This window comes from Ctenocephalides felis, unplaced genomic scaffold (genome assembly GCF_003426905.1).
Source record: "Ctenocephalides felis isolate EL2017-DRISC unplaced genomic scaffold, ASM342690v1 CF-g0.4_SCAFFOLD_01886, whole genome shotgun sequence".
NCBI classification, from domain to species: domain Eukaryota; kingdom Metazoa; phylum Arthropoda; class Insecta; order Siphonaptera; family Pulicidae; genus Ctenocephalides; species Ctenocephalides felis.
In genome coordinates this window covers 100611415-100683503 of record NW_020538040.1, presented here as the reverse complement: position 1 = coordinate 100683503, position 72089 = coordinate 100611415, and the positions used below count along the sequence as shown (strand labels likewise).

The following is a 72089-nucleotide window of genomic DNA, read 5'->3' as shown; positions in this document are numbered from 1 at the left end:
TAAATTGATATATCCCGCAAACATTCTTCTCAAAATTCTTATGAATCACATTTAACAAACGAGCGGAAACTATTATTTTATAAATATAGACAAACAGTATATCTGGCCGAATAAATTGCTGCCGTTTAAAATATTTGCATTTTATTAATTTTTTAACCTTACTCAGAATAGATTTTTTTTTAAAAAACAAAGGTTATGTTCATTGAGTTACTTTGATTTTCAAATCAAGCTTTCTATTAATTTAGGGCAGGAATAAAATGATCAAAACCTGCAGAAGATTACATTATAACTCACAGTTATTGGATGCAATTTAATAATAGCCATATATAATTAAACGGTGTATGGTATAAGGATATTTGGAAAAGTAATTTTAAACTAGTGTTTGAATTATTGTCAAATTGAAACGTACGTTAGTTTTCTTCATATGTTTAAAATTAATCATTTCACGCATACATTACTATTTTTTCAACAAATCTTAACTAGCCCAAATGGGCATTGTTGAATTATTTAAATTTTTGTAACTCTGTACATTTTTAATTTTAATTTTAGCTGAAATTCTTTGTTTACACAAATTTAGTATTAGAGCAATTTTGATTTTAGATATCTTCGTTTATTTTAATTTTATTTTAGTTATATTTTATAATAGTATAATTAAATTAGACTGATCCAACCTCTTAGCTGAGTTTGTATTTTTGAGTATATGATAAAAAACAATTATTAGTTAATTTTTTTTTTTACCTGTTCCTACATTTTCAATTATCTTGATATTGTTATAAGCTAAATCCAGCACTTGCAAAAGAGGTACATTTTCCAGGTTACTGATACGATCTATAAAGTTGTGATGTAGGTGAAGAGATTGAAGGTTTGGTTGATGATTTAAACCTGATATTTCAGTTATCGAATTGAATTCTAACCATAAAGAAGTCAATTCTGTGAATTCATCCAAGTTTTCTATGCGCGAGAAACCTTAAAAAAAATCAGTATCATCATAAGGCAGCATTAGCTTTATCAGCGATTTGAACTTACAAATAAAACATTTCGAAATATGTCAATAATTGACTTAATTAATAAGAAATATAAAACATAAATACCGAGTTGCTATTGAGCATCATAATATGAGAAGCTATTGCTGATTGTTCAAATTTGTACAAATTTTCCAAATATGTTATTTATTTTCGATTATTTTTACACAATATATTTTCTAAAAGCGCGGACGATTAATCCGAACTTAAATCAATTGTTAAAATTAAATGGCATGTCGTAGGTGTTTAATATTTTAGTATATTCATTAAAATCAGGAACCTTATTGCCAATGCAACATTTTATTAAAATCTCAAAAACGACCCGACCGATCTTTGCCAAAAACTAATCAGCACCATCCCTGAATAGTATTTTTCATATGGTGTTTGAATTTTCAAAATCGGTTCAGAAGTTTTTACAAATACGTTAACGATCAATTTCACGTTTTTTACGTACTCCGCTAATTTCTAAAAAAACTGTTTGGCTGATCGTCTCAAAAACACTAACAATCGCATGTGCTTATCGAGTTTCATCTATTTCATATGAAATTTCAAATCTTGTTGTTACTTACTTACTTTGTTAACTAAACTTACTTTGTGTTTTCAGACATTTTTACTCCAAATTCAAACTGTATTTTTAATCTTTCTTTTCTTAAAATCATAATTAAGATAACATGATTTTAAATAATAGAGTGAAGCGGGGCACAATGGTCCAATTTGACTTTGAGAAATTATGTTGTGAAATCCAAACCAATTATATCACAACAAACAACTATCTGACTAAGTTTAGTAAAGCTCGCAGCTAATTCATGATTGTATATATGTTTTTTGCTTTTTTTTCAAAAATATGTAACTTTTTTACCTTAAAGGCGTGGTAAATTGCAACGGCCAGGGGACAAAAAGGTCCAATGTCTTACTTTAATGGTAAAGGGATTAATATCTACATTATTCAGCAAAAGCAAAATATAAGTTTTATGGGTGCGTTTTTTACAGAGATAACACTGGAAGTATCTTTGATCTGGTATTATGTCTGCAATTTTCATTAGGAGAATTGGAATAACTATTATTTTAATTATAATTATGAATAAAATAACTATTATTATATTATCATTTGCAAAATAACTTTTTTAACTTAATTTACTTTTTTATTTGTTAGTTTTTATTTTTACATCTTTGCCAGTGTTTGCCTTTTTATCCCACCCAGGTGTAAGCTTTTATTAAGGTTGATTAAAAACTGTTGATTATAACTTAAAATTAACAATACATATCATAAAACAGTTAAATAAAGTATTAAAATTAAATTGAGTTCTCGTAAACTAAACACCAGTACTCACATCCAAAAAAACTAACAATGAAAGAAAATGCTTTTGTAATGGATTTTCAAACAATGCCCGAAAGTAACGTCGTAAGAATTAAGTTGCTGACTGGTTATACATTTTTTTTCTTCTACCGTCAAATATTGTTATTAAAAAATTCTTACAATTAGCTTTACTGTTTTTTTGAGATACTAGTGGTGGACCGTTTTACCCGATGACTTTTAAGCCGCGCTCTACCCAATTTATTAAGCATAATAACATAGAATTCTACAGCATAATAACATAGAATACTACATTGTACTACTAATTATTATAGCATAATAACATAGAATACTACATTGCATATGTAAAGTGTCTAAACATCTATAATAATATAAAAAATCAGATTGAATAGGAGTTAAATATTATTAAGCAAAAATAATAAACCTTGATTAATGAAAGAAGTAGTAAAATGTTAATATACAATATGTAGAATATGCATTATTTGGTTGAAATAATTTATTTTTTAAAACTGTATTCAGTGTCAATTAATTTGGAATGCATATTAACATTTTTAATAATCAAATAAAGTGAATATCTACCTTGGTACTGTAAGTAAAGTGCGGTGATGAGACTAGGGTCCGTATACATGTTTTTCTTTTCTTTGCAGACCCGGAGAATGCTCTCTCTGGTCATTCTACATTGTCGAAAAAACAGTTTGAGATTAGGAAAATATACAACCTAATATTAAGTTGTTTAAAAAATAACATGAAGTAATAGCGTTTTACAATTGTTTTTTACTATAACACGATTAGAAATAAGATATTATCGTTATTTTATCGGTCAATAACGTATTAAAAGGCTAATTTTTGAATAGCATGAAACCTATTTTAATAAAAAAATGTTAATAAATAGTATTAATTAGTATTTATTAAGTTAACATTGTTAATACTTTATAAATAAGTAATTTTAATCAAATTTAACATGTTTATTAATTATTCTAATATTACGGTACATCATATGTGCTAAATGTAATATAAAACAATAAATTTAAGAAAAATGTATTTAAGTTTTGAATAATATGATGAACATAAACCATTTCCAATTCTTACGTATAATTTATTTACATTAATTATAATATAATAGTAACAATGAGTTTGAAATGGAAACATTTTAGGATAATATTATACGATTTTGAAAAATAATCAAGTTAAATAAACGTTAGTAAATGGTAAGGGAGACTGGGTACCGTTGTGCCACTTCTTTATGAGCCATAAGGTTAAAATTGTATCGTGCCTTAAGGCAAATTGCTGGAACTTCTCGTACCAAATTTTTTTTTTTAATGATAAACATTTGTTAGAAAAAATTACTCTGAAAAAATTAGATTTTTGAGAAACTATAAATTTGACAAAAAAATACTTTTTTTTGAAAAAAAAATTTTTATTGAAAAAAAATGTTTTCTTTATTTTGACATATTTTGGAAATTCAGAACTTTTTTTCAAAGCAATCGTACTGCTTTAACTGCATAGAGACGAAATGTCAAAGCGCGTAAGCGCCGCGTCGCCGTCTAACGGATAAACATTGATACGGAACCCATAGGAATGTAAACAAAATTTATACTTATTGCTAAAATCTCTATAAAATATCTGATAATTTGATGTGCATATGTCTAATGATCATTTTTGACCGCCAAATGGCATTTTTTTTACTTTTTTTACTAGATCTCCGAAACCGCTTGATCAGTTCTTCATCTTGTTAATACAAGTAAAATGTTTTTTTGAATTATTCAAATCGGACGCTCCGTTCTCTTAAAAACTGAGTTAACGTTTTTGGCATTTTTTGCCCCATATCTTCTGAACGGCTAGACCTGCCTTTGCCAAAAACTAATCAGCATGTCTTCTTATCAATACGAATCGAATGCTTTTTGAATTTTTCAAATCGCTTCATCCGTGTTCCCAAAATCGTCGACGAAAATTGGTATCCGCACACACATACATACACGCACACACACACATACATTAATTTTTTCTAAGGTATGTCAAAATGTTCAGAAGATTTTGAAACGTAAAGATATATACAAACTTTTATTTTCGATTTTTTTGCGATTACTATAACTTGTCCTACGGGAAGTTAACAATATATAACAAAACATATTTTTTAAACAAAGTTAACAAGAATTGTTTGTTAAAATTTTTTGTTGATATATTAAATTTTCAGTTTCAAGTCTTATATAAGTTAGATTTTTTATCTGTATACTCTTCACCCGAAGAAGATAAGTAATACAAATCACAACCGTACTTCAAAATTTGCTACAACCGTACTCAACCCACACTTTTGAAAACAAATCATCAATATGACTGAGCTAATTTATCTAAGCAAAAGTAATCGCTGGCAAATAACTACTAATATTCAACTTACAGCAAAATAACAAAAAAACAATCTATCTGTATACAAACATCAGTTATTATTCGAATATGCAAACTTACTTTTGTCTCTTTAAAATCAATGCGGTCTACAGATTATGTTAACGTAAGGTACTCGCTGGAAGCAATAATGGGAACTTGTTCGAACAATCATTCTTCATCTTTCTCCCTTTGAACCCTATCTCAAAATCAGTATATGATAGCTTTTATAACGACTGTCACTACCTGATTGTACTCTGGCACAATCATACCCAGTCTCCACTACTTGTTTCAATATGTTTTTAACTTATAAATTATTTTGTGAATACAGCGTTTTCAAAAAAAAAAATGACTTACCGGATAGCATAATTTAAGGATATATATTTTGGTTCTATCAAATAAGTCAGTAAAATAATAATAAAAATGATTAACCTTATATCCAATAATTCCTCAGTATCCATTGTAATTGATATGTCTAGTTAGCATTTAATGAAATTTTCACAATGTTCGCCCCGTACTGAACTGACAGGATTTCCGACCAACCGCGATCACCAAATGTTTTATCGATGGGAGCTTGATTCGCTGCGATGTGACAGCTTACTCTACTCATGCGACACTGAACGCTTTCGAACGAATTCACCGCGAAAAGCGTCGCCGATTTCCAATACTTAGCTAGAAATAAGATTTTTCTTTGCGAAACACACACATACACATATAAATATAGGGTATGGCAGGGCACAAAGGTCCAATTTAATTCTCAGTAATTAAACTGTCTATTCTGTACTAAATAAACTACATGATTACACGTAGCATAGCATATCAGAAATAATTATCATATTAATTATTGTTAGGTTAATTTATCTCTTATAGAATTACTTCACTTTTTTATTTACTATTTCTTATTTTTCACACCATTCCTTATGAAGAGGTTTAGTTGATCCTTTTTACCCCACCCCAAAAACTGAATCTAACACAAAACTACTAAAAACAGGTTTCATAAACTAAATACAAGAGTTCAAAATCAAAAAAACTTTTATTTTTTTTTGCCTTCTACTTTAAAATAGTATCACCCAAAAATTCTATATTTTGTTTGTTCTTTAAATAATGAGGATCTTTTTATACGCGGACCTTTAAGCCCCGGTCTACCGTATATATATATACATATACCAGGGCCGGTTCTGCCTTGCATGCGATGCATGCAAAAAATGCGGGCGCACGCCTTAGGGAGCGCGAAAACGAGTTTCGGAAATTAAATTTATAATATAATATTTATATTTTTTATTATTTATATAAAATCTAGAATACTTAATAGATTATAACAAACAATCTAGCTTAACAGGGGATACGGAGACATAAAAAGCATATTTATTTTGCAATGTGATATCAGTAGAAACAAATAACCCATTAATAACTCTGCAAATTAGTAAATAACAGCTCTGTTCATTGCTTAATCTACTTATTCAATTTTTTCTTTGTTTGAAGTTACCGTGGGCTCGAAAAAGAAATTATCCAGTGCTCAATCCCGTAAGCGCAAAACTGGTAAAGATTAGATTAATTATTGGACGAAAAATTGCAAGCTGATTTAGTTGAAACGGAACTTGTTAAAAAATATAAACAAATTATAATAGGGAAAATGAAGAATGGGGAGTCTGTGCTCAGAAAATGGCATGTTTATTTCGAGAAATTGAATTGTAACTTTTGTTTTTGTTGCAAATGTTTCTCATCTGATGAACTTTGAATGTTGAAGACATGAGTGGTTAGGGTTATGGAAATGGAACAAATATAAAAAATGAAAGCAAAATTTACATTGGAACGATAATCTTAAGGCTTTTTTATACCTAGCGGTGTCTATACTCTAAATTTAAAAACTATGCAGAAATAATACATACCAAATATAATTAGTTTTTTTTTCAATATAGTTAAAGAAATTACACATTTTTTTGCATTTTTCACTGATTTTTGGACGATACTTCTAAAATACGTTAACAATTGACCACAATCACAATTGAAACAATCTGATACTCTGAATATGACGGAAAAGCAAGGATGATTACAATTCGGGTCTTACGATATCAATAAGGAGAAGTTTACGACGCAAATTTGGATATTGTAAGTAATGAAAAATTAAATTAAATTAAAATTCAAAAAATTCAACATGAAATACGAGTGTTATGATTGAAAATGAAAAGCTAGTTTTTTTAGCTCTCTTGGCATGATTTGCTCAATAGAATAAATCGCATAATAAATCAGTACAATGTTTCAAAACCCAAATATTATTATTGCACGAAAATTTAAAAATATTTGATTATAATCAACCCGCGAATCGCCTCGATTTTCTAAATAAATTTCAAATCAATGTATTTTATACGCTTTTAGATTATATCTAATTTTTTGTGTACTAAATCCAGAACAATCAAAAATTAATTTAAAAAAAAAATGTAAATATTTATATAATTTTCATGATAAACTGTTAAGTGTTAAGTTAAAATGAATGGGGGGGGGGGGGTGCGCTAGAAAAAAAGTTGCATGCGGGCGCTAAGTACCCCAGGACCGGCACTGCATATATCGATAGTTCAGCGCGTGCAAAAAGAAGATAGGTCCTAACTGGTTAATTTTTCTAAACAGAAATAGCCAATAAAAATACTTTTGTAAGTGGCATTTTGCCTTGAGGCAAGTTACATGAACTTTCCGACAAGTGTAAATAATCGACTTATTCAATAAGAAATCATTTTTTTTTTTTGATATAATTTACATCTGTCCAATGGACATTAGGTAAATTTTGTGGATAACAAAATAACAGAGAAGCTGTCTGCAAAAATAAACTATTGAATGCTTGAGAGAGTGCACAGTTGCAATCTCTCCTAATTGAAGAAAAGATTATAATCTAGATTGACTTGGGATGCCAGTTAGGTCCAAGGGCGTTTTCCTTTTTAGTCTTTTGGTGTAGTTTGCTGAGATGAGTGCTTTGGCGAGCCCGTTGGGATGCTTCTCCAGTCGGTGACTGTGTTTGATGGCGTATCTTGCAAATTCTTCTTCTACAGTATGCAGGCCCGTGTCCTGGTGGAGCAGCTATACCGGTACATATTTTGGGGCGTTCAGGATGATCCTTAGTATCTTGTTTTGAAACATTTGAATAATTTTTGTATTGCTCTTAAATGCTGTCCCCCAAAGTGCAATTCCGTAAGTCCATATGGGTTTTAGGATAACTTTGTAGATCAATAGTTTGTTGTATGTCGATAGTTGAGATTTTCTTCCTAGTAGCCAATAAAGGCTCTTGAATTTTTCTTCTAGTTGTTTTCTTTTCTTCTGAATGTGTATTTTCCAATTAAGTTTCCTATCCAGATGTATACCCAGGTATTTAACGGCAACTGCTTGTGGTATCTGTTCTCCATTAATAAATATCGGTGGGCAAGTATCTTTCCTCAGTGTGAAAGTGATGTGGACTGATTTTTGGTTGTTGATTTTTAATCTCCAGATTTTGTGCCAAGTTTCAATCATTAGAATGTGACGCTGCAGCAGTTCGGATGCTATTTTAGGGTCTTCATGCTTGGATAGGTTATGTCATCTGCAAACGTAGCAATTTCAGTGTCTGGGGAAGTTGGCATGTCGTAGGTAAATATGAGGAATAAAACAGGACCTAGCACGCTACCTTGGGGAACGCCAGAGTTAATGTTTCTGAGGGATGAGGTTTGATTTGCCAGACTAATGTAGAATTTCCTCTCAGTAAGATAGGATTTTAATATTGAGAATAGTTGTGCAGGTAGGATATTCTTTAATTTATGAAGTAGTCCGGCGTGCCAGACCTTGTCAAAGGCTTGGGATATATCAAGGAAGCAGGCAGAGCAGTACCTCTTTTCATGTATTGTAGCATTTATCTGTTCCACAATTCTGTGGGTTTGTTCTGTGGTGGAATGTAGCTTTCTAAAACCAAATTGATAGTCCGGAATTATAGATTTGTCATGGAGTATTGTTAGAACTTTTTTGAGTAGAAGTTTTTCAAATATTTTAGAGAGAGTTGAAAGTAAACTTATTGGTCGGTATGACTTGAGAAGACAAGGATCCTTGTCTGTTTTGGGAATTAGAATTACTTTGGCTATTTTCCACGCCTTAGGAAACACTTTTAGCCTTAGGAGAGAGTTGAACAGAATTGTTATGTACCTCAGAGTTTTTGGTGGGAGCTGTTTCAGGATTTGGATTGATATAAGATCATGGCCAGGAGATTTACCTGATCTTGAGACTGAAATTTCATGTTTGACTTCTGATGCCAGGAATTTGAGCACACTCTTGGTTGGAAAAGTTTTCAGACTGTATTTCTTCAGTGGTTTGCTCCTCTTGGAAGTAGTTTTGCGGAAATGGTTGAAATACATTTTCGAAGAAATCTGCAAATAAATCGACCTTTCCTTGATGACTTTTTGCCCAGGAGTTATCATTTTTTCTAATAGGAATTACCGGGAGTATAGGCTGTTTGAAATGTTTAGTAGCATTCCATATGGAGTAATTCGTGTCCTTAGTAGCCGTCAGGTCTTTGATTCTTTTTTCAAGTACGTTGTTGTTGTATTCTTTCAGTAATATTTTTACTTCTTTACAGGCGCTGTTCAATCTTGTTTTATCTTGAGGAGATCTTGATGTTTGCCATATTTTTCGGAGTCTTCTCTTAATCGCAATATGTTGTTTGATGTACAGAGGATAGTTGAGTTCATTACTGGTTGTAATTGAAGGAGTGCTATTTAGTGCCGATTGGTGTATTGTTTCGGTGAGATGATTTACCGCGTTATTAATGTCGTTCTCTGACTTTAATGACATATTACAATTTAAGTTGATATCGAGCAGTTCTCTAAATTTGTTCCAGTCCGTGAATTTGTTGGTCAGGTAAGGTTTTATGAAAATCGGTGGTTGTTTACAAAAAATGGTTAGTATAACAGGAGAGTGGTCACAGCTCAAATCTAGGCTATTTTGAGAAAGAAATCAATATATTAATTTATAAATGATTTATAAGCATACCCAGTTTTTTATTAGAACAACAAAACAAGTAAGTTATTGTCTGCAAATGATTTTGATATTACACATTATGTAAACCAAGATGCGCCTAAAGCACGCGGAGTATTTTCTAAAAACGCGATCGATTAATCCAAACTTTAAATCATTTTTATAATAAATCACTTGTCGTAGGGCTCTAAAATTCTGGTAGGTTTATTAATATCAAGAACTGTATCAAGTTTCATATAAGGTTTTGTTAAAGTAAGTCCGATTTTTTTAACAATCATTAACAAAGAAATGATATTTACCAAAAGCTAATCAACAAGATTTCTAAATGACATTTTTCGATTCGTTTTAAATATTCAAAAGCCATTCACATTTTTTACGAAAACGTGGACATAAAACTTGCACTCTTTTGCTAATTCTAAATCTGCTGCGCCGATTTCAAAATTTTAAAAGCCATTTGGTAAAACTTTGAGTCGTTTCTTTACAATTAGCAAAACGTTGTTTTGCCACAAAAATATTTCTAGTATTTTTAATATTTAAAACAACTAATTGGGAAGGTGGAAGTATGTAGTCTAAAAGTAAATGGAAAAGCTATCACAAATAATGTAGATGGTTTACCCACTGCAAAATGTGTCACTATATATGTAGTCATGATACACATTGATAGTCATTGCAAGTGCCAACTTAATCTGAAACTGATATATAAATTGAAAAGGCGCAATAGGAGATTCAATGTTTTAATATATTATTACCGTGTTTTTTATAAATTCATTCATTTTTGAATTACGGAAATCCGAACATTTTTTTCTGAAATATGCTGTTTCCCCACACACAAATATTCAGAAACCTTTAAAACGTAAAAATTTTCATTTTCGATTTTTTTGCGATTACTATAACTTACAAGTTAACAAAAATACGATTCTGTTACATCTAGTTATCAAGGTGGAAAATAACGCTCGTAATTGATTGATTGTTGAACTGTATTAGATGCATCTTTGAGTAGGTTTATAAGCATATCAGCAGTAATTAAAATGTAAAAACTCAACAACATACACATCGCAGCTCAAAACAAATATCGAACAACCAACAATATACGAAACTAGTTCAGAAAATTTTTCGGTTATTTTTCAAATATAAAAATATGTGTATTTGCTATATTTTCTAAAATTTCCTGCCGTCCCTGTTCACCCCATATGAGGCAAACGCACCCAATATTTCATTTTTAATTATGGGGTCGTTTTCGGAATTAAGAGTTCTATATTTACCCAATGCCAAATACAAATTTCATAAGCTTTTTTTAACAAAGATTATACCAAATATTCATCAGAATCATCATTCATCAGCAGCGTTGGAATAACTATTAATTTAATTTATTTCTTACAATTAGATAGAGGTTTTATAAAACATTGATAAATATAAGATAAGACTAACAATGCATATCGTGAAACAATTAAATAACGTAAATAAAATGGACCTTTTTGCCCGCCAACTTTTAAGTCCAGCTCCGCCGTATATTTATATTTATATTTACCTCATAATTTTGCAGTATCTATATATAATATAAATTTTTATATTTATATTTACCTCATAATTTTGCAGGGTTTATATATAATATAATTAATGTCTGTCTAATAAAAAAATAAAGAAAATGTCACCAAAAAATTTAAAATATTATTAGAGGTGATCAACCTGTAATAAAAATAAAAATAAAACCCTTAACAAAAATTTAAGCTCTTTCATTAACTTTGAAAATTCAGATGATGAATGATATAACTAAAATAATAATTCTTACGAAATAGGAGTTTGTGGTAAAATGGTGCAAATTTAGTTTTAGGTGTTTTATAGAAAAATAAGAATGAACTAAAAAATAGCCTGCCTTAACCACTTGGTTTCAATTAGGATATGCGAAAACCTGTCCGGGGATATATCTAACATTTTCGCAAATTTTCACGGCGATAGAATGTATGGTTTATGAAAGATGATGTAATCACTATAATAATTCTAACGAGATAGGGGTTTGTGGTAATTGAAAGGGGTGATTGAAAGAAGTTGAAATTTTTGTATTATATGTGTTATTTAAATATGCTTTTTAGAAAAATAAAAAAATAATCATTCACAAAATAATAAAAAAATGTCTTCGGGGCGGTCCATCCCTTCCACTTGGTTTCAATGAAAATATCCGAAAAACTGTCCGTCGATATTCCTAACAGTTTCCCAAATTTTCACGGCGATCGGACGTATGGTTGGTGAATGCATAAACATTACAGCCATACACACACAAAAATACATCAATGTTTATATAGAATAGATGAAGTGATTGATAAATATAAAGAGTCGCTGTGCGACTTTATAATGCTGAAAAATATTATTCAGTTCTTGATTATTCCATGCCATTTTGTACAAGTTAACCAATAACAGTCATATTATTTTTGACAAATGGTTTAAATATTATACATTACTTAACGAAAAACAAACATGTGTTCTCAAAAGTGCGGTCCATTTTCTCAAATTGCAATGAATTTTTATAATTAAACCACCTTTTGTGGACGTATGATATTTTAGTAAGTTTGTTAAGGTTCTGAAGTTTATCATTATGCAGCGTTTTATTAAAATCTTGAAAAATTATAATTAATTGTAAAGGAAGGGCGCAGCCGATCTATACCAAATCGAGTTTGATTAAATGGTTTTTAAACATTTGAAATCGTCGCAGTCGTTTTTGAGAAAAAGTCGACCAAATTTCAAATTTTAGTCAAACATGCATTACTTTTTAAAAAAAAATTGTCAAATGATGATGATGAGTATAAACATTTTCATTTGTTAATATATGTATTATAAGAAACATTCGTACAAAAACTATGAACTTTACAATGATATTTATATTTATATTTATAGTAATCTCTGTTATTTTTACTCTAGTATTTAACTCTAATTATATTAATTATAACAGTACTGATACTCTTGGGTACAGCTGGAATCCATTAAAATAAATTTTCATAATTTTCTATTTATTTGCATATTTTTAATAGTTGAAATAGTCGGCACCAAAAATTTTATAGCGTTTATCAATAAATTTATATGGTCTTAGTGTTAAATATAGTATTAGATCATTAAATATAGTATTAGAATTAATTAAAAACATATTTAAAAATTACCTGAGCCATTTAGTAATTTGACCCAACAAAAATACAGGAATATATAATATAGATTCTTGTTATCTTATTAATTAAAATATCTTTAAAAAAAGTAATGGATAAAATTCACTAATCATCAGATTCCTCAGTTTCTGTTTCCGTATCAGTGTCATAAGTATTATAGCGCGGTTTATCAATTGCACGCAAACCACATTGCGGACGTCGTGTAGTTGGCAACCATGAACCTTTGAACCGCTTTGGGTGTCTATTTCCACCTTGTTTTATAAAATTACGTGTAATTCTTTGCGTATTTTTATTACTATCAGTGCTAAAAATAATTTCTGGAGGCAACTTGAAGTGGACTCTCTTTCTCTTCAAGGATTCAGTATTGTTTTCATCGGCTCTGGAACTAGAGCTGGGCGAGAAGTTACATGAAGATGAAACTAAAGTGTCAATGTTTAAGTCTTGGCTTGCATACATGCGAGATTGGAGGCAAAAGTTCTCATTATCATCATCATCCTCATCCTCATCAGTCATTTTTGAGTGCCAATCTAAGGATCTTAAATTTGTCGTATCGGGTTTATCCTCTCTGATCGCATTTGATGAGCAAGCGTTGAAATTGACACCTTTTTCTTTTGAAGAAGAGTGCATCGTCAACTTTAGGGCGTTTACTACATCTGCCCATGAATTGATCGGGAGTTCGCACTCTGAATCCTCTGATGATACATCTCCCACGCAACTGGGTTTCAGGGTAGATAAAGCTGACAGTATCGATACTGATTTCTTCTGACCTTCAAACATCGAAGCTGGTGTATCTTTCTTCTGACCATGATAGACATTGTCACCATCCATTGATTCAAATAACAAATCTAATTATAAAAAAAGAATTAGTATAATTAGCATAATTTTCTCTATTTAATTTATAATAAAACATAATATTATTCTATATAAGTTTAATAAAACAACATCGAAAACGTGTTGATAATGATAATAATAAAATGTTCCAACAATTTTACTGATATTTGTGCTTTGCAATTTAAATTCCAAGACGTAAATAATTAGATATGCATTACAAAACTACACATCAAAGTTGCGAATAATGCTAATAAAATCTCAATGATAGTTTCATAAGAAACCAATAGCGCATGAAAAATATAACAAAATATTGATTTTAGAGCATTAGTTTTAATTTGATATAAATATTACCTGATGCTTCATGATGAATTTCTCGATTAACCCAGTACTTCGAACCCCTACTTTGATTCCCTTCTGAAATATTCGGTTTTCCATGTTGTGGAAAAAATCGACTTACAAATGGACTCCTGCGAATATTTGTTGTTTTTTTCATATAGACAGACGATTTTTTATTTCCTACAGCAGTGTCCTCTTTTTCTTTGGTGTCTGCTCTGATAATAAGATACTTTGTCGGCTTCATTTGACAATCATGAAGTTTTGGCTCTTCAGAAAAATTTGCTGTTGCTGATTCCATGTCTATATCAGAATCAGTTTCAAATTTGCAGATTTCCCTGTTATTTTCCGTGCATTGCAGGCTGCAAATCTTGGCTGGTTCAATTACTTTGGGTGACAAAAAGTTATTTGTAGTTATATCATCTTGGGTATCACCAACACTGTCACATATTATATAATTCAAATCACTAAAAGTGACTTTTTTACGACTGGTTTTCTCTCTGTTTTGTTGGGCCAAGGAATCCTGAAAATAAAAAAAAATATTGATTTTTTTACAATTTTAAAATGTATATTATACAAGTGTTTTGTAAAAAGTTGTGAAACATTTAAATATACTGACCATTATGTCAGTTGACTATTAAACCAACAACTGAACTGAACGTTCCAAGAAATTATGCTTAGCGATTATCGGCAAGCCGAATACTCACATTTGTTTTTGTGTTTCAATATAAATATTTTCATAATAATCGTATAAAATATTAGAACTTTATCGCTACGTACTATAACTTACATATCTCCCTCCATGCCTTGTTGATTCACAGTTATTATTGTTTTGGTTTACGTATACTGCAAATGAACTAAACAGTTAAGCAGAATTATTTTTAAAGCAATACAAGCCGAATCATGTATAGGTGACATCTACAAAATATTCAATAACAAATATAATATTTTGCCAATTATTTGTGTAAATGTAATAATCTGTGAACCTGCAATTATGACATTATTAACTTCCCGAAGGAGAAGTTTATGTTTTCATCAAAAAATCCGAATCGCTAATTTTATGTTTTCTCGACGTTTCAAGCCATTCTGAATCGAATGAGACCAAATTTGGAAAAAGTATGTGTGTATGTGTGCGTGTGCGTGAACAGAGTTTTTGCCGTAAATCGACGTTTTCTTAAAAATGGCTGCACCGATTTCAAAAATTTAGAAGCGATTCGATGAATCTCGATGAGGCGTAGCGTTTTTCAATTTTGTGCGACGATCGGCCTAACCGTTTCTTCGTAAATAGCAGAAAAGTGAAAAATTTCTCGTCTACGTTTTAGCCGGCAATTATGATTCGATTTTGAAAATTCAAAAATCGTTTGAAAGATATTGGTTGGGAATCGACCTGATTAGTTTTTGATAAAGATCGACCGGGCCGTTTTCTTGTAATAAAGTGTTAAAAAAAAAAAATTTCGACGTTTTTCTTTGTAATTTGGCAAAGAAGTGTTATACTTTTCGATCACATTTAAGCTCCTACTACCGAATCGATTTAAAAAAATCAAAAACTTTTCGAAAGATATTAGTTGGGAATGATACTGATAAGTTTTAAGTGAAAATCTACCGATCCGTTTTCTTGTAATTAACTGCTGAAAAAAAAAATTAAGACAATTTTTATAGAACTTTTGTTGGCGATATATATCATGGTCTTGTAGAACTTACTAAAATATTAATGCTTTGCGACAAGTAGTTTAATTTTAAAAATTCATCAAAGCTTAAGAAAATGATTAGTTTTTTTGACGTTTGTTAAAATTAAAATTAGACGATTTACTTGGTATAAAGCTAGAGTACTTGGTCTTAATGAACATACTAAACTATTAAAGTTTTATGAAATTATAAAAATTGTTGATTTTTGAAAATTAGCTTTTAGAAAATACTGCGGGTTAACGTCTTCGTTCGTTTTCAATTACATGTAACAAATCCACTCGGCATACTTTTAATCACTATTGATTAAGTCATTTATTTACACATATCGGGAAGTTCATGTAACTTGCCTCAAGGCAAAATTCCAATACCAACTAGTTATTACTTATGGTGGACAGCATAAATGATCTTTATAAGAAAATTCAGATAAAAATAGATACGCTGGAATTTAATATGTTCCCAACTCTGTTCTAATTGCTCATTATTTTACGTCTTTCAATTACAAATACTTATTTATAATCAATAATAATAATTCTTGCAGCGCAATTTAACAGTATTTTCAGATAGACAATTTATACAACTGATCATTCTAATTAAGCTTTAGATAAAATCATTTGTTTTGTTTTTATTAACTTCCCGAAAGAGTTTATGTTTTCATAAAAAAATCCGAGTCGCTAATTTTATGTTTTCTCAACGTTTCAAGCCATTCTGAATTGAATGAGGCCAAATTTGGAAAAAGTATGTGTGTGTGTGAACAGATTTTTTGCCGTAATTCGACGTTTTCTCAAAAACGGCTGGACCGATTTCAAAAATTTAAAAGCCATTCGATATATCTCGATGAGGATTAGCGTTTATCAGTTTTGTGCAACGATCGACCAAGCCGTTTCTTTATGAATAGCAGAAAAGTGAAAAAAAATTTGTCCATGTTATAGCCTGCAATTCTGAATCGTTTAGCCACGTTTTATCCTGCAATTTTGAAAATTCAAAAACCGTTCGAAAGATATTGGTTGGGAATCCTGCTGATTAGTTTTTGGTAAAGATCGGCTGAGCCGTTTTCTTGTAATAAAGTGTTTAATTTTTTTTTCGACGATTTTTGTGATTATTTTTTGACGGTAGATACCATAGACTTATAGATCATACTAAAATATTACGGCCCTACGACAACTCGTTTAACTTTAAAAATTTGTCAAAGTTTGCAAAAATTGATGACCTTTGAACAACGTTTTCTCAAAAACGCCTGAACCGATTTCAGAAATTTAAAAACCATTTGATGTATCTCAATGAGGATTATCGTTTGTCAGTTTTGTGAGACGGTCTGCCGAGCCGTTCTTTGTAATTAAAAAAAAAGTTTTAAACTTTTCGTCGAATCGATTTTAAAAAATCAAAAACTGTTCGAAAGATATTAGTCGGGAATGATACTAATTAGTTTTAAAAGTAATAGTAATTTTGTGAAAATCTACCAAGTCTACCTTGTAATTAACTGTTGAAAAAAATATAAACCGATTTTTATGGAACTTTTTTTGGCGATATATATATCATGGTCTTATAGAACTTACTGAAATATTACGGCCTTGCGACAATTAGTTTAACTTTAAAAATTCATTAAAGTTTGAGAAAATGAGTAGTTTTTTCAGTGGCGTACCTAGAACTTTTGCCGCCCGGGGCGATCTCCAGATTGCCGAAATCTGAAAAAATATATTTTTGAAAATTTCGAAAATTTTGAAAAAATGGCTTTTTTTGAAAAAAATGTTTTTTATATTTTGAATTTTTTTGAACATTTTTAACTTTTTTGCAACTCAATCGCGCTGCGCAGCTGTTTTGGAGACGAAATATCGAAGCGAAACGGATAGGCATTGATACGGAACCCATAGAAATGTAAATTAAATTTGTTCATATTCTAATGATCATTTTGTCTAATGATCATTTTGGGCCGCCAAATGTTATTTTTTTACTTTTTCTTAATGATTCTCTGTAATTGCTAGATCTCTAGACCTGTCATCCCAAAAACAGTTCTTCGTTTAGTTAATACGTATAAAATGTTTTTTGAATTATTTAAAACGGACGCTTCGTTCTCTCAAGAACTAAATTACAATTTTTGGCTTTTTTGCCCCGTGTCTTTGAAACGGCTGGACCCGCTTTTGCCAAAAACTAATTAGCACGTTTTGTCAGTACGAATCGAATGTTTTGTTGAAATAGGTTGATGCGTGTTCCTACAATCAGCGACGAAAGTTTGTATCTAAACACACGCACACATCCATTTTTTCTAAGGTATGCCAAAATTTAGAAACCTCTTGAAACTATCTGAAACGTAAAGATATATAAAAAATTTCACTTTCGATATTTATGCGATTACTATATATATAGCTTTCCCTATGGAACGTTAATAAATTATTACATTATTTAATCAATATTAATTAATACACAGAGTTTTTTACAATTTTTTTAGACATATTTATACGCACATATTTATATAATGCCCTAAGGCTTTGCAGACCTAGCAAACCGCCTTCCGCCAGCCCTGATTTTCAAAAGAAAAATTGATGATTTAAAAAAATATTGATATGTCACTTCAAAGTAATCATATGAACTTTTCAAAAGAAATGACATTTATAAGATGATATGAAAAAATAGGAAAAATCGCTGAACAAAATCGTAAAGATGCTTATACGAATTCAACGAATTTTAATGAATACAATAAAATAAAATTATTAACCTGTTCTTAAATTAGAATTCAAAATTTACACTAATAAACATTTATATACACCGAGGAATAAAATTCTAAATCATATGGTTAATCATAATTTATATAAATCAAATATTGACAATAATAACAATCATAATGATTATTTATAATTCAAGAAAGAAAACTAGTGGTGTATGGCATTGTAACTTAAGGCAAATTGCTGGAACTTCCCGTACCGTAATGATATATTCGAGCAAAATTTTCAAATATATAATTATAATTACTGTAACTTATATATGTTTACAGAAAAGTAAATAAACAAAATTCAATCAATCAATAAAATGAAGGACATTGTCTAATATTTAGTAGAAATATATAAAAAAAGTTAAAATTATTTATTTCAAGTATATAGTGAGCATTTGAACTTTAGGCAGAATTCAAATAAATCTCCACGTAGAAAGTTTTTTGAATTATTCAAATAAGATGCTTAGTTCTCTCAAAAACAGTTATTCTTTGCACATTTTGCTTGGTATCTCCGAAACGATTGGATCTGCCTTTGCCAAAAACTAATCACCACTTCTCCTCATCATTACAAATTGAAGTTTTTTGCATCAATCAAATCGAATGTTCTATTCTCTCAAAAACTCGATTTCTATTTTCTGTACCCTTTGGTTGTGTCATCAAATCGGTTGATCGGGGCGCCCGAAAACGTGAACGAAAAAATGCGGACGCACAAAACACACTCACTTCCATTTTTTCTGAGGTATTGCAAAATGTTCAGAAACCTTCAAAACGTGAAGAAATTTAAAAATTTTCATTTTCGATTTTCGGTCCATTACTATAACTTACCCTACGGAAGTTAATAAATATGAAATGAATAAGTTGCTTTTTACAACTATGTATAAATAAACTAAAAAATGCCGCCCCAAAATAAGTTTCGCCCGGGGCGGACCACCCCACGGCCCCCCGTAGGTACGCCACTGAGTTTTTTTGACGTTTGTTAAAATTAAAATTAGACGATTTACTTGGTATAGTGATAGAGTACTTGGTCCTAATGAACATACTAAACCGTTAAAGTCCTATGGAAACTGATTCAATTATAAAAATCATTGATTTGTGAAAATTTGCTTTTAGAAAATACTTAGATGAAATGAGAAGTATAGTAGAAGAAATAAGAAGTGTTTAGAAGAAGAAATGAGAAGATAGTAAAGAAGACGAAAGAAGAATGCAGATAAGTTAAGAAGTATAGAAGAATAGGATTATATGAAGAAGAAGATAATATGAAAATGAAGAATGTATAAAATATATGATTGTATAGAATAATGTAGCGAGGCTAATAAAATAATAATAATAATAATAATAAACATCTATATTAGAATTTTAATACACACATACACAGGCGTATGTTTGTTTATACGTATGTATTTCGAAATTCAAAACCAATATTAAACCAATTTAATATTTTATTAACTTCCCGTAGGGCAAGTTATAGTAATCGCAAAAAAATCGAAAATGAAAATTTTTGCATTTCTCGACGTTTCAAAGGTTTCTGAATATTTTGGCATACCTTAGAAAAAATGGATGTATGTGTGTGTGTGTGTGTGTGTGTGTGTGTGTGCGTGTGTGTATGTATGTGCGGATACAAATTTTCGTCGACGATTTCGGGAACACCGATCAACCGATTTGAATAATTCAAAAAACATTCGATTCGTATTGATAAGGAGACGTGCTGATTAGTTTTTGGCGAAGTCAGGTCTAGCCGTTCCGAAGATACGGGGCAAAAAGTGCCGAAAACGGTAACTCAGTTTTTAAGAGAACGGAGCGTCCGATTTTAATAATTCAAAAAACATTTTACTTGTATTGACAAGGTGAAGTACCGATCAAATTTTCATAAAGACAGGTCTAGCGGTTTCGGAGATCTAATGAAAAAAGTAAAAAACAATGCCATTTGGCGGTCAAAAATGATCATTAGACATATGCACATCAAATTATCAGATATTTTATAGAGATTTTAACAATAAGTATAATTTTGGTTTACATTCCTATGGGTTCCGTACCAATGTTTACGCGTTAGACGTCGACGCGACGCTTACGCGGTTTGATATTTCGTCTTTATGCAGTTAAAGTAGTACGATTGCTTCGAAAACAAGTTTAGATCTTTCAAAATATGTCAAAATAAAGAAAACATTTTTTATCAAAAAAAAAAATAAATAAATAAAAAAAAATTAAAATATATATATTTTTTTTAAAAAAAAGTAATTTTTTGTCTAATTGTTTGCCAAAAATCTTATTTTTTTGAAGTAAATTTTTTTCAAAAATGTTAATCGTTTTTAAAAAAATAATAATTTTTGGTACGGGAAGTTCCAGCAATTTGCCTTAAGGCACAATGCCTTAATTGCCTTAAGACAGAATTCCACTAACAGCTAGTTGATAAATACTTTATATAATATATATATATATATATATATATATATATATAGAATTTTATGATATGAGTGGAACGAATATTAATTGTTTAATATGAACAAAACAGCACTCAGATTTGTTTAATATATATATATATATATATATATATATATATATATATGTGTGTGTGTGTGTGTATGCATATTATACCTATGAGTTTTTTGCGAAAAAGTGCATCCAGTGTAATGTCTTGGCCACCTTGTTCCTTTTCTTTAGTTTAGTTCTACAACAAGTAAAACAAATAATTTTCATAATATTATATAAATATAGACTTTTTGGAATGAAACACAAAAATTATAAATTTTGTCTTTATGAATGATTGTTACTCAAAGATGTATGCTAACAGAGTGTCATTGAATTGCAGAAAATGAAAAGCATGCGTAAGCCATATATAATTTCAAACAAATAACACATATTTCAATAATACCCAATAATATTGTTATTCATTCACTATCATCCGAACAATGAACAATTCATTTACATTTTACACTAATAATTAAATAATTATCTGTATAAAACTATATCTAAGTAATGTAGCGTGTCGCGTTAATGAAAATCACATTATTAATACACATAGTTCTTTTTTCTTTCATTTGAAAAAATACGTAACATTTAAAAATATTGCAAATATTTTAAAACTCGGTGCAGAATTCCGAATCAAATACCAGAATAATATGCATATCATGTATATGCATACTCAATAATATTATTATCAAAATATTATAACAGTAAAATTTATTACAGAGGTTATTGAAAATATAAACGACAAAGAAATGTGAGTGTTTTACAGAAAAAAAATAAAACTAGTGAAGTAAATGTACCGAAAATAAACATTTTTAAAAAATTTTAACAAATATTAAAAATTTGATTCTTGAGAATTTTGAGATGACTCATTTAATTTTTTTTTTTTTGTATTTTGAATTTTGTTGAAAATCCTGATTTTTTCTTCGAAGAAATCACGCTGCGTAGCTGTTTTAGAGACGAAATATCGAAGCGCGTAAGTGCCGCGCCGCAGTCTAACGCAGAAACATTAGTACGGAACCCATAAAAATGTGAATTTGTACTTATTATTGAAATCTCTATAAAATCTCTGGTAATTCAATGTGCATAAGTCTAATGATCATTTTGACCACCAAATATGTTTTTAACTTTTTCGGTATTTTCGAAACCGTTGGACCTATCTCCCCAAAAATTTAATCAGTTCTTCATTTCATCAAATAATATAAAATGTTTTTTGAATCATTCAAATCGGTTGATCCGTTGTCTCGAATTTTTTTTAAATTTTATTTTTATTCTGCAATCTATAAAAATAATTACATTTAGCAGAGAATGCTGACAAGTTGTTCACAATTAATTGCCTACAAATTAGTAGATACCCCCAGTGGCGTATTTACTAGAGCTAATAGAAAAAAAAAACTAAAGAAAAAAAAACTATAAATAAACTATATTAGATCTCCAGCTATTTTTCTTTTGAGCCTGGTCGGCTGGCCTTCCTGATATAAATGACTTGCTAATTGGTTAGGATGGACGTCAATTCTATTCTTATAATTAATAGCAACCATTGTTATATGTTCTTGAATTGTAGGTATGCCCGTCGTCGTCGAAATATGTCGTCGAAAATTGTATACGCATATAAATACATACATACATACATACATACACACACATACTTACATACATACATTTTTTAAGGTATGCAAAATTTTCAGAAACATTTGAAACGTAAAGATATGCAAATATTTTCATTCTCGATTTTTTTACAATTACTATTCACCACGGGAGTTAAATAGATCGACTAAATATTAAAAACAATAATATCTAAATACCGAAAACCAGCATGAAAAAAAAAACTTACGATTAGAAATGTGAAAACGTTGCACGAGGTTTGAGAAAACTTGAAAAGCTTTAGCATAACAGCATTTTATAGATTTATCTCATCCATTTATTGAAAAGTAGCAAGTTCACATACTTGTAATAAAATATCTCAGTTTTTGAAATTGCAATGTACCTAGTAATTCGGTATGCTCCTCACCTATGCATGACTTACATTTAGTGAATTATTTTAAACACGCAAATTATTTATAAACTGAAATTATCTCAACAATGAATGGATGGCGTTGTTAGTAGCCTTGAAAATGTCTTCAGTAAATATTATAATTAAGTTTTTCGACGTGAGTAAGACAGCCGTTTTATATAGATAAGTTAGATTAATTCATATAAAGAATAGTTAAAATATCAAACAGACTTTTGCAAAAGCATGAAGTAGATGTTGACAACATATACCCTAATATTAAAACATCGAATACTATGTAATGAATTAATATATCGACTAATTTCTGTAAAACAAATCAAATGCAATACTTAATGCAAACTGTACTTTATGCAGTTGGTTGCAAGCCTTAACGTTGGCCATGATGTGTCCGATTCAGGTTATGTTGACATATAATGTGTTTTTCCGTTACAGTAATAAGTAAACGTTAAAAAACTTCTCTTCAGATGTCAAAATATATATTACAAAGCAACGTCTATCAAGAATTTAGTAGGACCTAATGATACTTATAAATTGAAGGTAATAAATTTATATATATATATATATATATATATATATTATATATATATATATATATATATATATATACACATATATATACACCTAAGTCTGTTTTTACACGGAGATTGGTTCCAGAAGAATCCGTGTAAAAAAAAAACGTGCAAAAAAAGACATTGATCTTATACAAAAATGGGTGATTTGTTCCTAATCTCTAAAACCTATTGAAATTAGTGAAAAGCAAGAATTTTTAGGGTATTCCTCTAAATGAGTGCTATTCACATTTGCTTTGACCAGTAAAAATTGTTTGCACGCACTAAAGGGGAATTCACTTAAATTTTTAAGCTAATGTTCGCAAACTATCGATACTATCGTTTGTTTCAGACTTTTTTCTTTCATAAATACTTTTTTGTGATATTCGCAAAAATTAAATTTGACAAAAAAAATTAAGTACATAAAATTTCAAATCGTGCTAAATGGAATAAAATCGTATAAAAAAATTAAAAATGTTCAATTTTCAAACCGTGTTATATCAAAACCGTGTAAAAACAGACTTAGGTGTATATATATTTTTTTAAATATTTCCAATGTCTTCTTCAAATCGTCTGCTTCTACAACATTGTTAACGCTATGAATTCTTCCAACTAGAAGTGTAGATGTTAGCATTTACTATACCTATATATAAATTTTACTTATATCTTAACTTGTTTTGTAATTTGCCAAATAGGTTACAAACAAAATTTATTTAGTGTGAATGTCAACTAAAACTTAATGTTTAGTACACAGAAGTATATGATGTATGTATTCATTTGACATTTTTTTGGATATATGTATTGCGATTTAATGTTTGATTCTAATGTGAGTTACCCATAATTTTTTCCCAAACAAATTGTAATAAACATTACTCAAATGCTAAGGTATCACGGGACAATTAGAGATTAAATCAAAACAGATATCAAGTAGCTTTCCCTTTTATAAATTGAACGCAAATTAATGTAAACCTATTTTTTTTCTCTTAACATTAAATTAAATAAACTCGAGCATAATATATATATATGTATATATGAATATTATTAATTTGTATAAAATATGTAACAATAAATACTGAACATAATATTAATGTATTCATTTTACTGTTAATTGCGATCAAGGGTCAAATTTGTAAGTCATTCTTTAAAAAAATCATTTCTTTCTTTTTAAAGCATTCAATTCTCCTTGCTGCAAAGCTGCTTCTGCATATATTCGTTTAACTTTCTCCTTACGCTCCATATCACTTTAAAAGAAAAATAAATTAATAAAGTATTGTGCATCTTATGTAATAAAAATTATAAATTTTAATTGACTTACCTTGCCATTTGTTTCTTGATATGCATATTTGCTATGTATGATTTATCTCGTCTTATTTCTCTTAAAGCACCTTTCATTTCTTTTTTGTATTTATGCAATAATTTTTCATGTTCTGCCTTCTCTTTAGACATTGGCCTATGTCTCTTTCCATCATAAATTATCTATTGATGCATATAATAGAAATTGTAAGCATATTTAAGGTACAAAACTAATTTTTAGATGAAAATAAGATATTATCTATTAATATAAATACCATGGCTGATAATATATAATAATAATAAATAATATGTACACTGTTTATATATACCTTTTCAATATTTGGTTCATAGAGCCTCAATGCCTTTGGCCTTGATTTTTCTAATTGCATATACACCTTCATCTGCTCTTGGCATTTTTTCAGGGATTTAGTGCTGCTTTCATACTGCTTCTTAATTGTCTCAGGATAATTTTCGATATGTACAAGTGGCAATAATCTCATGTGATATTCAAAAAGCACATCGGCAGCTTCTAAGTTACTTATATTATCACAGAATTCATTTAAAAACTTGAGTGCATTATGAAATACACGTTTTTTAAAATCTGTATCAATTTCTCCATCAATAAAGTCCATCGATGAGAGTTTGGTATCTTGACCTAATTCAGAGGTATTGTCTATCATTTCTTCCACAACAAGTAAAGTACTAAAAGATCCATGAGATTTAAAAGGCGGCAGAGCTTTTACTATTTGTATTGATTTTTTGGGCACAGCCATATGTATTATACCACCAATGAAGTTCAAAGCTGCTGGTAAGAAACGTTTTGACAAGACCGTGTACTAAAAATTAAAACAATTGTTGTTAATGCACAATATATTAAGATAAATTAATAAAGCGTACCCAAACATACCACTTATTATTACTACTTTTATTTTTAGTTGAGTCGGGAAAAGTATGTATTAGAATGTAAAAAACAAATACTAAAACCAAATTACAATTATAATTTCAGCTAAATATTACCTCTAATAACAATGTAACCACGAAAAGTCCTGAAGTAATATCCTTTTTGCTTTTCACTTTGCATCTAGACAATATTTGAGACATGAATGTTAAAGCAGGTGTAACAATTTGATGCCTAAAATCTGATGTGGGAAATAATACAGATATAAGTTTAAAAAATATAAGTGTATCCAATTCCGGATAGGAACTTTTATTTTTCCTGAAATCTTTTTGTTTCTCTTTAATGACTTCCATAAAACATGTATACGCATTTCCAGGATTCATTTGGCACAAATCATAGATATATGGTGTCAATCGATCTAAAGTGAAGAAGTTTTTCTTTATTGATTCATCAACATTCGAAAATAAATCATTTATATATTGCAGCAGATATGCTAAAAGGGTTCCCAATTTTTCCTTGTTGCCCTCAGATAGACTTGGATGATTACATTTGATCATACGCTCAATTATTATTCCTTGATGGATTGGTGATTGATTACTTAATAGTTGTTCCAATTCTTCATAATTTTCAGCTATTTTGAATGTGTATGGCAATTCAGAGGCTGCTGCGTCCATAATTTTTTTTCTCTTTAATAAATCATTCTTAATCTTTCTCGAATTTTCATCCATACTTTGTGTTTTCACTATATTCACTTCGCCACCTAAGTCTTTAGTCTCGACTCTGGGTTGATCATTGGGTTTGAAACATACTTTACTTCTACTTTGACAATCTAATTTAGAGACAAGGCACTCAGAATTCTTGTCGTCTTCACTCACAATATTGTCTATTATGGATTTATTGTTATCCTTGTCCATTTTTTCACAATTGTGGCTTTCTTGTTCCATGATGTCATCATTTTCACTATTTGTTTCTTCTTCATCCATTTCATGTTTATCCTTCTCTTTTATTTCTCCTACTTGAGATTCGTTTTCATCAGAAGAGTCATCAGCTTTTAAATCATTCAAAGAATCTGTCTCGCTTTCATCATCACTACTATCATCGTTGTCTTCATCGCTTTCCATATCTGAGTTATTCACCCCTTCAGCAACTTTATCTACAAAAATTACATCGCAAATAAATAAACACTATAATTTATATGTATAATTTCCTTATAATACATTGTATACATCTTTACAATACATTGTATACAACTTTATACATACCACTTTCTTCTGCTATTCGTGAACCATTTATAAGATTGCCATCTTTATCATATTGAAGAGTAAAATCTGATTCAGGCTCAAGGAAGAATCCATCATCCAAATCATCAGCAGAGCGATGTTTGCTTTGTGTACTTCTTTCAGTTGTACCACTATTCATTCTTGCTAAACGATCTTGTTCCAGCTGCTCTAATTTTTCTTTATCTTCTTTTGCAATTTCATCCTCTGTTTTTAACTTATCCGCTGGCTAAAAAAAAAATTTAATCCGCATTAATTAGTACTTAGGTTCAAGAATTGTAAAAAATGCTTAGTTTGATTACAGCTCTTACCGTTCCCCTAGCTTCGAACTTTAATAGTCTTACAGCCATGTCATAATCATCATTATTTTTTTCAGGTGGATCTTGTAATTTAGAACCTTTATGCTGGTTAACTAATGGTAGCAAATCTTTCCACTCAGAATCTAATTTTTCTGTCATCTCTATTGTAGCTTCCCTTTCCTTCTGTTTCTCTAATTTCCTTTTTTTGGATTCCACAATTAATTGATCAATCAAATCTTTTCTAGATTTACCTCCATCTTCACCAGTATTTCTAAATAAACCACCACCGAAATGAGCCTCTGCTACAAAGTTTCCTGCAAGGTAAAAAATTGCATATTTATTTATCTATCTATCTAAAATTAGACTATATGAACTTTCTCCTAAATGAATTGCTAGTGTAAAAACATGTAATTTCATACCTTCGAGCCTGCCAGTTCCCCTTCGACCAGATTCTTCATCACTAAATTCATCATCTGATCTAGGATCATCAAATTTTTCAATTTCTTGCAAGGTTTGGCCACTAAAATGCAAAAAAAATGTTATAATCACTATCTTGACTATAGCAAGTAACAATTATTTATCTTTTTACAAGCAAAATGTGACTAATAAATACAAACAGTTGTAATACATATAAGATAACTGAAATAAGTCAATGTATGTTTGAAAAAATGATATTATAATACTAAGCTGAATTTTTAGAACTATAATATCTGAACAAAATGCTGACATGATTCAATAATATTAATTTGTGTGTCGGGTTCAAAATTAGTTATCAGGCTCAAATCTACAAACACTAAATTGACATTAGCAATTTCATAGACTGTAATATTGAATGACATAACTATTTGTTAAATTTGATTGTAAACTACATAATTATAGTCAATCGAATTGCTACTGTACAAAGTGAAAAACTTAAAAGATAGCATTTAAATGATTCATTAAATTGAATAAAATAATCCAAAAACTTCATTAATTTACATACTTATGTGTAAGCAATGTATCTTCCAAATTGTATATACTATGCTTGTTTCCATGGAGTTTTTGTTGTTCAGCAGTAAAGCGAGCAGTGATTCGATCTTCAGCAGTCATTGCTGCATTGCGTTCACCTATTCTTCGATCCACAAATTTGTTTGATTTATGGCGACGAATGAACTCCTGACCCAATGTATTTTTTCTCTAAATATTAATATAAGTTAGATTCATGAACAATTATTTTTTAACTTATTCTGGTGTAAATTTAACCTTAGTAATAGCCTTTGCTCTGGCAATTCCCGGAAGGCCCTTGTCATTTTTAGATTTTCGCCCGAGAACTCGTATTTTTTCTTTATTTACGTGCACTTCAAAAGGGTTTAGGACCTTCTTCACTACCTTTTTAGCACGTAAGTTATCTGCTTTGCTCGATTTGTTTTTTACTTTGACCATCTTGTTATGAAATATAAATTTGCGTAATAATGAAAAATCGTAATATGTTTCTTCAGCTACATTTAAATACTTGCTAGAAAATAACAATATTAATAAAAAAATCTAACCCCAAAACTAACATGTGAATTGAAAACAATTTTCAGTCAGTTGACCATAGATGTCAGCCTGATGTCAGTAGGAATGTCAGCGGATGTCAGATCCACTTACCGACGACAGCGCAAACAAATTGGTAATCTTAGTTGAAGCGCGCGCAAATCAAAGTTGCATTCCAAAAAATAAATAAATGAAATAGATATTGGTAAATAGTAGATCAATTCAAATAATTTTTAAGTTATAATTGAGTTATTATTCATTATTTATGATGATAATTAGTCTGCACGATGCTTTTCAATTTTTAACTTCCCGAAGGAGAAGTTTGTTTTCATAAAAAAAATTCTATTCGCTTATTTTATGTTTTCTCGACGTTTCAAGCCATTATGAATCGAATGAGATCAAATTTGGAAAAAGTATTTGTGTGTGTGAACTGATTTTTTACTGTAAATCGATGTTTTCGCAAAAACAGCTGAACCGATTCAAGAATTTAAAAGTCATTGCGCGACGATAGACCGAGCCATTTTTTGTAAATCGCAGAAAAGTGACAAAGTTTTCGTCTACGGTTTAGCCCGCAATTCTGAATCGATTTTAATAATTCAAAAAACCGGTCGAAAGATATTGGTTGGGAATCGACCTGTTTTTGGTAATGATAGCACAATTTCTCGTAATTAACTGTTGAAATTTTTTTTTTTTGACGATTTTTATAAATTTTTTTTAGCGATAGATATCATGGTCTTCTAGATCAGGGGTCGGCAAGCTTTTAACCGTAGTGTGCCAAGCCACTCTACCAATATGTTTTAGAGTGCCGCCTTAATTTTGAAATATATAGTTAGGTTCTAGGGGAGAAAAATTATAACCAAATTCATCATTCAAACATATCTATTAACAAATAACATGAATTTATAATATAAACAGTGCCCGATTACCCCAAAGGCCCGTGACACCCGGGCAATTTTTCAAAATGTAAAAATTTTAAACTCGATGAAACGACACGACAATTCATTTTAAGGATAGATCCTAATTTTTTTTTTTTTGTAAATTTAGAGATCATTTTCGATGAACTAGAACGCAATGCGTTTTCTAATCAAATTTATTATTCGCGGGTGCCGCATTGATATTTTCTTGATGTATCATATTATCAACTCCAGGACGGCTAAGTTAATAATCGTAAAAAATCGTAAATAAAATTGTTTATATATCTCTACGCTTCAAGTTCTCCTTAATATTTTGTCATGCCTTAGAAAAAATGGATGTATGCATGTGTTTATGCGGTTACAATTTTTTGGCAATTGGCATTCGGGAAGATGTGCTGATTAGTTTTTTGCAAAGACAGTTTCGGAATAGGGAGCAAAGAGTTAAAAAAATGCTAATTCAATTTTTCAAAAACAAAGCGTCCGATTTAATTCAAGACACTTTTTACTTGTATGACAAAATAAGAACTATCGAAAATTTTGCGAGAGCATGGTCAGCGTTTTTGGTGATCCAAAAAGGTGTCATTTGGTGATAAAAAGTGATCATTCACATCAAATTATTAGATTTTTCATAAAAAAATTATTAATTATTACAAATTTTGTCTTCATTATTTTGAATCATTCCGTACCAAGATTTTTAATTTTCAAAGTTTACTTCTTGAGAGGCTTACTGTTTATGCAGGCAGGTTTAGCATTTTTGGAGATAAAGAGCGCAGAAGGTGCAAAAGTGGTCATGAAGGTTTTGAAAGTACAGATCATTCGATTGGAATGACTCAAAAAATATTTTGTTCGTGGTATTTTAGTGATATGAAGAAATGATTAGTTTTCCGAAAAGGCAAGTCCACTGGTTTCAAAATTTTGAGAAAATTAAAACGTCTAAAATTTTCAAATAATCGAATTATTTTAGAATTTAAAAAAAAACTCGTAATTTTTAAATTTCTCGGTTCTATTTATCGAGTTTAGTCCAATGTCTTTTTAATTTGTGAAATCAGTTCAGGCGTTTTTGAAAATGAAATTTTGATTTATAGCGCCTTTTAACACAAATTTTGACTATGATGTTTTATCAATCTTTGATGAATTTTTAAAATTGTCAAATATTTTGACTCCTAAATGATATCTTTCAGAAATCTTTTTTCAATTTTAAAAATCGGTTTCTGGCTTTATTCGGAAAAAGTAATATTTTTGCTTTTTTATGCTAATTTTAAATAACCGGCTCGTCCGATCGTCTCGCAAAACTAATCAGTCCGGCAGGTTTTTACCAAAAACTAATGAATACGGTTTCCAACCAAGATTTTTCAAATGGTTTTTGAATTTTTAAAATCGACATAAAATTGTGGGCTAAAACTTTGACGAATTTTTTGTCTCTTTTACTAATTACAAAAAAAGCTTGGTCGACCGTTAAACCTGCCTTTCCAAAAATTTAGGTAATTATTCATTCCTTTAGTACAAGTAAATTTTTTTTAATTATTCGGAAACCAGCCTCTCGGTTCTTTCAAAAACTGAATTGCAATTTTTGCACTTTTGTTCTGTATTTTCCAAACGGCTAAACCTGTCTTAGAGAAAAACTAATCAGAACTTTCTTATCATTGAGAATGAAACATACATACATACACACACATCAATTTTTTTTAAGGTATGCCAAAATGTTTAGAAATGTCTGAAACGTAAAAATATGCAAAAATTTTCATTTTCGATCTTTTGCGATTGCTATAACTTACGAGTACTTTACGCAAAGTTCAAAGTTGTATTTAAGTAACTTAGAATAAAATTATAGTATAATTAAAAAAGTAAAAAATTGTCTATTAAAAAGGGCGCCTGATCAGATAGGGCCTAGGGCGGCAGAAACCTTAATCCGCCACTGAATATAAACTAAATAACTTTAATGCGAACCTTGCGCCTGCACATTTTTCCTTAACATTTCAATATCCGGGGTATAATTTGTAACTTTTAATTTCACACAAGATACTGAATGTTTAGTTGTTAAACGATTTCTTTGTGAACTCAAAATATGTTTTATGTGAGAAAAAAAGTGTTCACAGAGATATGTGGAACCAAAAGCTGAAAGGAGAGCGCATACAATTTTCTTTAAACAATTAAGTCTTTTCCGGCAATGTCATTCAACAATTTAATATGGCTGTCGATTTTTCCATAGAGTCATCTTCCAGATTTATTTGCAATTCCTTCAAAATATAGGCACATAAGCTTCAAAGTCTTTGCATCTTCTGGAAAATTCATCTTTAAGTACTTCAACGTAGGTTGAATTACATTAGCGAATTACATTAGGAAAATAATTATAATTAAACATTTTCTTATATTTAAAAATAATATTTGCGATTTTCCTGATTACTTTATAGAGTGCCATTCAGAACCCCATCGCGTGCCAATCCTGGCACGCGTGCCGTAGGTTGCCGATGCCTGTTCTAGATCATACTAAAATATTACGGTCCTACGACAAGTCGTTTAACTTTGAAAAAAATAGTCGCGTCTTGTTGGAGTTTGTCAAAATTGTACTTTTAATCGACGTTTTCTCTAAAAGGCCTAAACCGATTTCAAAAATTTAAAAGTCATTTGATGTATCTCGATATGAGGATTATAGTTTCTCAGTTTTGTGCGACGATCGGCCGAGCCGTTTCTTAGTAATTTGAATAAAATTGTAAAACTTTTTGACCACGTTTTAGCTCACAATCTTGAATCGATTTTGAAAAATCAAAAACTGTTCAAAAGATATTAGTTGGCAATGATACGGCTTAGTTTTAGGTAAAAATCTACCCGGCCGTTTTCTTGTAATCAACCGTTAAAAAATTTTTTATGAAACTTTTTATGTTGATAGATATCGTGGTCCTAAACAACATACCAAAATTGTACGTTTTTACGTCGGCTAGTTTAATTTTAAAAATTCATCAAAATTTGAAAAAATATTGTGTTCAAAATTTGATTCTAAAGTTGTTTTTGTGATGTGATGAGTCAAACATGCAGTATAATTTATACTGCACAGACACGCGCTTGTATGTCCTAAAATTGTAGCTTATTATTTTAAATTTCAATGAATTGATAACGTTTGATTGAATTGATAATTTGGTTAATTGAATTGATAATTTTACTGTATAATTAATATAATTACAGATAATTTTGATGTGTTTGAGACCATTCTAATGGAAATCGCAATGTTCTACATTTAACGATAACTTTATTTTTGAAACAAATAGTTGAAAATTTTATCTAAATATCTAAATCACAATTTCGGTTAAGTAAATTATTACTCATTTCGGAAAGTTCGTGCAACTTGCCTTAAATGCCACTTTCAACTAGTTTTTAAATGCACATACGCGTGAATTAGCAAAGTTAATTTTACAACCACGTTACGAAAGTGTTTTAAGTTTCTTGCATTATGACTACATATTTTAATTTATCTTTGGATTCAAAAATGATCACATATATTAGTATTAGTATATACACTAAATAAAAATATGAGTATAAAACTGAGATTTTGAAATTTTTTTCCCGAAGGGGAAACTTGTTTTCGCGACAAAATCGGATTTGCTAATTTTATGTTTTCTCGACGTTTCAAGTTATTCTGAATTCGAATGAGACCTAATTTCGAAGAAGTGTATATACACATGTGTGTGTATGTATAACCGTGTCCATGCGAGCGGACTTCTTATCTTTCGTCGACGTTTTTTCAAAAATGTCTAGGCCAATTTCAATTTGAAGTCATCCAATGTATATCGATTAGGACTCGCATTGATGAATTATCGATTAGGATTGATGAAATTCGTCAAAGTTTGAAAAAATCAGTAGCGTTTTTTGGCGTTTGTTAAAGTTAGGCTTTTTATTGATGTTTTCTCAAAAACGTATGAATCGATTTCAAAAATTTAAACTCAAATTCGATGCATTTTGAAAAGTACTATCGTTTGTCAGTTTTACGCAACGATCAGACAAACCGTTTTTTTGTTAATAGCAAAAAAAGTGAAAAAAAGTTCACGTTTTAGCCCACAATTCTGACTCGATTTGGAAAATTCAAAAACCGTTTGAAAGATATAGGTTGGAAATCGTCCTGATTAGTTTTTGGTGTCAAACTGGTTTTCTTGTATTTAACTTTAAAAATTTTATGAAACATTTATCATGGTCTTATAAAACATACTAAAATATTACGACTCTACGACTAGTCGTTTAATTTTAATATTTCATCAAATTTTGAAAAAAAAATGTTTTTTCAAAAACTGCTGAATCGATTTAAAAAATTCAAAAACCATTTGTTGTAACTCGATAAGAACTATCGTTTCTCACTTTTGTGCGACGATTAGCCGAGCCGTTTCTTTGAAATTATCAGAAAAGTGAAAATTATTCGTCTACGTTTTAACGAAAAATTCTGAATCGATTTTCAAAATTCAAATACTATTTGAAATATGTGACTTGTGAATCCTACTAATTAGTTTTGGACAAGGATCGACCGAGCCGTTTCTTAGTAATTAACTGTTAAATTTTGTTTTCGATGAAAATTTTTTCCTAAAAACGACGTTTCCCTGAAAATTAAATTAACAAAATTGCGTATAATCCACATAGATTATACCATTTTTTAAGATTGCAGATTATTATTCGATTATTGCAATAATAAAACAATAGCCTTCGCTTTATGAAAATATTTATTTTGGTTGTTCAACCTCAAACTATTGATACAAATATATATTTATTTCAATTCGGTATGTTTGTGCTTAATTCTAATGTATTTATTTACAAATTATAAAATTTGGCAATAATGCTAGTACATTAGTTTTTTTTTAATTTTTAAATTGTTAGATTGCTTGGTGTTTTGTTTTTTGTATTGATACGTATTATTTATTTATTTGAGAGAAATAGCAATTATTCGATAGCGACATATATATATATATATATATATATATATATATATGTGTGTGTGTGTATTTATGACAATATTTCGAGAAAAAAATAAATTACAATTTAGAATCGAATATATATCCAAATTTGACTCCGTTCGATGGTGGTAAATATGTTTGAACCAAAACATTTCCGGTGGTGTATGAGTTTGGCTTAGATGAACCTCCTTTCACTGGTGGCAAATATTCATTGTTCAGCTTTGAAGTCGAAGGGTAACCTTGCGAACCAGAACCTCCAGATGGAAAATTCTTGCCGGCTAATCCATTTGGTGTTGCCAAACTTCCTCCGGTTGGTAAGAATCCAGTTTGTGAACCAGCAACGTACGAAAGATCGTGAAATCCAGCATTATTTGTGTATGAATAACTACCTCTTACATTATTTTGTGAGTCAGCTGATTCTTGTCTTGAAGAATCTCCTGTGTTGTATGAAAAAGAATATGATCCATCACCTGATGCACTACCTGATTTATCTCCAAATCCAGAACTACTAACACCGCCTGTTACGCCACTTCCACTTGTGCCTTCTTTTCCGCTAAGACCGTTTGGTGTTGCGAGGCTTCCACCAGTTGGTAAGAAACCTGTAGCAGCTCCGGCAACGTAAGAGAGATCATGGTGCCCTGCTGCATTTGTATATGCATAACGACCCTTAACGTTATTCTGAGAATCAGCAGATTCTTCTCTGGAGGAATCTCCAGTACTGTACGAGAAAGAGTATGATCCATCTGTTGCAGATTTTCCAACAGCACCTAAGCTCAAACCGCCAGAGCCATATGTAGCTGGAACTCCGGATCCGTACGGTGATTGTGGACTCTTTCCACCCAAACCGTTCGGGGTGGCAAGACTTCCACCGGTTGGAAGAAAGCCTGTTTGTGCTCCAGCAACGTATGAAAGATCGTGATGTCCAGCCGAATTGGTGTATGAATACCGCCCTTTAACATTGTTCTGGGAATCTGCAGATTCTTCCCTTGATGAATCGCCTGTTTTGTAAGAAAAAGAGTATGATCCGTCCGGGCTTAGTGCATTGCTGCCGCCAGATCCTAAACTTCCTGAACTAGGTGCATCATAACGTGGTGCGCCGTAAGATCCAGGCGCATTTCCTTCAGCTGAGGGACCTGTTTGTCCTAAGCCATTAGGAGTTGCAAGACTACCACCAGTAGGTAAAAATCCAGTTTGAGCACCAGCCACATATGAGAGGTCATGGTGACCAGCAGCATTCGTGTAAGAATAACGGCCCCTAACATTGTTATTAGAATCGGCAGATTCTTCCCTTGATGAATCGCCTGTGTTGTAAGAGAATGAATACGATCCATCCGCGCCTGGTGCATTTGGAGCTCCTCCGCTACTTGGTGCACCATATCCTGATGTTCCGTGAGCGCCAGTGCCAGCAGGTGAGTTTTTTCCACCTAAACCATTAGGCGTAGCAAGGCTTCCTCCAGTGGGCAAGAAACCTGTCTGAGCTCCAGCAACGTAAGAGAGGTCATGATGGCCAGCGGCATTTTTATATGAATATCTACCTTTAACGTTATTTTGAGAATCAGCAGATTCTTCCCTTGACGAGTCGCCAGTGCTGTAAGAAAAAGAATAAGATCCATCTGGCCCCGCAACACCACTTCCAGCGGCACTTCCTGCACCATATCCTCCAGATGGATAAGACCCACTTCCAACGCCTGGTGCGCCATTATCTTTTCCGCCCAAACCATTAGGAGTAGCTAAACTACCACCTGTTGGAAGAAATCCGGTTTGACTACCAGCGACATATGATAGATCATGAGTTCCGGCTGCGTTAGTGTAGGAGTATCTTCCTTTGACATTGTTTTGAGAATCAGCGGATTCTTCTCTTGAAGAATCTCCTGTATTGTAGGAGAAAGAATATGAACCATCCGTAGAACCTCCAGGAGCAGATGGTAAACTACTTCCTGAAGCGCCAGAACCGTAACTGGTTGGCGAAGAACTTCCATGGCCACTCAATCCGTTTGGAATAGATAAGCTACCGCCGGTTGCTAAAAATCCCGTGGATGAACCTGCTACATAGCTGAGATCATGTTTTCCAGCGGAGTTAGTATATGCGTAACTTCCGCGAACGTTACCTTGAGCATCGGCCGACTCTTGTCTTGATGAGTCGCCAGTGTTATAGGAAAATGAGTAAGAACCATCAGCATTACCGGAACCGGATCCGCTTTGACTATAAGATCTTGCTCCATTATATTGGGGTGCGTAGGAGTTCGACGGTGCAGCTATAAAATGATTTAACCATTTTATCAGTAATAGTATTGATAAATATTTTCATGATAAATTGTTAATCAGATATCTTTTTATTTATAGATCTAACGTTAACCGGTATGTTTCAGAAACTATGTTTTAGAAAGGAAATAATATTTATATGACTTACTTTGTCCATCTAATCCACTTGGAACAAAGCCTTGCACTCCAGATGTATACTTGACGTCAACAGTTTTACCGCCGTTCAAACTATATTTGAAATGACCCTCAACTTGATTTTGGGCGTTTCCTGATTGTTTAGCGAAGAAATTTGTTCCCGTATCAAATCCGTACTTGTAACCTATATGGCAGGTATACAGTGTTATTGCTCTTCTTATTCCAATAATAGTTATATCAATAAAATAGCAATGTAATGGAAACTTTCAATTCAAAATATATACATCAATTTAAATTTCTAAATTAATTTATATCTCACATGAATTCCATTCGAATATAGTGAAATTAAATTTTCAACATATAGTTTAATTTACCTCCATCGGCTTCTTGAAGATAGTACTGAGATCGTCTGTTCGATGGCAGTTGAGGTAAATTTTCCCACGCAAGAGCATGGCTTAAACAAACGCTTAAAACCAAAATCTGAAATATAAAGTTTTTATTCGGTATTTTATAAAACACAAGTGAATAATCAATATATATATATATATATTTCAAAGTGACTAGCAGCCCATTCGTCGAAATAAAAATCATTACAGTCGGGTATTTTGCTCGGTATGGGCGTGTTTCTTGCTTCATCAATTTCAAAACTTTTAGTCAAATTAGTTTTCAAATCTTTTAGTTATTCATAATTTTTTTCCAAAAAAATGTTTTCTTCTAATATGTTATAAGTTTATTTTTTTTAAAATAAAAAAAATTTTTTTGAGTGTTTTTGTCCTGTTTTGCTGAATGATGACACGCATCTTGTGTCGAAACGTATAAATAAAAGTTTTTAATACTTTATACCTTTTTTATTTCGACGAATGGGCTGCTAGTCACTTTGAAATATGTTTCAACGTCGAAAAAACTATCAAGATATATATATCTATATATATATATTAGGGTGGTCCTTAAAATGGTCATTTTCGAATTTCTTTGCTCCCAGGGGCTCAAATGGTTCCAAATAGATAAAAAACAATTCTCTGAAAGTTTTAGCTCTTAATATTAACGTTTAGATAGAGCGCAATTCAATCAAAGTTTTGTATGGAAATAGCATGGAAAAAAATTTGAAAATTAAAAAAACGTGTTTTAGGCGTAACTTAGCGACAAATGAATGAGTTTTATTCATTTATTTGTTCGCTAAATTACATCTAAAAAACATTTTTAAACTTTTTGAAAAATTTTTCATGCTATTTCCATACAAAACTTTGATTGAATTGCGCTCTATCTAAACGTTAATATTAAGAGCTAAAACTTTCAGAGAATTGTTTTTTAGCTATTTGGAACCATTTGAGCCCCTGGGAGCAAAGAAATTCGAAAATGACCATTTTAAGGACCACCCTAATATATATATATATATATATATATATAAATATATATATATATATATATATATACTATTTTTGATTGTAAAATAACAATAGTCTAAGAATAGTTTTACGGGTATTATATTATATTATTACGGGTTATATCTATAGATGTTGTTCATCGTGATTCAAAATGAGTTCAAATCGAATTAAATAAATAAATTATTAATTAAACTAATATATTTGATCTAATATATTTTCTATTTTTTTGTGCTTATATATACCTTAAACAATTTTACAATTTGTTTGTTAGTGAATAATGATATGTATATGTTTTTCTGCGGTCTACAATTATATTGATTACACAATATCCATATTATTTTAAGCAATTTTTTAATGTTTTTGTATTTTTATATTCCGACATGCTTTTACGCATTAATTTGTGCGTAATATTACTAACAAAACCAGGAAGCTGCGAATGTCAACAGGCTAATGCATTCTCATTAAACGCATAACAATGTTTATATGTGCCAATATGCAACTATTTGAAAATGAATGAATATTCATCAAATATCTAGAGTACGTCCTTGAAACGAATTATTTGTTAGCTTTCAATTTTATTAAATAACAAATTTTTTACATTATATCTTATGAAGTTTCACGAATAAAATTATGAAAAGCAGGGCCGGATTTAGAAATTTGGCGCCCCGGGGCACTGACAAAAATGCCGCCCCATCCTTGAAATTTTACGAACTTTGGAACTTCTTTTAAAGCAATCGCGCTGCTTCAGCTGCGAGGAACAAAATATAGAAGCGCGTAAGTGCCGCGTCGCAATCTAACGGATAAACAATGTTACAGAACGTATATAAATGTAAACAAAATTTATACTTATTATTATAATATCTTTAAAATATCTGATAATTTAATGTGCATATGTCTTATGATCACTTTTGTCCGCCAAATGTTTCTTTTTCAATTTTTTTTATTGGAACCGCTAAACCTGCCCACCACAAATTTAAGCAGTTATTTATTCTGTAAATTTTTTTGAATGTTATTCGACGCTTTTTTCTCAATAACTGAATTATTATTTTTGGCATTGTGGCCCGTATCTTCAGAACAGTTGGACCTACCTTGGCCAATAACTAATCAGCACGTCTCCTTATCAATAGGAATGGAATCATTTAAATCGGTTGATCCGTGTTCTCGAAATCGACTTGAATAATTAAAAAATATTAGATTTGTATTGATGGGGAGACGTGCTGATCTTTTGGTACAGGCAATTACGAAAAATGGTAATTGAGTTTCGATATTTCTTCTTTGAAACAGCTGCGCAGCGCGATTGCTTTGCAAAAACGCTATAAGCTTGGAAGTGCACAAATTCGTCATATTAAGAGGGCTCGAGAACTGAAGAACATATTTTTCTTAAACTTTCAGCTTGTTTACCGATCTTTATATTAGCCAAATTGCCAAATACGATAACTTATTAACCAATTTGATAATTTACGTTCGGATAGGGAGGCAAGGCAAAATAATAAATTTTAGTTATCGTTTATTTCAACCAAAATTTTGCATTGCAATCGTATTATGTTGTGTTAATTATATTTCTTAAAACAAAAAATGTTAAAAAAAAGTTGATTATATTGTATAAAATTTTTTTCTCACTATCCAAATTTTGCCGCCCCCCAAAATTTGCCGCCCTGGGCAGTAGCCCCGATTGCCCCTACTGTAAATCCAGCACTGATGAAAAGTAATAAATATGTCAACATTTTTTTATGTTAACAACTGGTCTCGCTCGTAGCAAACCGACAGGATTTGAATCTGATGTCAAGCCTGATGTCGAGCAGTTGTGGTTTTCTCTTAAAATTATAGATAGCAATAGGTTTCCAAGTGAAAATAGCTCTTACGCAGGATTGCTGCATCAATAAATATTTATCACTATTACAGAAAATGTAATAATAAAAATTCATCACTTAGAGATGAGACAACTGTTTGGGTTGCCATCTATAAAAAACGATATAGTTTGAAAGGAATTTATCATATCAGCTCATATAACCATTAAGTTCTGATTGGTGTTCAAAAAAATTTAACAATGGTTATTTTAGACGCATTTATATTTTATTACTTATTTTTTTTATATCAAATAGCCAGTTCTATATTATTTGTAGGGAACCCTAAATTAGGTGAAAAACCGATTGCTTACTGTTGTATTCTGTCACATATTTTCTCTGAAAACGAGAAAGATTGCATTTTTGTCTTGCTTGCAAAATTCACAAACTGATCTTTTAAAAATAATTACTGTACACCAACTCTGTATCTAAAACGCCCATTCGTACGTACGGAATGTGCAAATCGAACACAGAATTCTAGGCTAGGATTGATCATTGCTCACCAGAGTTATTGTATTATTGTTAATATATCAACAATGTGAAGATTTTTTTCTAAGCCCAAACCACCCACTAAATGCAAAAGTTCTTGGTGACGTTACACTTCATTAAGGTAATGAGTTGATTCACACAAATATTGAATAGTAATTTATTCTTCTTACATTTCACTTACAGAAAGTAATGTTATTCAATTATAAACATTGAAATTTCCTTCTTCAATATTAAAATGGACCATCTCATATTATACTCTGCTTCATGATATGGGAGGCTCGGGTCAGTCAAATTAGTTGACATGTCATCATTACAATTTTGATACGAAAAAAAAATGTATTTTACTAATTTTTTTCTCACAAATTTATAAGAATGAATTTATCGATTTATTATGTTAAGAAATGAACAGTTGTTTTATAATTTTTAATTCGAAATTATGCTGCGTTTAATTACTAAATATGGTATGAAATAACCTTAATTTAGTTAATTATTATGCATTATTTCAGATAATATTAAATATTATTAATAGCAGATTGATCATGATTTCAGCAGTTCAATATATAAATAAATTATACATCTAATAGCTTTCGAATTAAGTGTGTAAAAATGTGTGAAAATGAGCAAATTTAGTAAAAAGTAGCATTCGACTTTATATGATATTTTTAATTTTTGCAAAATGCAATTTGTTTTAAGTTTCCCGCTAGGATGAAGCGGGGCTCAAAGGTCCGCGGGTAAAAAGGTCTACCATCGATATCTCAAAAACCAGTGAAGTAAAATTTTGTTTAACAATAATATTATAAAGTATAGGGAAAAATCTATAATAAGGCATCAAATTGATTCTTACGACGTTGCTATCGGGACATAAACATAAATGTTAGAAAATCCATAACAACATCATATTTTCTTTTGTTGTAAGGTAATTTTCGGTTGAGAGCACTGTTGTTTAGTTTACGAGACTTCAATATAATTATGAAGTAACGTAGCTAGTTTGTTTTATAAGATAGGTTAATTTCAAGTTCGATTCAACAGTTTTTTTATATAACCTATATAAAAGCTTAAACAACGGGTTGGGTAAAAAGGACCAACTGAAACTTTACCCTTGCAAAGGTGGTGTAAGCAATAAAAAATACTAAATAAAAAAGTAAATTAAGTTAAAAAATCTATTTTACAAGAGATAAATTAAATTCATAGTTATCCTAATTCTGCTGATGAATATTTCTGACGAAATACTAGATCAATGTTAATTACAGTCTTATCTCTGTAAAAAATGCACCAATGAAATTCATATTTTGCTTTGGTTTAATAATGTTGCTATTACTTTGTAAAATTCATTTAAAATGAGGCGTTCGACATCTTTGGCCCCTGGCCGTCTCAATTTACTTGGCCTATGGGGCAAAAAGGACCAGGTTACAATTTTTTGAAAAAAAAAACAGCAATACTTACATTTATATATAACACATAATACATATATATATACATATATATATATATATATATTTATATATATATATATATATATATTTATATATATATATATATATTATATATATGCTCAAATTTTAAATAATTTGTGACATAATATTCTTTAAATATAATTAATATATAAAATAACTATTTTTAATATCTTTAGAACTTGTATAAAGGTATTGGAAGTAATTATAGTTATTAAGCGTTTACTGTATTTATAATTTAAATTATGTATCTTATCTAAAAATACTATATATGATAATATATTATCCCAAAATATAATGTATTATCCATAAATAATATATCACGAAATGTGTTATATTATTAAAAATGAGTATATATTGTAATATATTATCACTTTATACAAGCACTTTTCACTGTTCGATAGTAAAATAGAAGCCGCTTACCCTTCCCAACATTTTCTCTATGGCACTGATATTTATCAACACTTCACTCACCAATTCGCACACTGAACTTACTTATTGATCAATTGGTATATTTCGGATATACCGAGTGCAATAATTATAGAAATGCCGACTGAAAAATCGATCTATGGAAAATCGGTAATACTGATTTTATTTGTTGTGTTCTGGGGCCTGTCGCCTTACCGCGACCAGATCCGTCGTTGTATGACGATCTACGCATCTTCGCAGATCTTTATATAGGTCGCACCTCTGACGCACCACGAAATCGACCTATGATCTATTTATTATGCAGAAATAAATAACTCGGGCAACTTTCATTCAATTCACCGGGATGATGCCCCATGATCTTCAGCGAGGGTGGTTTGCCTTGATTTCGAGTTCTGCTCCAAGCACGTCGATAAAATAGACATTGGAATGTCTAGTTTTCATCGGTATTTGATCTATTACTGAAGGATGGATCTTGTGATTGATATTTAGTCTTATACATATGAGATTTTGTATATGTATGATTTTAAACATTTTTGAAGTGAAAATTGTGAATTATATTTTGAGTATAAAAATTTGTTTTTGATTATGTGAATTGATTTACTGTTTTGATTATGTTAATTTTACTTTGTAACAAGTATATGAATTGCGGTAATATTTTACAATAATATAGATGTTAATATAAACACTACAATAGTTTTTCACAAGAAATAATAAGTTGTTTTTAAAATTATGTGATATTTTTGGTAAATGTAAGATTAAATTCTGATCCCATGTATTTTATTTTATAAATTTTCATACAAAGATTCAATAGCATCTCATAGACTAATACGTATTTATTGCTTTATATTAAACACCTGAATATAGGGTTTTCGAAAAGTATAGTTTTTAACATATTATTTGTCCATTGCCGGATTATTAGTGAAATTCCTTTCTGGCGGTCATATGAAATGATCGTCATTCTATATATGATAAATTTTTGCTGTTCTTCGTGTTTGTTAAATGAATTTATTAATTTATATAAATAATTATAATTAAAATATAATCAAATCAAATGGCCTATAGATGCACATTTTCAAATATTCTTGATTTTTATGTAATAGCAACACAAAAGAATATATAGAAATAAATAAATATATTAGGTTGTCAAATATCTCCCTTCCGCTTTTTTGCTCTTGATTTATAATACAAAAAGGCGGAAGGGATATATTTGACAAACTTATATATATATAATATATATATATGTGTGTGTGTATGTGTGTGTGTGTTTGTTTGATTATTAGGTATTGTGCTTAGCAGAAAGTTTTAGGCCAAAAGTTTTAGGCTCCACTCTATTTATATGCCATGTTATAGGTTTTTCCTATCATTTTCAGATACATACACATATACTTTTTGCAAATTTGGTCAAACAATTAGGAATGACTTGAAACATCGAAAAACTTACAATGGATAAGCCAGATATTCTAGCGAAGTTATTTATAAACAAATATCATGGAATAATAGTTTATATTAAAATTAACAATTATTTATTATATATATATATATATATATTAAAATATATATTATAATTAACTATATATTAAAATTAACAATTATTTTTATGCAAAAATTTTGACGTGTTCAATTTGTGTTGATGATTTATTTCTGTTTACCATATGGTGCATTTGCTCGTGATCGTGCATATATTATAATGTGGATTATGTAATATATTAACAACAATTATTGCTTTCAAACCTATAGAATTTTGTTTTCTTATACCTTTATCATATAGCCATTATGATCAAACCGCAGACTATTTTTGATCGATCGAATGTTACGAAATTTTATTTTTTTAATAAAAGACAGTTTGCTTTGTGTATACTATATTTTTCATTGTACTAAAGTAAAAATAGTACGTGAAGTGAAACAACTAGAGTGGTATCTTCATAACTCAGGGAAAGGGTTACGAATTCAGAGATGTCAAATCCTTGAGTTCTTTTAGGAAGTGTATAATTTTATGGAATTTTTGGTGAGCCTTTTTTCACAATTTGCAGTCACAAAAGTCAAATTTCGAAACAGATTTTCATTCTTGATTCAACACGATCATAGTTATATATCTGGAAGTTCATGCTGCTTTGTTTCGTTAAAATATAACTGACAACTGGTTAGTGCAGTAAACGGAGCGTTTTAGGTCTGAATTTTTTTACTGTACTCCGAATTGAATGAAATTTTGGAATTATGTTCATCTTACCATCAAGTTCAAAAGTGAAAACAATTCGGGTTGCGCCATCACCCCCCGGGGGGATGACACTCCCTCTCAATTGTGTAATTACATTTTTTCAAAATAACGTCGGAAATCGATAGAAGAACTAATTATAAGAAAAAAATGTCTTCTATAGTTTTTCAAAAAAACTAATACTTTTCAAGTTACTGGCCACTAAAGATTCATATATTTTTGGCGTTTTTCTTCGTTTTTTTGTAAATATCTCCTAAAATATACATTTTAACGGAAATCATGTAATGAACAAAATAATGTCAATAAAAATCTTAATAAATCGGTATTACATAAAGTGTTCTAGGAAAAATATTAAGCAAGATTTGAAAGAGCAAAGTCGTTTTTTATTTCGTTCAAGATTTAATTGTTGTATTCAAAACCATCTAGTGTCGAGGTTTTACATTTTATGCATTTCGGTGAAATTGGGTTTTATAGTGCTCAACATAAGCTTTTAAAATGAGTGCTGTTACAAGTTTTTTGCGTGTAAAATGAGTGAGCTATCATTCAAATAAGAAGCATATACGAAGTTTTTTTCTTTCAAATCATATGGTTTAATGAGCGCCATTTCCACCAGAATTAAAGTAATTCACATTCCATCTAGAATTCACTTCATTATGGACATCTTGATGGATTCTAGCAGATTCACTACTTTAGTACAAACTATTTTCAGAAAACTCACGATTTTATAAAAACTTTTTTGTCCAATTTGCGCGGCCGCGCAGTCTTTAAACATTCATAACTCTGTCAATTTTTGTGTGAAAGAAAAATAATAAAAAACAAAAATAAGCCAGAAAGATCCCTTTGACTTTTATCTATATGCTTTTATACGTATCTTTTATTCTTTTTGAGATATAATGAAAATAATTTCGATTTTTAAAAAAATTGGAAGAAAATGTTTTTATAAAATCGTGAGTTTTCTGAAAATAGTTTGTACTAAAGTAGTGAATCTGCTAGAATCCATCAAGATGTCCATAATGAAGTGAATTCTAGATGGAATGTGAATTACTTTAATTCTGGTGGAAATGGCGCTCATTAAACCATATGATTTGAAAGAAAAAAACTTCGCATATGCTTCTTATTTGAATGATAGCTCACTCATTTTACACGCAAAAAACTTGTAACAGAACTCATTTTAAAGCTTATGTTGAGCACTATAAAACCAATTTCACCGAAATGCATAAAATGTAAAACCTCGACACTAGATGGTTTTGAATACAACAATTAAATCTTGAACGAAATAAAAAACGACTTTGCTCTTTCAAATCTTGCTTAATATTTTTCCTAGAACATTTTATGTAATACCGATTTATTAAGATTTTTATTGACATTATTTTGTTCATTACATGATTTCCGTTAAAATGTATATTTTAGGAGATATTTACAAAAAAACGAAGAAAAACGCCAAAAATATATGAATTTTTAGTGGCCAGTAACTTGAAAAGTATTAGTTTTTTGAAAAACTATAGAAGACATTTTTTTCTTATAATTAGTTCTTCTATCGATTTCCGACGTTATTTTGAAAAAATGTAATTACACAATTGAGAGGGGGTGTCATCCCCCCGGGGGGTGATGGCGCAACCCGAATTGTTTTCACTTTTGAACTTGATGGTAAAATGAACATAATTCCAAAATTTCATTCAATTCGGAGCACAGTAAAAAAATTCAGAGGTTATACCCTTTTTTCCTCTCCGTTTACTGCACTAGTTGCATATTTTTTGGTTACTCAAAAATGTTACTAAGTTTTGTTTATTTAATATAATATTTTAATATGTTGATAAATATAATTATAGGTCATTTTTCGTTTTTATTGAATCTTCCACCGGCAATAATTCATCGGATGGAAAGGGCTGCTTTGACAGCCACAGTTGAAATAAATCAAAACGCTAACGCGCTTGACAAACAAAACATTCTTGACAAAGTTCACCAGTGAAGTGAATAAATAGGCATTGAAGAACAAACGGAGATTATTTTTTTCATTTATAATCATATTTGCAATGCATTACGTTAGATTATCAATTACATACCATTAATATTGTTTATGAATTATTACAAATAGTGTCATCTTTAAATCAAGACATACCTAGTTGTTGTCTTATATTATGGCAAGGCTATATTACGTGGCAATTTTCATACAAAATTATACTAAGTACTGTCAAATTGACATGTATTTGCTGTACGATGAGGCGTTTTACACATTTACACATAAAATCACTCATGTGTTATCTAGCCATATCTCAAAGATCCAATTACGAGAACATCGTTTTTTTGACATTTGTCCGTTTTCTAGGTTAGGTTTTCTATCTAAAACGCCTGACTGCATAGAAACCACAAGACTAACAGTATTTAGTTCGATCTTGTTTGAAAAGTGCTACATAACATAGCCTTGCCATAACATTGGTCTATTTCATGGCAGAATTGGACCCTTATTTGTGATATACCTATTAAGACTAATCTTAAAAGAAAATTTTTACATTGGAGCCTGATATCACATTGCTTGAAACCAAACTGGCCGAGGTTGAGATCGAACTAGAGACTAGGGATTACTGACCCACGTTCTCCACAATTACACAAAAACGACTCACATATTTAAAAGTGACATAAATATTTGCACTTTCAGATTTCTGTTAAAAGCTAATCAGCACGATTTTCAAATGATATCTTTCGAATAGTTTTGAATTTTCAAAACCGATTCAGAATTTTTGGCTAGAACGTGGATAACATATTTTACACTTCTCTGCTAGTAAACGCTAGTCCTTACTGAGTTTCATCGAATGGCCCTGAAGTCAAAAATTGGATCACATACACAAAGCTATACATTCACATATTTTTCCATATTCGATCCCATTCGATTTAGAATGATTTGAAACGTCAAGGAAACATAATGTTTACAAATCTGATTTTCTTGCGAAAACATAAATTCCTTCGGAAAGTTAATAAACGATTTTTTTTGTACAATTTCACTTGAATTTTAACTATAATTTCGAGCGGCTGTGTTGCGTGTACCAATTTATATCTTGTAAATTTGTGGCATAATTGCCATATGTCTCTTCTTCTGTGGATTTCACCTGAATTTTTCTTTTAAATGATCACCACTGACAGTTATGCAAATAAACTTATAATAATAAAAAGCTCGAACTGATTTAATTAAAATGATTGTGTGTGTGTCATGAGGCGCTCCCTAATTTATAGTAAATGACAACTATGCCTGATTAATAACATATTAAAATTATATAAAGATGTTGCGTGCATGATTTAAATAAAAATCACTTTGTACTAATTAAGTCACTCAGAAAGTATTTCGATGCGATTTATTTGTGATTTTCTAATCTAGCACCTCGTTTAAGTCGCATAATCACTATATGTTTTAAGAGCCGACTTACCAAAGTTTTTTAACTTGCCGTAGGGTAAGTTATAGTAATCGCCAAAAATGAAAATTTTTATATATCTTTACGTTTCAGAGGTTTCTAAATATTTTGGCATATCTTAGAAAAAATGGATGTATGTGTGTGTGTACGTGTGTTCGGATACAAATTTTCGTCGACGATTTCGGGAACACGGATGAAGCGATTTGAATATTTCAAAAAACATCCGATTTGTATTGATAAGGAAATGTGCTTATTAGTTTTTGGCGAAGGCAGGTCTAACCGTTCCGAAGATATGGGGCAAAAAGTGCCAAAAACGGTAACTCAGTTTTTAAGAGAATGGAGCGTCCGATTTGAATAATTCAAAAAACATTTTACTTGTATTAACAAGATAAAGAACTGATCAAATTTTCACGAAGACATTCTAGCGGTTTCGGAGATCTAATAAAAAAGTAAAAAAACAAATGCCATCTGGCGGTCAAAAATGATCATTAGACATATGCACATCAAATTATCAGATATTTTATAGAGATTTTAACAGAAAGTATAAATTTTGTTTACCTTTCTATGGGTTCCGTACTAATGCTTATTCGTTAGACGGCGACGCGGCGCTTCCGCGCTTCGATATTTTGACTCTATGCAGTTAAAGCAGTACGATTGCTTTGAAAAAAAGTTCAGAATTTCCAAAATATTTCAAAATACACTTTTCTTCAAACAGTCTTTTTTTCAAAAAAAGTAAATTTTTGTCAAAAAATTATAGTTTCTCAAAAATCTAATTTTTCAGAGTAAATTTTTTTCAAAAAAGTTAATCTTTTAAAAAAAAAAATAATTTTTAGTACGCAAAGATCCAGCAATTTGCCTTAAGGCACGATGCCATGCACCCCACTAGTTTCATTCTTATTTTTGAACAGCAATCAGAACTTAAGAGTTGTTGGGCTGATTTCACTTAATATTAGTCGGTTCTACAGATGGCAACCTAAGCAGTTATCCCATCTTTGTGTAATGAATTATATTACAATATCTGTAATAGGTCGAACATTTATCAATGCACCAATATCAAAAGAAGGCTGTTTTTACTTGGAAACATATTGCTATCTATAGGGTGAATAGCTGTTTGGCAGCATTGATGTCAAAAATACTCTACGTTGTGGAAAAGACATTAAAAATTAAAAATCATATTTAGTACATAGCTATTAATTTTAAATTAATATTAATTTTATCCACCAATCAACCATAAGAATTAACGGATATTCTATGTTTATTATTTGGTATATTTTTCTATTTTGTCTTTGAAGAAAGAAATGTCGAGATCTGTCAGCGTACGGCTACTTACACTTCAAAATTCAAAATCAAAATTGTGATTTTAACTTCCCGTAGGGTAAGTTATTGTAATGGGCCGAAAATCGGAATTGAAAATTTTTACATTTCTCGACGTTTTGAAGGTTTCTGAACATTTTGGCATACTTCAGAAAAAATGGATGGATGTGTGTGTATGTATGTATGGATACAAATTTTCGCCCACGTTTTCGGGCGTACGGATCAACCGATTTGAATGGTTTAAAAAACATTCGATTCCTATTGATAAGGAGATGTGCTGATTAGTTTTTGGTAGAGGCAGGTCCAGCAGGTACGGAGATAACGAGCAAAGAGTGCAGAAAATAGAAATCGAGTTTTTGTGAGAACGGAGCATCCGATTGGAATGCTCTAAAAAACATTCAATTAGTAATGATTGGGAGAAGGGGTTATTAGTTTTTCGCAAAGGTAGGCCCAGCAATTTCGGAGATACAGAGCTAAATGTACAAAAAATGGTAGTTTTTGAGAGAACTAAGCGTCGGATTCAATTGATTCAAAGAACTTTCTGCTTGTCTTAACAAAATAATTGATTTTGGAAAAAAAAAATTGTCTCATTTTTTTTTTTTTTTTTATTATTATTATTTTGTATATCGAAAATAATAATTCAGATTTTATTTTTAATTCTGACTATAGTTCTAATATACTTTAAACAAATAATTTCAGCTCTGCAATTCAGTTTATATAATTCTTATAAATATTAGACAATGTTACAATATTTCTAATAATCTATTTGAAAACATTCAATATTTCTCGAACATTTCGTTACGGTACGGGAAGTTACAGCAATTTGCCTTAAGGCACGATGCCACCCACCCCACTAGTTTAATATTTAATTTGAGAATTTGAATTTAATATCTAATTAATTCACATAGATGCAATTACATCATCTTATATGAGGCACTAGCTGTACCCATTCACGCTTTGCCGTGTTTTATTTTCAAATAAAAAAAAATTGAATAAAAATGCATATTTGTTACATTTAACTTACCTACTACATCTAGAGATGTAGTCTACATCTGCCTACAAGTTTACCTGTCTATCAGTTTACTTGTTTACCAATTGACCTGTCTACCAGTTTACCTGTCAACCAATTTACCTGTCAACAAGTTTACCTGTCAACCAATTAACTTGTTCACCAGTGTACTTATCTACCAATTTACCTGTCAGCATGTTCATGTGTCTATGTATCTATCTATCTACCTGCTTATCTGTCCATCAATTTAGCTGTCCACCAGTTAACCTGTCAACCAATTCACCTGTCAATATATATATATATATATATATACATCTGTCTATGAATTTAGCTTTCTACCCATTTACCTGTTCATTAATTTACCTGTCTACCAATTTACCTATCTGTTCATCTATCAACAAATTTACCGGCGATCGGACGTATTGTTTATGGAAAAAGATATAATTACTATAAAATATCTTGTAAATGATTTTTACCAAATAAGAGTTTATAGTAAGAGGTTGAAAATTGAATGGTTATATATGTTTTTATATACGCATTATAAAAAAATTAAAAAATAAAGTGACAAAAAAATGTTAGAAAAGTCTCCAGGGCGGCCAACTCTTTCCACTTGGCTTCAATCAAAATACCCTAACTAATTTTTAAATATTTACCTAACAATTTCCCGAATTTTTACGGCAATCGAACGTATGATTTATGAATGCATAACAATTACACACACACAATGGCAGCATACATCAATTATATATATATATATATATATATATATATATATATATATACAGTCGGTCAAGTAAGAGCGTGGTCGGGTTAATTTATAAAAATAATTATTTTATGAAACTTTAATATTTATATATGCATTGTATACGTTAAAAGCAAGGATGCAATTTTAGTCAATATGTGTCCAGTCACCACCGGAGTCGACAATTGCCTGGCATCTCTGACGCCTGCTTTTTACTAATTTAACGGATTATTTTAGTCCGACGGCTCGTATTTTAATTTAACGGCTCGATGAGGGCAGTACGTGCTCATATAGAACTTTCATCAGTGAAAATGACATTTTCAAAAACTCTAATAATATTTTCATGTGCTCAAGCGGAATAGAAGCACATGTTTTTCAGTCGTCAGAGGCTTCCCCGTTGTGTTGCGCCATTTCAGATCATGAATACGAAGAAAGGGTCAGATAGTTTTGTAGATATTTCTAAATAAAACACTATTAATTTTGCTCGTCCTTGCTGCAGTGTTAAAGCAGGATTCCGCAAATACCCATTCACTGTTCTTTTTTCTTCGTTTTTATTTGAATCACGTTCTGATAAATCATCGACTTTTTTAGCAACTTTATATAGGTGTATCGAATTCTGTACAAATGCCTTCAGCTTTCTCATATATTTAGCAGCAGCTGATTGCTACATTTGGGTACCTTTTAGGTGCATGCAAAAGGGCGCAGCCTCGTAGCGCGACGCGTAACTTAGCACTCATGGCGTTTAACGTAATTTTTTCTCAAAAGATCAATTGCAACTAAACCTTTTTTGACAATGCATCAAGGACAAAGCTTCACTTTATTGGCTCACGAAAGAATTAGACCGAAATCTTTCATTAACTGTCGTTAAAGTCGACCACGCTCTTACTTGACCGACTGTATATATATATATATATATATATATATATATATATAATGTGTGCGTATATATAAATATATAATGTATGTGTTTGTACATGTATATCGTATATATATGTACTGTATATATGTATATTTATGTATATGTATTGCGCTTTTGTATGTTTGTATATATGTATTTCTTTTTACTTTTCATTTCTTATGTTTGTCTATGTGTTTAGTTATAATTGTTATCGTTGTTATATTTATAATACTTGTATCTATAGATCTTTTTCCAATTTCTGTCATTTTTTTCTAGTTTTTATTAATTTCTCAATGTTCATTCTGTAGATCCACTGATGACATAAAATCCTATGTCGAAACGTTTGGAAAAAATTAAAGATTAACTTCTAAATCTTTGCCTTTTATTTGATGTATTGCCCTTGAAGAACTTACTCATATATATATATATATATATATATATATATATATATAAATATAAATATATATATATATATATATATATAAATATATATATATATATATATGTATATATCTTTTTCAGAAAAATGATCTTATTTAAATTTTATATACAATAAATTAAAACTAGTGCATGGCATCGTGCCCTAAGGCAAATTGCTGGAACTTCCCGTACCGTAACGAAATGTTCGAGGAATATTGAATGTTTTCAAATAGATTATTATAAATATCGTAACATTGTCAAATATTTATAAGAATTATATAAACTGAATTGCAAAGATGAAATTATTTGTTTAAAGTATATTAGAACTTTAATCAGAATTAAAAATAAAATCTGAATTATTTTTTATATACATTTTTTTTTTAAAAAACATTTTTTTTTTCGAAGATCAATTATTTTGTTAAAAGCAGAAACAAGCAGAAAGTTCTTTGAATCATTTAAATCGGACGCTTAGTTCTCTCAAAAAACGCGATTTTTTGCACATTTGGCTTTGTATCTTCGAAATGGCTGGGCTTGCATTTGCCAAAAAGTAATAACCACTTCTCCCAATCATTACTAATTGAATGTTTGTTAGATCATTCAAATAAGATGCCCCGTTCTCTCCTATTCCTATTTTCTGCACTCTTTGCATTTTATCTTCGTAACTGCTGGTTGATTCGTGCGCCCAAAAACCTGAACAAAAAATGCGGACACACAAAACACACACACACATCAATTTTTTCTGAGGTATGCCAAAATGTTCAGAAACCTTCAAAACGTCGAGAAATGTAACAATTTTCATTTTCGATTTTTGGCCCATTACTATAAATACCCTACGGGAAGTTAATAATTGCGATCCATAATCAAAATCTTTTTTAGAAAAGATCAAAATTACCATATTCAATTATTTATAAGTATAGTATATCCAGTCCAATTTGACTTTGAGTAATTATATTCATCATTGTAGAAATGTATTTTCTTTTTGCTGTTCTTCGAAAATTTATTACCTGTTTTTTTTACCCCATAGGCGGTGCAAAATGAGACGGCCAGAGTGTAAACAGACTTATAATAGCTACATTATTCTACCAATGCAAAATAAAAATTTAATGGGTACATTTTTACAGAGACACAACTCTGTGTATAACCTTGATTTGGTATTTTGTCAGAAAAATTTATCAGCACAGTTAAAATAACTATTTATTTAATTTATGTCGTGTAAAATTGCTTTTTTACACTTAATTTACTTTTTTATCTAGTATTTTCTATTGTTTACACATTTGCCAGGGTAAAGGTTTAGTTGGTGCTGTTTACCTCACCCAGGTGTAAACTTTTATAGAAGTAATATAAAAATCTGTTGAATCTAACTCAAAATTAACAATACATTTTATAAAATAATTAAATAACGTATACACACTTAACATTTATTTAAGCCCTTGTAAACTAAAGAACGGAGCTTACAACCAAAAAAACCTAACAACGAAAGAAATACTTTTGTTATGGATTTTCAAACTTTGCCGTATATCTCCGATAGCAACGTCGTAAGAATCAAGGAGATGGCTGGTTATACATTTTTCTCTTTATTTTCAAGCATTGTTGATGAAACTTCTTAACTTTATTTATTTTTGAGATATTTATGGTCGACCTGCTTACTCGCGGACCTTTAAGCCCCGCTCTACTCTTTAGTAAAAATAATAGAAAATTATACATAACTATTTTAATGTTTGTGTGTTTTATATTTTATGTTTCTAGTTACTGCAATCGTTTTATTTTTTGTATAAAATAATACTATCTCAATTATATCTTATATACTACACAGTCATTCCAAAAGCTTTCTTCAAATTCTCAACGTATAATGTACAAATAGTTGAGAATGGGATTATTGACGGTATTTCCTATATCGGCATTTAAGACAAATATCAGATTCAAATTAAAAGTGAATAATCATTGTTTAGCATTTACATATTAAATGTCAAAATGTGGATGATATATGCCGTTCAAGGGCATCGTGCAATTACGGTATTTTTACCTTGAAATCTTTGCATGAGATTGTGGAAAACGACCACGTGCTCGGTTTACAAAAAAAGCACGAGAATTCGAGAAACTAAATTTCTTTTTGTAAGTAAGTAAGTAGTTGTTTAAATTGTATTTCAACGAAAACTGGATCAAAATCGCAAATATGTCATTTTTTAATTTGCCCCCCTTAATTGAAAAACTGCCCTTCTGTGGGGCGTGCGCCCCGCGTTGGAAATTACTGCTCTAATCAATATATAATGTAGTAAAAGATATAATAGATATCGAAATTAGTTAAGTTGTGCTGACTGTATGTTGTTCGATAAGATTTCGAAAAATTAAAAAAAAAATCTGTTGACGGCGAGACATGGTGGATAGTTTTTGGCAAAAACAAGTCCACCTGGTTGGGAGATACAGAGCAAAATGTTCTCAAAATTAGATTTTTTTAGAAAACGGAGCATGTTATGTTGTTTATGGTGATTTAAATTCACTAATTAACATATTGGTATTACAGAGAATAACTAAGTCAGTTCCGGCATGGCGACAAATACAATTCCGACAAATTTCATTCTATTTACATATAATTTTATTTGCTTGGCAATTAATTTATAAAAATTTATGATATATAGTACAATATTGTACATTGTACAATGTTTAGTTATTAGGATATTTTATCTTTGTCTATGAATATAATAGTATGACAGTAAAAATTTTCACAAGATAGGTGAAAATAATATCTAGGGTCGGGAACAGTATGTATGTTTAAATAAAAAAGTGTTGAGTCAAATTTATTTAAATGTAAAATGTTTTTGAGATAATAAGTCGTCTTTCAACAGATTTTGAGTAAAATTATAAAAATTAATTTAATTTATATATTCTACTACTACCACATAGATCATGTAGTGTTAGAAGTATCGAGGTAAAGTATCGATACCGAGTACTGAAAAAAGAATCGAGGCATAATATCGATACCAAAAAAGTATCGTGGCAAAAGTATCGATACTACTCAGTATCGAATATTGAGTACTTTTCATCAAAATCAAACATAAGTGCAAGAAATATCTAAAACTCTAAAATTCCAATATCATGATAAATTCTATTGCCTGTATTTGATGCTGTTAAATCAGCATCATTTTTAATATTTTGAAAAGTTAAAAACAATAATTTTTCGATACTAATTCCAATTTCGATTTACATAAAAAAACTCAATAATTTTAAAATAGTATTGTTTTATTACGATATACGTAATCATCGGAATTTTATGATCGGCATACGTAATCTTAAACTCTAATTCTTTTATTTATTGTTAATCAGTGGCTTGAACTGGGCATTCATAAACATTTTCTTTAACAAAAACCATATCGCACTCGACTTATCGCTTCTTTCGTTCGTTATCTATGAAGAGCGGTGCCGCCGCGACAAAAGAGAATGAGTGGCGTTAATAAAATGCGGTTGAACTTTTGGTGGAGTCAGAAAATATAGCCGATACTTTTTGAGTAGTATCGGCGCAAAGTATCGATACCGCCAAAAGAATCGGCCCGGAGTATCGATTGCGTCACAATTCTCTCCAGTAATCGTATATCACATTGAAAAGAGTCTAATTAATTTATTTATTATTACTAATATCAAATACGAAAATAAATAATAATATATATTACATTTTTATAAACATTATATTACTTAATCAGAAAACTAACTCGATATAAAATGAAAATTTCTTCTGTGATGTTAAATAAAACATAATAGTGTTCACATTCAAATTACTGCTTGTAAAAAACTTACTATATTGTTTAATTAGTTTGGTAATTTTAATATTCATCTTTACATCAATCGAAGTTTTCTTTGTTTGGTGGAAAATATAAGTATTAACGAAATTATTTATTACTTACATTAATTACTTACCAGTTACTAACTAACCAATTAGAAAGCCTTGTACTCATACGGAATTACGTTCATGTTAGATCTTTTGAAATTATTTATTTAAATCTGTCAGCCAGTTGAATGAGAATGTTCCTTCGTTTAGTGCTCTATAGGATTTGTCAATATATATATATATATATATATATATATATATATATATATCCAATAAAATTTAACTACCAACATTCAATTATTAACTTTCCGTAGGGTAAGTTATTGTAATCGTCAAAAAACCGAAATTGAAAATTTTTACATTTTTCCACGTTTTGCAGGTTTCTGAACATTTTGGCATACCTTAGCAAACATGGATGTGTGTGTATGTATGTATGGATACAATTTTCGATCACGTTTTCGGGCGCACGGATCAACCGATTTGAATGTTTCAAAAAACATTTGATTCCTATTGATAGGGAAATGTACTGATTAGTTTTTGAGAAAGGTTGGTCCAGCCGTTTCGGAAATACGGTGCAAAGAGTGCAGAACATAGAAATTTAGAGTTTTTGAGTGAACGGAGCATCCGATTTCAATGATCCAAAAAATTTCAATTGGTAATGACGGGGAGAAGAGGTGATTAGTTTTTGGCAAAGGCAGGCCTCGGAGTAAACGAGCTAAATGTGCGTAAAATTGCAGTTTTTGAGAGAAATAAGCGTCCGATTTAAATGATTCAAAGAACTTTCTGCTTGCTTTAACAAAATAATTGATTTTGGAAAAAAAAATTGTTTTAATTTTTTTTTTCAAAATTTTTTTTTGTATATCGAAAATAATTCAGATTTTTATTTTAATTCTGTTCTAATATACTTTAAACAAATAATTTTAACTTTCCAATTCTGTTTATATAATTCTTATAATAAATATTAGACTATGTTACAATATTTGTAATAATCTATTTTAAAACATTTAATACTCTTTGATCATTTCGTTACGGTACGGGAAGTTCCAGCAATTTGCCTTAAGGCACGATGCCATACACCTCACTAGTTCAATTTTATTCTACTACTTTATTTTTCTTGTGACTATAAACTTTTTAATTAGAGACATTTGATGAAAAAAAAAAGATCATTAGGCATACGCACATCAAATTATCACATAAAATATATATTTCAATAATAAGAACCAATTTTGTTTATGGGTTCCGTACCAATATTTATCCGTTATTCTGCGACTCGCTTCGATATTTCTTTTACGAATTAAAAATTTTCAAAATATTTCAAAGTATAAAATAATTCAAAATTTTCAAAAATTTTATTATTTTCAAAAAATTTAAAAATCTCAAATATCTATTTTTTTCAATGTTCTAAAAAAATATTGTATTTTTAATTTTAATTTTTTGCCATGCCGACGCCATGCACCACTAGTTTATTATATTGACTAATGTAAGCAACCAATAAGCTTTTGGTGATAAACTCAATATTGTCTTATATTAAGTATACATTATTTAATTCAAATTTATTCTAAGATTGGCCTTCAATTAAATAATGTGAGAAAATTCTTCTTATTCATTTAAATAGATCCCATTTCATTTAAAGCAGATATAAGGTATTGTAAATTATTCATATGAAGTCAAGAAATTCTAATTATTATCTTGATTGAATTATTTGATGTTATAGTTATCGTTAATTACAAATGTAATAAATGTTATATGAATACATTTCAACTTGTAACTTGTTTTATCTCAATATTAGTTGTTCTGTTATATTTCTTATATTTGCTATATGTTTAGATAAATAAACACTTTAGTATTCTATTTTGCGCAATACAATTTTTATGAATATTCGTGCAGTACAAAATTATTTTTGATTTGTTCAACCAAATTATTGTATCTGTCAATTTGTTATGTCACTTTATGATTTCGTTAATGAAAAGCAAGATATGTAATTATATATTTTTATTCTCAAGATTTTTTTTAAATATTTATAAATGTTAAAAAATAACTGTACAATAGATATTTAATATACATTATGATAAATGATGATAATGATAATATTTTACAAAGTAGCTATCGCGATAGTTGGATTTTTTATGGTAAAGATCTTTATTTGCGCAAAGAATTGATGTATGATTCACCCTTATCACTTTTATGGTTTAATAAATAAGTTAAACTAGGTGTGTTTTAGCTCATATTTTCTTTTTCCATGGCTTCCCCTGGGGATGGATTTGAATTATTTATCGGAAACAAATCAATCGACTGGACATGCGCTCTCACTGCAACTCCTGGCGGAAATCCAATGTAACTGTCCCCTATATTTCTAAAAATGGTGCCGTGATGTATTTGTTGACCGGGAAATGGAACAGCGCTTATTCCAAATGTTTGAGTTGGAACCGGAATTATTCCGCCACCAGAAATCGATGGCTGTGAAGTGGAAAATGACGTAGCCGATGTAGTGGACGGTTTCAATGAAGGACTTGTGCTACCAGTTGGCATTGGAAGATATTGATTTTTACTACCACTGCTGCTACTACTGGCGGAAGAAAATGGTCTTGTAGATGCAGGTGGTTTTAATGCAGTGGAAATTTTATTTTTGTTACTTCCACCAACTCCACCAAAGATATCATCATCGTCGCCTGATTGCTCTATAGAACTATCAACACCAACCCCACTACTTATGGTAGAAGATGGTTTTTTAATACCAACTTGAACATTAGAGCTTGGTCCAAAGAGATCATCATCGTCATCTCCAATATTAGATGAGCTTTGGCTAGGTCTTTGGCTACTTGCTGGTGCGCCAGGTGCGGGTTTTTTAGTAATGCTAGTAGTTGTAATTCCTCCCATAACTCCTGGCTTTGTATCAAATATTCCATCTTCTAATGATTCTGTATTACCGCCGCCAATATTACTATTACTTGCGGTGCCACTGGGTCTGACTGAAGTACTTGTACTAGAAGTACTACCTACTCCACCTTTAGAACTTGTTGAACCGCTTCCAAAAAGACTACCTACATTTTTATTATCTCCGTATGTTGTAGGTTTTGGTAGCCCAGTACTTGAAAGACTCGGTTTAGTGCCTGCAGTACTTGTTACGCCTGTACTTCCGATTTTATTTCCACTTCCAAATATATCGTCATCATCTTCAGAACTACTACTTTCTGCAGCAGTAGAAGAGCTAGAACCAAGTGCACCGCCACTACCAAAAATGCTACTCCCTGAAGTACTACCAAAACTAGAACCTCCTGTACTTGATGTGCTTCCGAAACTAGTACCACTTGCTGTGCCTGTATTTAAAGAGGCTCCAAAAATGTCACTATCTTCAGAACTATCAGTATCAGTACTACTTGTGCTTCCTACAAATAAATTTCCTCCCGCGGGTTTATTACCATTTTTATTTTTGTCGCCATTATTAAATTTTGTGGGTTTGACGTGTCCTGATGCAGCAGCGCCAAATACATCGTCAATTGATAGATTTTTATCATCATCGTCATCATCGCCGGCACCGAAAGCCGCCTCGGTAGGAAGAAGACCAGGGGCACTTGGAAAACTGCCGCCTAGACCGCCAGAAATGCCAGGTCCACCGATATTTGTACTTCCTGCCAAAGGTGGATAGAATGGACGGTAGGGATAGAATCCAGGATAATGAGGTTCTTCTGATTTCTTTAGTATTCTGTAACCTATCCCTGGGCCAGCAATATAATGAGTGGTGTGTTGTTTGCCTTTGTCATCTAAGAATGTGTATGAACCTCTAACATTGCCGAAAGGATCTTTGGTTTCGGAACGACGCTGGTCAGGTCCTCCTGATATAAACCTATAAAAAGCATATAGCAAAAAATCATGTAGATCGAACTAAAATAAAACAGTTTAAAATTTACCTATAGGAACCATCAGTTCCTCTTTGGATAGACGCTTTCCCACGTGCTTTCTTATCGGCTTTGTGAAGCGGTCCTCGGAAATATCTATATTCCGGAGCATCTGGATTGGAATCAGGATAAAGAGAACCAACATGGAATCCTGTATCTTTGCCAGCTGTGTACTGAACGTCATGTCTTTCTCCTACATCGTCAATGTACGAATAGTGTCCTGAAATAAAATAAATATATTGAGTAGAAATGATACCATTTAAAACAAATAGATTTTATTTTGAAAATAGAATATCACGTTAAATTGCTTTTAATATTTTAGGATATTGGGTAAATAAGAATGAGAATTAATTTTTAATTCATTTGTTTTCTCGGTTTTTAACACGATTTGTTTACAATCGAACAGTTCAAGTGGCATTGGCAGTTAAATTTGATAGATTTTGTTCCATATAATATATTTGAATTGAACGGTTTGCTTCAACGAATTTATTCAAAAGCTTCTAAAATCATTTTATTCTTTATTATTAACTTCCCGTAGGGTAAGTTATTGTAATCGCAAAAAAATCGAAAATGAAAATTTTTATATATCTTTACGTTTCAGAGGTTTCTGAACATTTTGGCATACCTTAGAAAAAATGGATGTATGTGTGTGTGTGTGTGTGTGTGTGTGTGTATGTATGTATGTATGTATGTATGTATGTATGTATGTGTGTGTATGTATGTGCGGATACAAATTTTCGTCGACGATTTCGGGAACACGGATCAACCGATTTGAATAATTCAAAAAACATTCGATTCGTATTGATAAGGAGACGTGCTGATTAGTTTTTGGTGAAGGCAGGTCCAGCGGTTCCGAAGATACGGGGCAAAAAGTGCCAAAAACGGTACCTCCGTTTTTAAGAGAACGGAGCGTCCGATTTGAATAATTCAAAAAACATTTTACTTGTATTGACAAGATGTAGAAGTGATCAAATTTTCATGAAGGCAGGTCTAGCGGTTTCGGAGATCTAATGAAAAAAGTAAAAAAAAATGCCATTCGGCGGTTAAAAATGATCATTAGACATATGCACATCAAATTGTCAGATATTTTATAGATATTTTAACAATAAGTATAAATTTTTTTTACATTTCTATGGGTTCCGTACCAATGCTTATGCGTTAGACGGCGGCGCGGCACCTGCGAGCTTTGACATTTCGTCTCTATGCAGTTCAAGCAGTGCGATTGCTTTGAAAAAAAGTTCAGAATTTTCAAAATATGTCAAAATGAAGAAAACATTTTTTTTTCAAAAAAATTTTTTGTTTTCAAAAAAAAATTTTTTTCTCAAAAAAAAATTTTTTTTTCAAATAAAAAATTTTTTTTTTCAAAAAAACGGTATTTTTTTGTCAAATTTATAGTTTCTCAAAAATCTATTTTTTTCGAAGTAAAATTTTTTCAAAAATGTTAATCGTTTTTAAAAAAATAATAATTTTTGGTACGGGAAGTTCCAGCAATTTGCCTTAAGGCACGATGCCCTAATTGCCTTAAGACAGAATTCCACTTACAGCTAGTTTTTATTGGTATAGTGAACGTTTATGATATGGGACGTTACAGAAATTTGACTTTGAGCGTAATATCATATACCACTTTACCACGTTAATCTTGTATGTATTGTACGTTTCACTTGCAAATGACCTTTTCGAGCTGTTGGCATTGCTGGCAACTCGGATTACTCTATATATATCCTGATCTAATATAATTGACTAATAATCACATTACTCAAAGAAATCACTTCTTCACTCAAGAAAGTGGTTTAACATTTGCACAAGTGATCTGTGCAATGTCGTTTCTATGCAAATCATGAATTTATGTTTATATATATGCTCGACATAAAATAAAGTTGCTCTAGCAATAATAATAAATATAAAATAAGTGTTTATTGCATCAAGATCATAACATGTCTAGTAAACTCATATTCACTTTAAATTATTAATTGAAAAAGTCATGCTACTGAAAATTTAGAAAGTTACTCTTTAATATGAAACATTGTTAAAAAGTTTTAATTTATAAGTAATACTATTTATATCGCGCCAACATTTTCTTTAAATATAATAAGTACAATTATGTGTGAGTGTATTGAGTGTGTACGTAGTAGACTAGTTCATAATATTATATTTTCATTATTTATAAATGCTACTTTTTGATGTTTAATATGCTGGCAAATACCAAAAGTATTAAACTATAACTAACAATAAATAATATTATTAAAAACTTAAAAACTGCTGAATCGTATTCTGTATCAAAATTTCGATAATAAAAGGAATAGATAGTTACAATTATAGTTAAAAAATTCACTTAGTAAAATTATAATTAAAGTAAAATGAATTATGTTATTTTTTAATATATCTACTGCGCCGACAAATATTGAAATAATTTTAATTTATAATAAAATAGTTTAATTGCAAATCACCTAACGATTTGCATGGTATACTAACTGTGACAAAACTACTTTGATTGATTACGATAAACTTTTAGCTACATTCTCATTAATAGTTAGAAAAAAATATGCAGAAAATCAATATTGATGGGGGATGTGTCTATATCTACAAAATTGTAAAAACACATCTACTTCTGCAAAATTGTAAAAATATAATCCAATAATTTGGTATATAATTTTTTCGAATAATATCTACTGGACACAGAAAACCGAAGTTTATTTTTTAATTTGTTATTTGATATCAGATTTTATTTTCATATATATATATATAACTCGTATATATATGTAATCGCAAGTGTTACTAGAAAAAAATGCGTAGTTTTGAAGTACTCAACCAGCACTAATTGTTACCACTAGATATTTAATCTTATAAATTTTCTTACCTGTAACTTTGGCATTTCTATCAGCGCTTTCGTGTCTTTGATGTGTGGGTGTTTTGAATCCAAACTCGTAGCTGGGGTCTTCGTTGGGGTCGTAGAACGGGTCTCCGGGACGGCCGATCGGTCCACGGCGCACTTGGGAAAGGTCGTATTTTCGTGCTATATTTGGACCTCTTGGCCTGTATCTATAAATAATACCAAAACATTAAGCAATAAAACAAATTCAAATCATTCAATCTATTAGTTATTATAAACATTGTTTATTAACACCGTGAATAATAAAGTGATTAAATTGAATTATTTATATACCAAAGTATAGAAAATATAAGGTCTTATTATACAGGAATTTATTTCGACATTGATACAAATAAGCTAACTTATCATGCTAAATAGATGGTATTCGGACATTTTATGAAGACTTACGACACTGATTTTAGAATAAAACAGAATCAGATTTTTAATTCCGATATATAAATAAAAAGGGCAGTTAAGGATCTGTGAATCTCAAGTACTTCGAATAAAATTTCTTTCATTGAATTAGAATTCCGGTAATCTGATTTTCGAGAGTCAAAACATTGCACATATTTATGACAGGTATAAGGTACAGCAAAGCTTAAATGTCCGCGGGTCAAGAGGTCTACCACCGATAATTCAAAAACATGTAAATTTAAGAACAATATTTGAAAATAGAGAGAAAAATATGTATAGCCATCACCTTGATTCTTACGATCTTACTATCAGAAGATAAGCTTCAATGTTTGAAAATTCATAACAAAAGTATATTTCTTCGTTGTTCGTTTATTTGGTTGTGAGCGCTGTTTTGTTTATTTTACGAGGCATTAATATAGTTTTTAACTATAAGTTATTTAATTATTTGATATATTGTTAATTTTATGTTAGATTCAACAGCTTTTTTTATGATCTCTATAAAAGCTTACACGTGGTTGGGGTAAAAAGAACCAAACGAATCTTTTTTCTGGTAAAGGTATATACAATAAGAAATAGTAATTAAGAAAGTAAATTAAGTTAAAATTAAGCAGTTTTACAATTGATAATTTGAATAAATAGTTATTCCAACTCTGCTGATGAATATTTCTTACTAAATACTAGATCAAGGTAATACACCTCTATAAAAAAATGCAATTTATATTCTGCATTGGTTGAATAATATAGCTATTATTTAGTAAAATCCTGTTAAAATTTAAAACGTTTAAAACAATTTTTAGAAAAACACATTTCTACAATGATGTTTTAGCTGGTTAATACGATTGGTTTGGTTTTCACAATATAATTGCTCAAAGTCAATTAGGATCTTTGTTTAATAGATGTGATATGAAATAATCAAGTTTTGCATAATGCTGTAATTCCTCTTACCCTCTCGGTCCAGCGGTATAGACCGTTTCTTCTATCCGACCGTTGGCAGGGCTGCGCGACCCGAATCGTCCTCTAACCACTTTATCAGGGGTGCCCCTCGCCTCGTGAAATGTCGCTCCGCGGTCCCGGTTAGCGAAACCGAATGAGAATCCGCCATTCGGTAAAAGTTGAAGAGGCTGTTCTTCTAGAGCCCAGGAAAAGTCCTGGAGCATCCAACATACTAAGCAAGACGTTAGCAAGACACCTCGGCAACTCTATAATATGTATTACAGTGATATAAAATAACAAGCTCTGAGATCGTGCTAGATAACACTCATACTGAGATAATACTCATATTTATGTAACTCTAAGAAATATTAATAATATTCATATTAACAAGCCATTAAAAGTGTAAAAAAACTACCATATTTTTAAATACTACAAAATCTAAATGTCAAATGTAATTTTTGAAGGATTTAAAAAGTATATAAAAAAATGGATTTAGATTGAGCGTTCTCAGTTAATTAAATTACTATAGACGTATTTTATTTATTTGCTTTTTTTCATCTTAATTATTGCACATTGAGTTTTAAAATTAATTTAGTATATTGATTTACGATTTACGCGCTGGAATATATCACTGTTGTTTTCGTTTATATTCTAGACTTAAAGTTTCTTAATTTCAGATTTTTTATTATTTACCATATTTAGTTCCATATAAAAACCATAGTTAATCGAGACTATGTGAATGTTACTTATGCATTTTAAAATACAATGAAATTTTGCGTTCGCGTTTTCTCTAGTTTAAAAGTTATTTGAAAAACAAATAACAAATATAAATAGTACGCTCCTTTATCAAAATATAGCTTTTTATTTATTTTCATGCAGCTATATTTCCAATCAGTTCTGAACGTTATGCCAAAATTAAATTTAATATAAGTTCAGTGGATTAGAATTTTTATTTTCAGTTCAATTTTTATTAAAAAAAATTATTTATTTTATATGTACTAAATCATTACTTTATAGATACCAAGAAATGAATTTACATACTAGATTATTTTATTTAATACGACTTATTTATGTTGCTATAATCACAGAAATAAAGTTGTTATTAGAATTATTGTGATTTCATTAACAATCAAGATATAATCAAAATCAAAATCAAATCATAATAATCATAATCAAAATATACTAATATTTCAATAGGCGATAGATAAATGTAAAATATATTATATATCTTCAGAATAAAATGTATTATTAAAATAAATATTCTAATAATTGGTGTAAAATCATAGATTATGAAAATTACGCGCAGTTTCCAATATTTATCTTAAATTGCAAACTTATTAGTTAGGGAGTTTTCAGTTTTCTCAAACGCATGTGTGATTTTATTATCAATTTTGTTTAAATTGTTCAAATAATATTGATTCATTTGAAAATATCATTTTATAGTAAAATTGTAACCAGTAGAACTCGATTTGGAATATCTAATTTGAATATTGGTCGGTTGTACACAATAATGCACATCCTTTACCGAATTTTAATTTGATTGTGTAATTTATATAATTCCGTGTTTACAAATTAATACGCATCTGTCTCAAGATATCAGATAACGCTGTGATTCTGCACAGTACCCTTCACCAATAATCCATCAATATATCCAAGGTAGTAAACAACATGAGAATCCACTCTCAATCACTATATGATACATGCATACTATGAAAACACAACACTCACTAGTAAAACACTCATATCCATATTAATCGCTTTTGAATTTTCCAACTTCCAACACTGTTCTATTTGTCCACCGAACTCGATTTGACAACGAATTGTTTGTGTGTGCCTTTGATTTTTTTGAGATTACCTTTTATACCCGTCGAGCAAAAAAATCATAATTTACAGCCTCCCACCCGGCTTCCTGCAATGCACTCCTGGGTTCGGACTTGGCGTACAATTGAAAAATTAGAATTACTAATTCATTCATCGTTCATTCATCTAAACGGCTAATAACGATCTTTAATTACGACAACGGCATCATACAATTAATTCCTGTGCGAAAGACAATGGAGACTGTGAAATCGTATGTAAGTCCATTGCCAAGACATGCGGCCGATACTGAAGCCGAGCACATGTGACGGCGGACGCGGACGGCGCTCACGGCAACGCCAAGGTTCGGACAGGTCCTATTGTTAGACATCAAAGACGAAAGGGCTTTTTCAAAATCTCTGTATATGAAAAACTAGCATTATTTTGAAATTACTTCAATTAATATGTTTGTCTTCAGTTGAGCTTTTAACCCCTATCAACCAACTCTAAGTATATGTGGATACCGTATACTGTTATGCATCAAAGATGAATGAGTTTCCGGAAATACTGATATTGGTTTGTCAATTAATATATAAATAAAATTGCTATTCCGCATTAACTTCAAAATGTACTATATTAGTCGCATTACTCATTGGCCAACTGTAAAAGAGGCTGGGCACAGTTGCGTCAGGGTACGGTAGTGACATTCGTCACTAAACTATACTGATTTTGAGATAGGATCCAACGGGAGAAAAATTATTGCTGCAACAAGTTCCCATTATTGCTTTCAGTCAGTGCCTGAAATCAACATGATCTGAAAGTACGTTTTCATCTTCGATTTTTTTAATCATAACTGTTAATTATGAGTTAATTATAAGTTAAGATAGATTATTAGGATATATTATAGTTAAGATGATATTTTGCTGTAAGTTGAACATTAGTAGATATTTAGCAGCAATTAATTTTTGCTTAGATAATTTAGCTTAGTCATAGTAACATTTGTTTTCAAAAATGTGCGTTAAAGTTTTTCAGTATTTCTACGTAGACAAATATTAAAATTATCATTTAATTCACTTTTGTTCTATTTTGATATTATGAAAAGTTTAAATTTAACTTCAAAAAACAATTTAATTTTATCAAGGGTGTTTCAGCTCTATCACTTTTTTTAAATTCTGGATTCAATTATCTTAATTTTAACTTTTTTTTATTTAAAAATACATCCAACTCAAAAATTTTCATTCTCCTGCCATAAATTCCTATATTATAATAATCATTTTAGAAGTGGAATCATGTTTCATCTAGCTCGATATCTTATTTTATTATTAGATAAACAATAAAATAATATATTACTATGCATTCCCGAATATTTATTGAGAAAAAATCTATTAATATATTATTTATAGTAATATCATCAACTAATATAACAAATCAAATCAATGACATTGTCTGCGTGTCTAGATTTTCTCAGGAAAACCTTTAATCACCTGACTTCAATTCCCAATATGTTTACCAAAACAAAAGCATAATCGTAATCCATCCAAATCTTTCGACCTTTGAGCTATTCTCGTTGATCCTGTCTCATTAAAATTATAATTGCTCGGTCGTTAATTAAATCACAAATATTATTTGCCATGCTGTCGCACAATTGGCGACCTTTAACCTTAAAACTTAGAGGAACCGAACAAAGGCACCGAAAACCGTGCGATTTCCGGATCCGAATTTTAGAGTTGAAGGTGTGAGAACGTTGATGCTTTTATTTTCAATATAAAGTCTCTATAACACTATAAAGAAAATATAACTATTAATAATAATAATTAAGTAATATATAATATTAATAATTTTGCTCATACACTTAATAAATATAACAAATAATATAAAACAGCTTGATAAGAATAAGATATCTTAGAAGATATTTAAAAAGTCTTGAAGAAACGTTATAAAAAAGTTATTGCTGCTTTATATTATTCGTTGCATTTATTAAAGTGTATGAGTAAAACTCAATATCATATGATACGTATTAAACAAACAATTATTGAACTATGTTCAATAAAATATCAGTTAATTCCTAATTATAGAATTGCTTTTTCTAAATTTGCCATCTGTTCCTTTTTATAGGCCAAGGAAAAAGGAACCAGGAGGCAAAGAGATTCAATGTCTTAATTTCAAAGAGATTTTACGAAATAATAGCTGTATTATTCAAACAGTCCAAAATATGAATTTTATGGGCATATTTTTTACAAAAAAAAAACAATGTATGTAACCTAATAACTGTGAATTTAATTTATATATTTCAAAATTTATATTTTTAACTTAATTTACTATTTTATTCACTATTTTCTTATTGTTTATATCATTGCCAGGGTAAAATGAGTTAGTTTTTTTTACCTCACGCATATGTAAGCTTTTATGAAGGTTATGTAATAAAATCTGTTGAATTTAACTTGAAAATAACAACATATCTTATAAACAATTAAATAACATATACTTAAGAATTACATTAAACTGCTGTAAACTAAACAACAGCGCTCACAACCAAAAAACTAACAATGAAAAAAAAACTTTTGTTTTACATCTTTACCCTTTACTTTAAAATATTGTTGTTAAACAATTCTTAACTTTACTTGTTTTTGAAATATCGATGGTGGACCTTTTCATCCGCGGACCTTTTGACCTGCTCTACCTTATGTATAGGATTCATTCTGATATATTAGTACTATTTGTTGACCACTGAGTTGATTTGAATTGTTTTAGAACTTTTTATTTATATTGATTACGATTATTAGGAAACTAATTTGTTATAGGCCAATGATTTTTAACAATGATAAGTACATTGATTTGAAAAATACAGAGATAACACCTTGCCAAACCATCACTAATAGTAACTAGTTGGTATTGGTATTTTGCCTTGAGGCAAGTTACATGAACTTCCCGATATGTGTAAATAATCGATTTAAACAATAAAAAATAAACTAATGGAGCGCATGGCATCGTGCCTTAAGGCAAATTGCTGAAACTTTCCGTACCAAACATTATTATTTTTTTTAAAACGATTAACATTTTTGAAAAAATTTTACTTCAAAAATATTAAATTTTTGAAAAAAAAATATTTTCTTTATTTTAACATATTTTGGAAATTCTGAACTTTTTTTCAAAGCAATCGTATTGCTTTAACTGCATAGAGACGAAATGTCATAGCGCGTAAGCGCCGCGTCGCCGTCTAACGTATGAACATTGGTCCGGAACCTATAGGAATGTAAACAAAATTTATACTTATTGTTAAAATCTCTATAAAATATCTGATAATTTTATGTGCATATGTCTAATGATCATTTTTGACCACCAAATGGCATTTTTTTCCTTTTTTATTAGATCTCCGAAACCGCTAGAATTTGATCAATTCTTCATCTTGTCAATACAAGTAAAACGTTTTTTTGAATTATTAAAATCGGACGCTCCGTTCTCTTAAAGAGTTACCATTTTTGGCACTTTTTGCCCCGTATCTTTAGAATGGCTAGACCTGCCACCGCCAAAAACTAATCAGCACGTCTCCTTATCAATACGAATCGAATGTTTTTTGAATTATTCAAATCGGTTGATCGGTGTTACCGAAATCGTCGACGAAAATTTGTATCCACACATACACGCACACACACACGCACATACACACACACATACATCCATTTTTTCTAAGGTATGCCAAAATATTCAGAAACCTTTGAAACGTAAAGATATATAAAAAATTTTATTTTCGATTTTTTTGCGATTACTATAACTTGCCCTACGGGAAGTTAATAATTTATGAGTGATTGAAAGTGTTCCGTGTGGATTTAGTACGCATCATTGAAAACGAACGAACGCGCTAACTCGGATTATTTTCTAAAAGCAAATTTTTAAAAATCAATAATTTTTATAATTGAACCAGTTTTCGTAGGACTTTAATAGTTTAGTATATTCATTAAGACCAAGTACTCTATCGTTATACCAAGTAAGTCGTATAATTTTAATTTTAACAAATGTGAAAAAACTACTCATTTTCTCCAACTTTGATGAATTTTTAAAATTAAACTACATGTCGTAAGGCCGTAATATTTCAGTAAGTTCTATAGGACCATGATATATATTGTCAAAAAAGTTCCATAAAAATCGGCTTGAATTTTTTTTTCAACAGTTAATTACAAGAAAACGGCTCGGTAGATTTTCACCTAACACTAATCAGTATCATTCCCAACTAATATCTTTCGAACAGTTTTTGATTTTTTAAAATTGATTCGGAAGTATGAGCTTAAATATGGACAACAAGGTTAACACTTCTTTCCAAATTACAAAAAAACGGCTTGGCAGATAGTGGCACAAAACTGACAAACGATAGTCCTGATTGAGGATGCATCAAATAGCTTTTAAATTTCTGAAATCGGTTCAGGCGTTTTTGAGCAAACTTCGATGGAAAAACGATTTATCGGCCTATAAGACTATGGTATCTACCGTCAAAAAAAATATTATGAAAATCGTCGAAAAATTTTTTTTAACACTTTATTACAAGAGAACGGCCCCGCCGAACTTTATCGAAAACTAATCACGATTCCCAACCATATCTTTCAAATGGTTTTTGAATTTTCAACATTGATTCAGAACTGCGGGCTAAAATGTGGACGAAAAAATGTTCACTTTTCTACTATTTGCAAAGAAATGGCTTGGCTGATTCGCAAAATTGATAAACGCTAGTCCTCATTGAGATACAACGAATGGCTTTTAAATTTTTGAAATCGTTCCAGCTGTTTCTGAGAAAACGTAGATTTACGGCGAAAAATCTGTTCACATACACACACACACATACTTTTTTCAAATTTGGTCTCATTCGATTCAGAATGGCTTGAAACGTCGAAAAAACATAAAATTTGCAAATCGGATTTTTTCATGAAAACATAAACTTCCCCTTCGCGAAGTTAAAAATAGGTATTTTATATGAAATAAAATAAATATTAGAATTAGACAAAAAATTACCAAATTAAAAAAACATCAAGTATTTATATATACGTGTTAGGTTTGACTTCTCTGCTTGATTTTAAATGTTCCTTTAGCTATAAGATTATTTGAATTCTAATCAAATTACTCTATTTTTTACAATTTTTATTTTTGCCATATTTTGTTAATTTGTCGCAGATATTTATTATTTGAAATTGTAATGTAATAATATAGTAATGTATTTTTAAAAGGTTTTCATAATTTTTTTTACAATGCTTATTTCTTTATAAATATTAATCTTCTAATTTTATTTTGTTTTATAATCTCATTTTTTTTTAATTTTTACCCATTTCAAATTCATTTCACTTTTTTATCTGTTTATAAAACTTCGAATTTTCTTAAATTTATAATTTTTTACTATTTTCAATTATTTATATTATTCTTTGGTTCAATTCGACAATGGATATCGAAAATTAAACCGAGCTAAGAACATGATGATCAGAATTGTCGAAGAGGGTAGAAGATCCGGTAAGGACATCAGCATCGACAAATCGAAAGTGATGAGAATATCGAAACGAGATGGGCCACTGAGATTAACGGCAACAAATCGACAATTGGAGAATGTGGGTCACATAAAGTACTTGGAAGAATCCTGACCAGATCCTTGCAAACGCCAAAGCGGCATGTCAAAGCTACTGACGAGCAAACTGAGCCTCGATCTGTGGAAGAGTCTAATAAAGTTTTATGTCTGGAGCATAGCTCTGTACGGATCAGAGATGTGGACTATAAGAAAGGCCGAAAAAACTATCTGGAGAGTTTCAAAATGTGGTGCTGGAGACGAATGGAG

The 72089-nt window shown here is 30.3% G+C and overlaps 3 protein-coding genes across 9 annotated transcripts; all 3 read right to left on the bottom strand.

The window, feature by feature from the left end:
- Positions 1-12791: 12791 nt before the first annotated feature.
- On the bottom strand, positions 12792-22920 carry LOC113378031. Of its 7 annotated transcripts, none has more exons than XM_026618538.1 (5): positions 22859-22903; positions 21001-21073; positions 14809-14936; positions 14037-14541; positions 12792-13699 (listed from the first exon to the last, which is right to left on the bottom strand). In XM_026618538.1, the coding sequence occupies exons 4-5, from the start codon at positions 14317-14319 to the stop codon at positions 12960-12962; spliced, it is 1023 nt and encodes a 340-aa protein (XP_026474323.1). In that variant the 5' UTR covers positions 14320-14541; positions 14809-14936; positions 21001-21073; positions 22859-22903; the 3' UTR covers positions 12792-12959. The 7 variants fall into 7 exon arrangements, with proteins under 7 accessions (XP_026474323.1, XP_026474322.1, XP_026474318.1 ...); XM_026618537.1 differs by lacking the exon at positions 22859-22903 and adding an exon at positions 22706-22844; XM_026618533.1 differs by lacking the exon at positions 22859-22903 and adding an exon at positions 21278-21396.
- A 1630-nt stretch (positions 22921-24550) lies between these two features.
- On the bottom strand, positions 24551-28752 carry LOC113378357 (nucleolar protein 14 homolog). The gene is made up of 9 exons (XM_026618895.1): positions 28440-28752; positions 28180-28373; positions 27617-27717; positions 27210-27511; positions 26884-27127; positions 25741-26774; positions 25053-25559; positions 24746-24906; positions 24551-24671 (listed from the first exon to the last, which is right to left on the bottom strand). The coding sequence occupies exons 1-9, from the start codon at positions 28617-28619 to the stop codon at positions 24581-24583; spliced, it is 2814 nt and encodes a 937-aa protein (XP_026474680.1). The 5' UTR covers positions 28620-28752; the 3' UTR covers positions 24551-24580.
- A 5883-nt stretch (positions 28753-34635) lies between these two features.
- LOC113375598 (hornerin-like) lies at positions 34636-42670 on the bottom strand. The gene is made up of 6 exons (XM_026615531.1): positions 42547-42670; positions 37329-37434; positions 36968-37138; positions 35076-36812; positions 34797-34970; positions 34636-34751 (listed from the first exon to the last, which is right to left on the bottom strand). The coding sequence occupies exons 1-6, from the start codon at positions 42556-42558 to the stop codon at positions 34636-34638; spliced, it is 2316 nt and encodes a 771-aa protein (XP_026471316.1). The 5' UTR covers positions 42559-42670.
- Positions 42671-72089: the final 29419 nt, after the last annotated feature.

What these genes read in the sequence shown, in the direction of transcription:
- LOC113378031 (XM_026618532.1), bottom strand. An exon ending in AATTCATCATGAAGCATCAG is followed by an intron (nt 13,700 to 14,036) that starts GTAATATTTATA and finishes TTTTATAATTAG; the next exon opens with ATTTGTTATTTGAATCAATG.
- LOC113378357 (XM_026618895.1), bottom strand. Translation starts at nt 28,619, where the DNA reads ATGGTCAAAGTAAAAAACAAATCGAGCAAAGCAGATAACTTACGTGCT. An exon ending in TGGTTACATTGTTATTAGAG is followed by an intron (nt 25,560 to 25,740) that starts GTAATATTTAGC and finishes TTTAATTTTTAG; the next exon opens with TACACGGTCTTGTCAAAACG. An exon ending in ATCAAGAAACAAATGGCAAG is followed by an intron (nt 24,672 to 24,745) that starts GTAAGTCAATTA and finishes TTTCTTTTAAAG; the next exon opens with TGATATGGAGCGTAAGGAGA.
- LOC113375598 (XM_026615531.1), bottom strand. An exon ending in TCTTCAAGAAGCCGATGGAG is followed by an intron (nt 37,139 to 37,328) that starts GTAAATTAAACT and finishes CCTGCCATATAG; the next exon opens with GTTACAAGTACGGATTTGAT. An exon ending in TGGAGGTTCTGGTTCGCAAG is followed by an intron (nt 34,752 to 34,796) that starts GTTACCCTTCGA and finishes ATTTGCCACCAG; the next exon opens with TGAAAGGAGGTTCATCTAAG.